At 37.0% G+C, this 51,578-nt stretch overlaps 2 protein-coding genes, 2 long non-coding RNA genes and 1 pseudogene across 14 annotated transcripts; 2 read left to right on the forward strand and 3 right to left on the reverse strand.

Annotated features, from left to right (window-relative positions):
• Positions 1 to 16,491: 16,491 nt before the first annotated feature.
• On the reverse strand, positions 16,492 to 17,590 carry LOC103427112 (germin-like protein subfamily 1 member 11; annotated as a pseudogene).
• A 6,591-nt stretch (positions 17,591 to 24,181) lies between these two features.
• LOC103407656 (uncharacterized) lies at positions 24,182 to 30,986 on the forward strand. Of its 11 annotated transcripts, none has more exons than XR_011572198.1 (9): positions 24,182 to 24,590; positions 25,042 to 25,127; positions 25,255 to 25,388; positions 25,483 to 25,668; positions 25,778 to 25,825; positions 26,385 to 26,437; positions 29,215 to 29,303; positions 29,763 to 29,891; positions 30,707 to 30,986. XR_011572198.1 is itself a non-coding variant. In XM_029109354.2 (8 exons), exons 3-7 carry the CDS (start codon positions 25,306 to 25,308, stop codon positions 29,849 to 29,851), a joined length of 459 nt encoding a protein of 152 aa, XP_028965187.1. In that variant the 5' UTR covers positions 24,182 to 24,590; positions 25,042 to 25,127; positions 25,255 to 25,305; the 3' UTR covers positions 29,852 to 29,891; positions 30,707 to 30,986. The 11 variants fall into 11 exon arrangements, 7 of the variants coding, with proteins under 7 accessions (XP_028965187.1, XP_070662912.1, XP_028965188.1 ...); XR_011572200.1 differs by having other exon boundaries at positions 25,558 to 25,668; XR_003776553.2 differs by having other exon boundaries at positions 29,763 to 30,986.
• Positions 30,987 to 31,426: 440 nt separating this feature from the next.
• LOC114827502 (uncharacterized) lies at positions 31,427 to 32,081 on the reverse strand. The gene is made up of 2 exons (XR_003776571.2): positions 31,808 to 32,081; positions 31,427 to 31,692 (listed from the first exon to the last, which is right to left on the reverse strand). It is a non-coding gene; the product is annotated as an uncharacterized lncRNA (long non-coding RNA).
• A 22-nt stretch (positions 32,082 to 32,103) lies between these two features.
• On the forward strand, positions 32,104 to 33,096 carry LOC114827501 (uncharacterized). The gene is made up of 3 exons (XR_003776570.2): positions 32,104 to 32,467; positions 32,588 to 32,656; positions 32,770 to 33,096. It is a non-coding gene; the product is annotated as an uncharacterized lncRNA (long non-coding RNA).
• A 10,571-nt stretch (positions 33,097 to 43,667) lies between these two features.
• LOC103408983 (germin-like protein subfamily 1 member 11) lies at positions 43,668 to 44,905 on the reverse strand. Its single transcript, XM_008347799.4, has 2 exons — positions 44,698 to 44,905; positions 43,668 to 44,386 (listed from the first exon to the last, which is right to left on the reverse strand). Exons 1-2 carry the CDS (start codon positions 44,822 to 44,824, stop codon positions 43,833 to 43,835), a joined length of 681 nt encoding a protein of 226 aa, XP_008346021.2. The 5' UTR covers positions 44,825 to 44,905; the 3' UTR covers positions 43,668 to 43,832.
• Positions 44,906 to 51,578: the final 6,673 nt, after the last annotated feature.

Here is a 51,578-nt window from a genome sequence, read left to right on the forward strand (position 1 = left end):
AAACTCATGTCTTTCTTTTGGTTTTATTTAAGGATTATGTGTAACTAATTTTTAGAAGTTAGGGGCTGTATTGAAGCCCCGAATATGATTGCAAGTTTGTTATGAAATTTTGTTTGAATTACTTTTATGAATGGATGAAAATTGATTCACTACTTGTCTCATTGATGAATGTCAGCTGGTGAAGACATAAACTGACATATTGTGTTTACAGCAAAGGCAATATCTGGCCTAGTAAAGGTCAGATATTGTAGAGACCCCACAATGCTTCTGTAAGAGGTTGGATCTGTCAATAAATGCCCCTCAGAATGTAACATTTGATGGTGAGGTTTACAAGGAGTGTTTGCTAGTTTGCACGAGTCCATACCTGCTTTATGGACTAGATCCTTAATATACTTAGATTGGTTAACAAAGACAATGCCATCCGTTTTATACTAAACTTGTAACCCCAAAAATTATGTAAGTTGTCCCACATCTTTTAATTCAAATACTTCAGAGAGTTCGTGAATCACTTTTTGTATCTTCAAAGGATTGGAACTAGTTAAGATGATATCATCAACATAAAGTAATAGGATGATGATATCAGATTCATCATTCTTTACAAACAAACTTATTTTAGAAGCTGATGCATGAAATCCCAGAACTGCCAAATAACTTGTAAACTTCGAATTCCAAGCCCGTGAATCCTGTTTCAAGCCATATAGGGACTTGACCAATTTGCAAACATGAGAAGGATATGATGGATCAATAAACCCTTGTGGTTGCTTCATATATACTTCCTCTTGTAAATCCCTATGTAGGAAGACATTCTTGATGTCTAATTGTCTGAGATTTCAATGATTCATTGCAGCTAATGTGAAATCCTGTTCATGGATTTCATTATTATAATCTACGTATTGGTATTATAGAGATTTTATATTATTTTTCGGGAAATTAATTATTTAAAATTCGTAGACCATTCGAGGTCACAATTTATATTGTTGAATAGATATCGAGATCACGAACACATATGCGAAAGTCGTTTGCGAGTCCGGATTATAACGGTATAGTTACGGACGTTTGAAGTTGTTGCTAAAAAAAAAAAAGAGAAGAAAAAGCCACGGGAGTGAGAAGGAAAGAAAAAAAAAGGAAAGGGAATTTGGGGAGAGAAAGGAGAGAGGCTTGGCCAAGGGGAAGGAGAGAGAGAAAGGAGGCTGCCAATGAGAAAAGAGGAAAGGAGGAGGAATGAGGGGAGGGGAGGGACACCGGATTCCCTGCCCGGTTGTCTTTTCCGACCCGACCGCGCCATTGCTACCATTTCCGACAGGTTTTCCGTCCATTTTCCGGCGAACCACATCATCTAACCCCTTGGAAAGCATCCCCCCAATGTTCCCTCTTCCCTTTACACCCCAAATTTGATGAAAATTAGCCCCAATTTCATGAAACCGCACCGGTGGGTGCGATAGAAGTTTTCCGGCGATCCACCATTTGTGAAACAATCTTCTTCAATTACCGTCACCAACACACTCATCTAGAGGTCATGAACAAAGCCCAAGCAAGATTGGGGGCGTTGGAGTTCGAATTGAGGACGAATCAAAGGACACCCATTTCAATGGTTCCGGTGGATCAAGGCAAAATTGAGGTGTTTCTCGGCATAATTGGACCTCGACCCAGGTATGAAAATTGCTCCCCTCACTGATATCTACATGCCTATAAAATTTGGTAATTTTTGAAATTAGTGGAAATTTTCGGCGAGTCCGGGCGGCCGACCGCCACCCACGGTGGTGCCTGCGGCGGCGGCCTAGCTAGTGGGCCGATGATGTCCTTTTATGTTCAATTAGATTCTCTGATTTCATAATTGATGTTTGTATGATGTGGTTTGATTGTTTGAACTTAGTTTCATTACGATACATCACTTAACCATTATATGAATCGATGATTCGTCCGTTGGATCGTCACCAAACTTTAATACATTATAGTATGTAATATTTGAGGATAACTGGAACTAACGGATTAGAAATCCAACGTACGAATCTTCCCGAATTAGATTTCTAAGTTAGTAAAATTAATTGTTAACCGTCACCCAATTCTAGTAATTGGCGGAGATCCGACCGTCGGATCGTGTTGAGATTTCAGTATGTTGTTCTTTGAGCATAATGTTGAGCTTAGGAAGTTACAGATCTGGAATCTGACGTGCGGATCTACTGGATCAAATGATGTAGCGTTCGAGAATTGGCTTTTGGTCAACATGTCTCGAAATGTTCTAAATACTAAATCTAGTACCATGGGATACTAAGTGAAGCCTAGTGGGACCACATTGGTTTGAGAGTGACTTGAATATATGTGATATAGCTATTACCTTGATTTCTTGTATTAATATCATCTGTGAATATGATATGGGTTATAAATGAAATTCTATTGAAATGTGAGTGACTTTAACATATGTGATATTGGTGGTTACCTTGTTTTCGTAATTGTTATCCTGTGTGGATATGACTTGGTTTTATATATATATGTTTTCTATTGAATTGTTATTTGTAATGCTTAGCCATTGATTCAAGTTATGAAATGAGATTTGACGTATGTATATTGAAATATGGTTTGATTTGTTTGATTGGTATGATGTGATGAAATGTGAAGGCTAGTGGTGGGCCGTTAACCCATTGTGATGGGAATTTGTTACTTCGATATTGTTTCATTTTCCGCTTCGTTAATCTATTCTAAATTTAGTATTTAGGCCTTATTTCCTTTGGTTGAGCTTTTGTAAATTAAGTAGCTTGTGCTCATCTCATTTCTTTGAGCCGTTATACATTATGGTTGTTGGTCTTCCGCGATTCCGTTGAGTGATGGTCCGGAATCCCTTTTATTCAGTGATTCCGTTGAGTGATGGTCCGAAATCATATCTAGCTTGTATTCCATTTGGTGGTTCTATATGCATGGTATTTCCCGATTCCGTTGAGTGATGGTCCGGAATCCCTTCTACTCTGCGATTCCGTTGAGTGATGGTTCGAAATCGTATCCTGAGTTTGATTCCGTTGAGTGGTTTGGAATCCCTTTGGTGACTTGATTCCTTGGATTTGATTTCAGGTTTAGAGATGTAGGCTTCGACCGAACTGTGTCGCTCTAGCCCTGTATGTCAATGTGTTATATGGGTTATTATTTGGTGTGATTATTGGATGTTGTTGGATGTAATTGTTATGATTATGATATACCGTTGACCAATATGGCTATAGATTATTATTGCACCTCGTTGATTGTTCCTTGAGATGTTGCACATTTTGAATTGTGCATTATGTTGAAATATGGTAGTTTATGTGATGAATATTCGAGTGTAGTGAAAAGTTGAACTACGAATGGCTTGATCCCTATTGAGGGTACGTAGGCAGTCTAACGAAGGGGTTAGATGCAACCGTAAAGTATACGCAAAATTATTATGCATCTGGATCTTGAATTATATTTTGTACATATCCAAAAGGTGGGGTATGTTGAGTTACGGCATTTAGGGACGTCACGTGTCGATCTTGGACGTATGTCGGGATCGGGGCGTGACAACTAAGGCTAGAATGATCCTTACAGTAGTATACCTGACAACATGACTGAATGTATATAAGTAATCAATACCATGTTCTTGGGAGAATCCTTGGGCTACAAGCTTTGCTTTATACTTGGAGACACTGCCATCTGGATTTTTCTTTACAAATCCCTTGTGCTCGAAGTGAATCATATTCCTCATGCATTGCCTTTTGCTACTGTGGAATAGTAGCAGCTTTCCTAAATGTTTTAGGTTTTGAAGCATCGATGATCTTAGAAATAAAGGAATAGCCTTCCGTGAAAAGTTCTTCTTCAGTGATTTAGAATGAATGAAGCTCAGGACATTGTGCCACTAAAGCAGCATAATTTTGTCTCTCAATCGTACCACTCTTCAATTTAGTGACCATTGAATAAGTAGATGGTGCAGTATATGAAATGAGATTAGATGGAGATAGATCAGGAATGATTACCTCAAGTTGGGACTCGGAATGGACAGGTAACAAGGATTGTGTGCTAGAGTGATGATTTGTAGAAGAGTGATGATGTGAAGAATTTGGAGATTCATGGAAATGAGTGTTATCAGTCGAATTTGCATCTTTGTCACTAGTTTGAAGCCCATGTGTATTGTTAGGATTGGAACCATTCAAGTCACCAATCAAATTCTCACTTTCACCATTTGCAGGAATGCTTTGATGTGAACCAGTATCATTTTCTGATATATTTATTGAACTAATTGCTTGTGAATCATTCTGCAGTTGTGTATCAGACATGACTTTTTCACTTGGAACTTGTAACCGATCCAAAACAGGTGTCTGAGAATGCCTATATTCAGTTAAAGAATCCTTATGTGGTAAAGATTGTTTGATCGAATATACATCTTCATCATGTATTACATGCCTTAACAGAATGAACTTTCTAGTCTTCATATCATAACAGATAACTCTTTCAAAACCAAGAAATACACATTGAGTTGATCTTGGCTCCAATTTATGCTTGTTGAATGGTCTTAGTAATGGATAAATTGTAGTACCAAAGACTTTAAGATGCTAAATTTCAGGAATACTACCAAACACAACTTGATAAAGAGATTTCATATTTAAATTTCTGGATGGCATCCAATTAATTAAGAATGCAACATGAGAACAAGCATGATACCAGAATACTGAAGGTAATTGAGCATCTGATAACAAACTTATAGCAGTCTCAACCAAATGTCTATGTTTCCTTTCAGCAAGACCATTTTGCTGAGGTGTATGATGGCAAGAAACTTTGTGTATAACTCATTTTATCTCCAATAATTGTCTAAACACATCGCTCATATATTTTCCTCCACCATCTGATTGAAGAAATTTAATTGAAGCATTGAATTGATTCTTAATAAATGTAAGGAACTTGGTACAGATTGTAAAAGCATCTGATTTATTAACCATCGGAAAAATCCATACAAATTGAGAACAATCATTTACAAAGCTTATGTAATATCTATAACCCTCTACAGACCTCTGTGGTGAAGGACCCCATATATCTGAATGTATCCTTTCAAATACAACATTTGATCTATCTTGACTTACAGAGAAAGGCAACTTAGGCATTTTGCCTTAAATACAAGCAGTACATATAGATGGAGACAAATTTATACTAGTTGATACTTCATACTTATTCAATATTACAGTAAGCATTTCTACAGATGAATGACCCAACCTTTTATGCCAAACTGTAGTCTTTATCTTCTTTCCAACAAAAGCTGAACATCTTTCAATACTTGGTACTTTGGATCTTGACAACATTGTTATTGGTATCTTGAATAGCTCCCCATCATCACTCTCCTTGGTACACATTCCTTCGAGTTGCCTTGTCCTGTATAAAGAAGATCAGATCATCACATACAAACCAGCAATTATTATCTCTGCATAATTTCTTAATAGATAACAGATTCATTGTAATGTGTGGCACATGTAACACATTATGCAGAATCAATGACTTTTGTTGAGTTTTAAGAATAGAGGAACCAATATTTTGAACAACCAAACCTTCTCCATTACCAACAGTGATCTTAGCATCACCATTATAAGGAGTGATATGATTTAAAACTTCCACATTTGATGTCATGTGGTGAGTTGTACCTGTGTCAACTACCCATGTATCAGCAGCTGAAAAACCATGGATGTTTGAGTTTTCATTTGTGAATTTGAGCCTTGAGCAGCCATTCCAGCAAGAGATGTTGGTGGTGCCCTGCCTTGGTATGAAAAGTTATTTCTATGAAAACATTCCAAAGCTCGATGACCTATTTTCCCACAGATCTGACATACCAAGAACCCACCAAATGATTGACTATTATTAGCTCTAAAGTAACAATTTGGTGATGTATGCCTTCTTCTAGAACATATTTGACATTCAGGAGATATAGTATTTTTGTAGTTTGTATCACCATTCCAAGTATTTCCTTGTTTGCTTCCATTACCAGAGAAAGAACTTTGAAATCCTCCATTTTGAACACCTTTCCCATTATTCCGAAAAGTAGAATATGACATGTAATTATTGTTCCCACTATTGTAGCCACCAGAGAATTTTCTATTGTTGAAATTATACCTCAAGTTATTATTACCACCATTGTGGTTATTCCTCCCTTGAGACCTCTGCACATTTGAACTCTCCCCTTGTTCATAACCTTGAGCATTGCCCTGAGATCCCTGTGTATTCGAGCTATTTCCCTGAACATACATAGCTGACATAGAACTAGATAAAGTTGTAAGTCTAGACTTAATACTCCCTTCAACCCCAATCAGTTGAGCTCAAAAATTACTGTCTTGATCATTTCAAATTCTGCGGGTAAACCAGATAAAGCAGCAATAACCAAATCATTCTCAGATATTTTCTCTCCTGCAGCAACCAGTTCATCCTTGATAGCCTTCAATCGAAGCAAATACTTGTCAACAGAATCTGCACCTTTCTGTGCAGTATGAAACTCAGTCTTGAGTTGATTAATCCTGGAAACAAAGACAGATGCATATCTTTCCTGTAAAGATTTCCAAGCTTCTTGAGATGTTTTACACCCAATGACATAGTCCATAGCTTCATCCAAAAGTGTAGCAATCAGCAGGCTCAATAGGGATACATCCGTTTTAACCCATTCTTTATATGTAGTAGTAATTTCTTTAGTGACCCCAGTCTCAGTGTTGATTATATACTTTGCAGGACACTGAGATTCCCCACTAAAGAAATCAAAGAAATCATAACCCTTAAGCACCGACTGAAACTGATAATCTCATTTAACAAAATTATCTTCTCTCAACTTAACAGTGATCATACCCAAAAGACTTTCAATTTTCACAGAACTGAATGCCATGTTGTTACTATAAAACGAATCAAGAAACCAACTACTCAAGCAATCTTCAAGAATTATAACACTCCCAAGAACACACACTACTGGCTATCGACCTTGTTCGTGCGAAAAAACCCAACAAATCTTCAAGAATTATAACACTTCCAAGAACACACACTACTGGCTATTGACCTTGTTCGTGCGAAAAATCCAACAGACACTCAAACAAAAGCAATGGCTATCAGCCTTTATGCTTTGACATAAATACTTCAACAATCATACAATCAAGAAATGGCTATCGGCCTTCAACATCATACTTCAAACATCAAGAAATGGCTATCAGCCTTCAATTTTCAATCTTTCATAGAGAATTCTTCATTGTGACAATTACACAAACACTTAGAGTGTAAAAAGAAAAGTAGCACCTAATAAACTTGAAGTTTGACCTCCCAAAAGCCAGAACCTCATCAATCCACCAGAAATCTACACAGCAACCAAATTGACACATCACAGCGGAAATGAACACCACCAAATCGAACCTTACAGCGAAGATACCATGATAACATTCTCCCTTCTTGCACTTCTAAGATCTTGATATGTCCGACCTCTTCTCTCTTCAACACTTTTGAAAATGTCTGGCCCCTCCGACCGTTGTTTTGACTTAAACCTTGTTGAAGAGGCAGTCACGCCTTTTCCAGACAACATATGGCGCTTATCCTTCTTATCCCCTACTGGTCCTCTTACCGTTGGGGATTCCGTGATGAAGAATGATATGACCGCTGCGGTGGTGGCCAAGAACAGTCTCACTCTCAAAGATAACAGACTACTTTCCAAACGGTCTGATGAGTTGGCTGTTAAGGATTCTCTGGCTCTCAGTGTTCAGTGTGCAGGTTCTGCGTCTAATATGGCCCAACGCCTATTTGCTCGAACCCGCCAAGTTGAATCATTGGCGGCTGAAGTGATGAGTCTCAAACAGGAGATTAAAGGGCTCAAGCATGAGAATAAACAGTTGCACCGGTTCACACATGACTATGCTACAAACATGAAGATGACAGAGGCAAAAACAGGAGATAACTGAAATATTTGATGATTAGTAAGGACAAGACGTATTTGTCAGGCAAAAACAAGATTACACACGAGGACAGAGGCATCTATGGCCCATTTGGGGCAGCTGCCCTCACTAAGATTTTTTTTTGTTATGCGAAGGAAAAAAATATGATGCTTACATATGGGTTTTGCAGACATATTTGTCGTATTATTCATGTTTTTTGCAAATGAAATATGAAGTAAAAGACATATATTACTTGATTTATTACATTTATGTATTTTAACTGATCAGTTGAAATTTTTAAATAATATGTATCATAATCAAGGATCATTGTGAAAAAAAAATGCATATATACAAGTTGGTTTAAAGAAATTTGAGAAGAAAAAAAAACAATGAAATTATAAAAGATATTCGACTATCATAATTTTTTTCCTCAAGCATAACTGGAGGTTAAGGTTGCCCCCACTAAAGAAAGCTTCTAGCTCCGTCTCTAATTACATAATTGTACTGCAATTTTGAGGGAAAGAAAACTCAATGAATATCAACTACATATTAATAACATACAAGCCTAAAATCATTTCTCACAAAAAAAGAGGACGTGTTTGAGAAGTAGATTTCATATATATGATGGTAGGATAGCAAACAATCCAGTTTAATTTTTGCATTTTAACTTATTATTATGTCTCATTTACAGTTTGAAAATGCTAGGAATACCACCTTTCGTACTGCATTAGTACACCATTTGATGTGTCAACTGATGTGTATATGTCATATCAATTACTAAGTTTATCTCATTGAATGTTGGTTATATAAATTATTTGCCACATCAAACGGTACAAGGTAGTCATCCTAAAATTACTCATAGTTTTGGTCTCTAAATTTTTTCCATCTTGATAACATGACATGTTAGCATTTTATTGATTTCTATTTTTTCAATTATATCGCCCGACTCTTTACCAAACTAACTTTTTTTTTTTTTTTTAACTTTCGAATTTTATTTATTTATTTTAATAATCGTCATAGGCTAGCCACCCAGAATTTTATGGTCGATTCTCCGATCCATCATCCTAATTATCTAAATGATCTCCTCAGAGATAAATAACCAGCCCAAACTTACAAGGAGAAGCACTAAGTAGTGAGAGCAGCCATGCACTAACCAACCTTCCCTTGGTCATATATTGAAGGCTGAAAAGTACGTAAAAAACATAACCATACATTCCCTTGGTCATATATTAAAGGCTGACATCATCTGCATTGGAGGGAATAGATCATGCAAATGTTCCGCTTTGAGTCTATGCAAAACATGTGAATTTACGGATCTGCGAATAAATCGAAGAAAATTAAACAAATTCCAACAACGTAAGAAAATCGCACAAAATCTGAAAGGAGAAGAAGACTAAGAGAGGAAAATCAAATTCAAATGCTATATATTTCTTCAACAAAACAAAATAAATAAAAAAAAAACTCAACTGTTAGGCTTCTAGTAGTACTCATGCTACCTTTCAATCGAATTTCAGTTTACACATGCATATTGTTTGATGTAAAACTAATAATATCTTCTTCTTTTTTCTTTGTTTTTATTTTTTATTTTATTTTTTATTATAGTTTTTATTTATTTATAAAGAATTGTCATGTATCATTCGTCAATTGGAAATGTTTTTGTTTGGTCTTTTGGCAACAACCAAAAAATAGGATAAACGACATTTGAAAGATATGTGTGTAAATAGATCTATTATTTTTATTTTCAATTTTCATAAAGGTCGCATAAGCTCGAGCTCATAAGGAACAAGTTGAGCCAATCCATCCCAAGGCTAAAGTTTGTTATACGCACAAGCCGAGTAGAGCCTAGTCGAACTCAAGCTTGAAAAAAATCATTTGAGCTGAGCTTCAGCAATACGGTTTTATTTTGCTTGAGTACTAGGGTCATCTCCAACCGAAGGGTCCAGAAGGTCGAAAATCGTGTCCAACCGATGACTAGGCTAAAGGGCTCGTAGGCCCCATTGGACAAAAAAAGGCCAAATGGCCAACCGACTGGCCCAACTCAACCAGCCAGCCCTAGGCTAGCCAAAATTTTCATTATTCATGTAAGTTATATCCGACAACATTGTACTTATTCATGTTGGTTATATCCGACAGCAATGGTAGGCCATTTTTTTTTTTTACAAAATTTTTAAAATATATATTTTTTAATTTTATTTTTCTCCTATAACTTCCTAAGCCATTATACAACATTAAATTAAATCAAGTAACATGGAACAACATTAAACAATATAAAACAACATTAAATAACATTAAATTTAAATAATAAATTATGTTTTGCCCTTAGTTGGAGACGGTTTTTTGTGACAGGACTAAAACGAGCCTATGACCCTCAGTTGGAGATGGAGGCAAGTATGACCATGTACTGTTCATTAAAATATTAATATCTTGGAGAACTAGAGGGTTAAGACGAACCTTCTAGCCAGCCTTCGGTTGACGATGACCTAAAATGGAGTCAAACTTGAGTCGGTATTTAACTTTGACTTCGCTCATTTACACCCCTAACATCAGCAAAAATTAAAATAAAAATGATCTCACACACTTCAAGATAACATGGAATCCAATCAAGTGACAATACCCAACATCCAAGATTTTAGGTTGTGGTCTAACAAAGGGTTTGAGTTGTTTGGGCTATGTATAGTTTGTTAGTTTGTGAGAATTTTATGGGCTTTAACAGTGGCGAAGCCAGGATTTCTCGGGGGGAGGGGCGAATTTAAAACAGTGCAAGGTTAAAAAAAAATAGCAACAACTAAATCTTTGTATATAATAATGTCTTCCATAATTAATCAATAAAAACAAATTACAATTGTTGTCGACGAGGTTTCATGTCATGAAAACGTCGCATAATAGGCTCATTATCAATAAAAGCAAATACATCTCTCTCAATGTAAACAATCATGCTATCACTCAACCATTGATCTCCCATTTTATTACGCAATGGTGTTTTCACAATCTTCATAGCAGAAAAAGCTCTTTCCACCGAAGCGGTTGCAACCGGTAACACCAAAGCCAATGTAAGAAGCTTATACACTAACATATAACTTTCACACCTCCCAGTCTTCACTAACTCTTTTGCAAGATCACTGATTCCTCTCAATGATGAAAACTCACTATGCATCTTCATATCTTGAATGTAATTGTCAAGTTGAATTGGAAGATTCATGAGGTCCATACGATCAAAATCTTGAGGATAAAGTTGGGCTAAACGAACAATTTTTTCTTTGTCAAAAGATGCAAAATTATTCACTGGACTCAAACATGCCATACAAAGAAGCAACTCGGTGTTTACCTCATTGAAGCGATCATTCAATTCCTTTAGTTGCATATCAAGGACTTGAAAATAGAGGTCTACACGATAGTAATGGAAGTTTGTGATTTTTGGTGCTTTACGCCTTGATTTTCCAGGTACGAAATGCAAATCCTCCATGTTAGGAATGACAATATCATGCTCCTCACAAAACTTTTCTACATCATGCAACAAGTCCCCAAAGTCATCATCTCTCAAGGATTGTAGTCTTTGCTTGCATACTTCCACTAAGGCCATCGCATTCACAATATCTTGATCTTTCTTTTGCAATGCTTGTGATAACTCATTTGTAATTCCCAATATAAGTCTCATCAAGAAAAGGTGAAACACAAAATCAAAAGTTTGTATGTCTTTGAATAACCCAGTAGCTTCACCGAGATTATCTTGGTTGCGATCACTTTTAATCCATTCAACCACCTCCACCACGGCTTCAAACATAACAATAATACTAACTATAGTACCATAATGCGAGTTCCACCGTGTATCACATGGACGCATGAGGCTACTTTCTTGATTTAACCCTTTACCCGTTTCAAGATTACCAAGATGAAGAGCTTTTTGAATTTGTTCTTGTTGTTTCTCTCTCAATGCATCACGACGCTTGCACGAAGATCCAATAAGATTCACCAATTTATTAGCATTGATGAAGAAATTGGCAACATCCTCATTTTCCTTTGCCACAAATACAAGAGCTAGTTGGAGTTGGTGTGCAAAACAATGAATATAAAATGCTTGAGGATATTTGTTCAAAATCTTTGCTTTAAGACCATTTAACTCACCTCTCATATTACTAGCTCCATCATAGCCTTGTCCTCGTAACTTGGACATACTCAAATTTGTTGTAACAAACAATCTCTCAATAGCCTCTTCAAGTGAGCTACTAGTTGTAGAGGAGACATGTTGAACACCCAAAAACTTTTCAATTGCTTCTCCTTTTTTATTCACATAACGCAATACCACCGCCATTTGCTCTTTATTGGAAGCATCACGTGATCCATCAACCAAAAGAGAAAAAAATGTACCTTCCATATCTTTAGTGATTGCATTAATAGTTTCAATAGCACAAGCACGAACAAGATCCTTTTGAATATCGGAAGAAGTATACTTGAGATTCTTGGGAGCATTCTCAAACACAACCTTTCTAACTTTCTCATTATGATCGGCAAGAAATTGCATAAGCTCTATGTAATTACCCTTATTGCTCGATTTCAAAGATTCATCGTGCCCACGAAAAGCCAAACCTTGTCGCAACAACCATCTTGTGCAATCAAGTGCTCCACTCAGTAAAGTGTGATAATTAACGCGAGCTTCATCAGTTTGCTTGATCACAAATGTTTCAATGTGTTGTTTTTGTGTCATCAAGTCTTTAGCTTGTTGCATAGCTTTATTATGAAGACTTCCAACACCTCCCTCGTGGACTCGAAAATTTTCGGGTCCTTTCCTCCAATTTGTAAACCCTTTTGTAGTGAAGACATCACTTCCACTACCACCCGCTTTATCAAAATCACATTTAAAAAGATAGCAATAACGGCAAAATGCAGCATCTTTTACTATACTATACTCCAACCACTTAAAATTATCAAACCAACCTATAATAAAACATCGATTGTCGCTAGCTTTCCTTGGCATGATGTGAGACTTCGGTTGACAAGGTTCCTTTTGAAGGTAGTATCTACGAATTGCTTCACGACAATTGAGTGGATAATCAAGCATTTGACGTCTCAGTCCAGGGTCTGCCGGAAGATTAGCTAATATTTCATCCAACTCAGTAATCTCACTTTGTTGTGCACTACTCGGAATACTAGAAGGAGGAGGAGGACTACCCGGAATATTTGAAGGAAGAGGAGGACTATCCGGAATATTTGGAGAATGATTTAAGCACTGTTTTTTATAATATCGTTCCATTACGTAACTGTATAACGAAAGAAAAACAAATATATCTTAGACTCTTAGTCCTAGAGTAGACTACGAATTTAATTAATCAGTACCAACAATCATATCATATGAATAATCAATTTTTATTCTACAGTAGAGTATGTAGACTACGAATGTAATTAATAAGTACCAACAATGCATTTAAATGAGGGTTTTAGTTAGTTGAATTGGGGTTCATTATGTTAATGTATATATAATATATCAATCCTCTTTTATGTACTTCAAAAAAAAAATCAATAATCATAGTATTCATATGAATAATCTATAATCAATAACCATATAATATATAACCCTATAATCCTACATCAATTAAACAAAATTTTATATTCAATAATCAATTAGGGTTTGAAATAAATTAAAAATTTTACCTTAATTGGAATTTGGAGTGGCTGTGCACAGTGTACAGTGCTTGCAGTTGCAGACTGATATGTCTGGTCTTGGAGGAGGCCAACAACCAATGGAATTATGGAAAGTGAAGGTTTTGTCGTGTGGGGGAGGGAAAAGGGGGGAAAAGGTGGGGTGGGGGGGGGGGAATGAGGTCTGACGGGATGGGATATGGGGAAAAGGGTGAAGGTTTTTAATTTGAAATAGGGATTCAGATGATGGGGATGGGGACCAGTGGTCCCCCGTTTATATTTTTTTTTTCTTCATTCAACCAAAACGACGTCGTTTACCAAAAAATTTTAATTTTTTTTTACCAGGCCCAAAACGACGTCGTTTTGGCCTGGATTTTAAAATTAAAAAAAAATCCCTCCCATCATCTTCCCCGAGAGCTACTTTGTTTCTGGTTTCAGAATTCAGAACCCGGTGCTCACCGGTGCTCCCCAGTTTCCGGCCGAACGAGGGGGGTTCAAGCATCGCTCCTGCCTTTGTTTTCCGGCGAGCGGAGGGGCGAACGCCCCCCTTCGCTCCTACGTAGCTTCGCCTCTGGGCTTTAATTTAGCTCTTTTTAACTGTTGTTTTTAGAGTCAATTAAGTGTTTTATATATATTGTGTCGAACTTTTTTGAGTTTTGAGGAATATCGTTATTTCATCATATGTACATATATGTATATATATATACATCTATCTATCTATATATCTATCTATCTATCTATCTATCTATATTATTAAGGGAATAGGACTTGTCAATTTTTTGCCTCCTTTTCTTTCAATTTTGCCCTTACTTTTGAATACGCAATGTTGACATGATGAGGGTAAAATAGTAATTTTGTATCTTTTGAACTTTTTTCCCTTTTTTCCTATTTTGCCTTCACTTTTGATACACACTATTGACAAAATGGAGGGTGAAATAGGAAAAAAGGGGAAAAAAGTTGACAATGAGGCTTCTCTTAATGATAGTATAGAAAAAAATAGGGTTTTTATCACAAATGGTCCCTGAAATTGACCCCATCAATCATGATGGTCCCTGAAATTGAAAATCAATCAATGTAGTCCTGAATTTTAACCCCACGAATCAATGTCATCCTTCTGTTAGTGTTCCGTCCAAATTAACTTTTAAAATGGTTAAACAACCAATTTTTCATGGTAAAATGACCAAAATAACCCTGTTACTTATAATTTTACTTACCACCTCTCTTTTCCTTTCTCTATCTTCACTTTCTCTCCATTTTTCAAGGATTTGGTGCTAAAACTAAAACAAAAACACCGACATTACAAAACAACCCACTGACAAATTTCACAAGAAAACAAAACCCACTTATCAAATCGAACAAAAAGCCATATTGGTACCATTAAAAGTGCAAACAAACTAAAAAACTAGAGGAGATTCGATTTACTCACCATATTGTGGAGGCTTTCCATTTTTTCGATATATTTTTGGCATCGCAATCAGCCTAAATCACCCTCGCAAACAACCAAACTCGAATTATTCCTGACAATCCTCTAATTTAGTCGAATCTAACAGGTTTCAATGAATTTCATGTAAAAAATCCCCAAAAATTTTGCAAACCCTAAGTCTTATAGTAGGAAAGAATTCCCAGAACATGGAGGAATGGGGAAGAGTGAGGAAAAGTAAGGGATTAGGTGGGACAAGTGAAAAAGTGGGACGGAAGGAATATGATTAGTGGGGTATTATTGTCAATTACCATGAAAAATTGGTTGTCTGATCCTTTTTAAAGTTAATTTGGACGAAACACTAACGGAAGGACGACATTGATTCACGGGGTTAAAATTCAGGGAATACATTGATCAATTTTTAATTTCAGGGACCATCATGATTGATGGGGTCAATTTCAGGAACCATTTGTGATAAAAACCCAAAAAAATATGCACTTATTAAGATAAATTGTTCACACACACACAAAGTATGTGCTATTTACTAGTATATATATACTTACTTTTTGGTGTTTAGTTAAAGATAACTTCTGCAAAGGGGCAACTGGGAATGCTTAAAATAGAAGCAGGACAACTTTTTGGCTATGTACAATCAGAAGGATGAAAAGAAACTAATTAGGAGTTGTACTAAAAGGAGATAAGTTGTTAAGAGTGGTTAATGTGATAACATTATTAATAACTTTAGGTTGGATATAACGAGTGAAAGTGTTCATCAAATATTCCATCGTTTATTGTTTTATATGGATTGTTCTACCAAATTGTTTGCAGCTTCGTATTGACGTTGACAGTTTGTCTCAATATTCCGAGGTATAACAGGGTAGATGCTCCTCCTGTGATTTCGAGCTTCACCGTAGAATTAAAATTGTGTACAAGACTTTTTCTTAAAGAACGGTTTGGTAAAATCGTCAGGGTTTAAATCAAGATGAAATCAATGCCTGAAAAAACGACTGTAGCCTCAGTTAATCCTATATTTTTTTTATAAGAATCAATACGATCCTTATAAGGGAGACTAATTTGTAGACTTTTTCTTATGAGCACGTTTATATACTCTGCTTTCTGCTTAGAAGCTGCTTCAGTCTTGGGGGTACGTAGAAGCTGCTGGTTCAACTTCATATAAATTTGATCCTCTGTTTCTTGTTTTTCTGTGTTAATATCCTTGGTGTGTGTGTGTGTGTGTGAATATGTATATATGTTGGAAAGGTTCTTATGTATACATCCGCTACACTACGCAGTGTGCCAATGTGGTGTATGAGAGTATTTACACAAATTATAACCCTAAATCTAACACATAATATGTATCCTAAACCCAAAACCCCAAATAGCATATATGTGATGTATTTGTCATCTTTTAACTCTCCAAACTCCAAGTAAGAGATCCCAGAGATAACGCACACGTCACTGAACACAATAACATTATATTAATTGATATCAAAATCCACGTAGGGACGATGAGGTATACATAATTTTACCAAACCGTTCTTACCAAACCGTAGCAACCATCTTATTCAATTAATACTAGATAATACTTTGTAGGTAGTGAAAAGCTTAACACATTCACTCAGGCACGTGGACCGTTCCTTGGCCCTTTTTGTTATCAGTTGTTGTCGTACCAGAACTGTTTTTGAAGATATGTAACCAGTTTGTTCTCGACTTGGAAGGCCTTGGCTAGAACATCAGGATTGATGGGAGGGTTGGCGCCAAACACTGCATTTGCTATGGTGATGACTCCTGGGTTCTGGCTGCTAAGACCAGAAATGGCGACAGCATTGGTATGTCCCACATTCAGTTGAAAGTGAATAAGACCAACTGGGAACACAAATACATCTCCCTTGTTCAACACCTTGGTGAATAGACGATTATCCGGGTTCGACGTTACGAACCCAACGTAGAGCGTACCTTCCTGGAGAAAAAGGATTTCCGTGCCGCGAGGGTGAGTGTGGGGAGGGTTCAGGCCATTTGGTGCAAAGTCTATGCGAACTAGCGATATGCTGAGAGTGTTTAATCCTGGTATTTGGTCCACATTAACAGGTGTCACCGTTGAACCCAACGGATTTTGTGTGCTTCTTGGAATTTGAAGCCCAGAAAAGAAGAAATAATTTGCTGATGCAAGCTTTGGGTCCTTGCAGAATTTCCCGTTCACAAACACTGCCATTACACCCCAAAAACAAAAATTATTTTATTAATTAGTATTAATAAGACTACGTACATGATTAACATGAACAATATATATGAGCTTCTATTAAACAGGTACCGAATTGTCAGTAAATGTGATACGTACAAGGAACTAAATATGTATGTACTAAATACTAACGTACTCATATTGTTCATATGCATGCTTTATATACTTTCCATGCAAACTATATAGAAAAAAAATCTTCATACAAAATATTCCCAATGGCTTACGAAAAAATAATTTTTTTTTAAAAAAGGATACATATATATTATTGCTATACCCCCTAATTTGGTGTCATTAAGTGCAACGCAGAAGTCCTGGAGGGACTGGGGTCAGAGGCAGAGACAAAAGAAGTTGCGAATGCCAAGATGGCAACAATGCATACGAGGAACTGAGCACCTTTCATGGCTAATTAGGGTTTAAACTTAAGATGCCTCAAAACTTGTATTAATGTGTAGCGGGATGAAAATCCTGTATGGTGCATATGCCTATTTATAGATCGGAAAGAATGACTTGGTATTCGATATACTTTCACTGTCGAAGTAGGTAAACCCCGTTAATATCCAGAAGCAGGTTAAGACTTGGATTGATGAAATATTTTAGTTCGTATTGACCAAAATTTCTTTCCCTCATCCATACATGGTTCAATTTCTTATATCCACATAATCTTTTTGAGAAAATTAATATCAAAATTTTGATTATTTGACAGTGCAAAATTTTAAAAAACACTAAATCGTCTAACAATTTTTTTTTGTAAATATGGTATCCGCACGTATAACTGCGCTGTTTAATTTAGGGTTTCATTTGAGCTATACTTTCCCTTCTATATTAATACTAATAACTGGGGACAAGGTTTTTCTACTCAACCCACTAAGTTTCGAGTTCAAACTCTCCCATTTAGAGTAACTTAAATTGTAATATCACTTTGTAATAAAAAAAAATAACTCTACACAAAATGCTTAAGCGAATTACAATTTCAAATACATATAATTGTGAGTACTACTACTTCAAAATAGTTATTCCGTACTCTTTACCTTTTTTGTTATGTTTTACACTGACATGATACCAAATGCTATTTTAGTGTAACAATACTAATTTCCTTGAATGATTCTTTGTGTTTAGCACTTACATGCTAACTTTATAGTTTTCATTTAATTACCTTCTCTAAAGGGCTATTAGCTAGTACAGGGTCAGGTGAGAAGAAAATGTTTATATATTCATGGGGATAAAAATCATGTACTAGAAGTTGGAGATATTTTTTAGTGTACCATAAAGATCGCTCAGTATATCAAGTGTAATAATATAATTGATTGAATTTTTTTTAAGTTTCCAACCATTTTGTTATTATACTAATGTATTGAACCGTGTTCCCAACACATTGAAATTTTTTCAAAGAGTTTTGAGTTTGGACTAAAAGAAGGAGTAGTTAAAGGTGATGCGATATGGATATTAGCACATGCAATTAACATTGAAGTTGACAAGTTTGCCTCAAAACGCTGACATGATACCAAATGCTATTTTAGTGTAACAATACTAATTTCCTTGAATGATTCTTTGTGTTTAGCACTTACATGCTAACTTTTTTTAGTTTTCATTTAATTACCTTCTCTAAAGGGCTATTAGCTAGTACAGGGTAAGGTGAGAAGAAAATGTTTATATATTCATGGGGATAAAAACCATGTACTAGGAGTTGGAGATATTATTCAATGTACCATAAAGATCTCTCAGTATATCAAGTATAATAATACAATTGATTGAATTTTTTTTAAGTTTCCAACTATTTTGTTATTATATTTATGTACTGAACCGTATTCCCGACATACTGAAAATTTGTTTGGACGAAAAGAACGAGTAGTTAAAGGTGATGCGATATGGATATTAAAACTTGCAATTAACATTGAAGCTGACAAGTTTGCATCAAAGTTGACAATTTTACCTCAAACGCTATTGCCGCTTCAAATTGCTCCTATCATTTCCAGCCGCACCGTAGAAAATTGAGTACATGACTTTTTCTTCCTTTTCATTATTCTCAACCTTCTAGTTAGGAACTGGTGTTGCTCTCTTTTCCCATGGAAGAATTAGTTGCTGCAAGTAGTTTTTGGCCTTGTTTGTGCTTTTGAACGTGTGGTAACTTTGAATTACATCGAGTTTTCCATACGTGGAAAACAAGTTAATGAGCCCAAGGTTATATATAGTACTTGTGGTTTGCTATGTGTGTTCAATTAAGTAGTGTGGTATCAATTTTAGTAAAAAATATGGACCATACGTAAATATATTTACAGTAAAACTTTTATATAGCTATAATGTTGAGGTCAGACTCATTTTATTATTATAAAAGGTTATTACTCATTAGAGATGTAGTTAAAATAATTGATTTAGTTATCCTTAATAAAAGTGAACTACATTAGAAGTGGAGCATGTCAAGATGTTGTTGAGAGCATGAATCTCACGTTGAGAAAAAAAAAAGATCTTGTATGTGTTTATAAGTAAGTTGAGATAATTTCTATATTGTCAATTAGTTTTATGATGGAATCTCAATTTTGCATGTGTGAAGCTCAATGGCTACACATGCTCCATGTCACCCGATTTATGTTGTCCACGTGCCAAGCTTGAAAATTCGCCACACGTGAGAAGACGTTTTGAGAGTATGAATTCCTGTAAAAAATATGACTCCTTGTATTTATGTGTGAAAGTATTACAACATGTATAGGGTTATATCAATCCCTATTTAGGTAGAAATCCTACACCAGTTACAATTGAAAAATACTTTCTTATAATACATTTACGGAGAAGATTTGGGATTAATTTCTTCTAATCTAACATTTCCACATATGGGCAAGGTAATACATTCCTATAATACATGCAATAATTACAAAGAAGTTCGGGATTAATTTCCTCTTATCGTACAAATTCAACATCGGGGAAAGGAGGGACCTTGCATGCATGTGCTTCTAAGTAAGTTCGACTACTCCTTATATTGCCAATTAATTTTATGATGGAAGCTCAACTTTCTTCAAATGTAACATTGGAAAAAAAAGAGATACCTAATCTCTAAAAGCGCTAGTGGTGCATGTGTGCATATGTAGTGCTCTCTTGAATGCTTCCCTTTCTAAGTAAATCTTATAAATACATATAATACAACCAGTGCAATTTCAACCAATTCAAGTGAATACATTTCCTTCTCCTTGTAGCATTGCATATTTTTGGACTAATTGACAAATATTACTATATGGAGACAAGCTTCTTAAGACGAAACTGAAAAAGTTATAACTAATTACAACGTGGAGTTTATTTCTATATGTAACCGGAACTGAAAAAGTTATAACTAATTACAATGTGGAGTTTATTTCTATATGTAACTGGGACAAATTAGGACCTAGATTTTTTATGACTACATGGAGGTTGTTTCTTTTTATAGTGTCACTATAGAGAAGTTTTACTGTAGTATGTTTTTATTGTGGGAGTTACAACTTCTTAAAACTCTGATTGAGAGAAACTTACCTCTCACCCATGAACCCCCTTGTCATACACTCACTTAACCCTTCTCCACTTCTCTCCAATTGATGCATCAAATGGTACTGCTATTCACACATCTATTTTTACTCCTCACACACCCCTCTCAATTTTCGGCTATCAAATCGAATGAATTGAAGAAGATCACTGGCAAAAAATTAACAAGGATTTGTGAAAGGTAAAGATGAATGTGTGAATAACACTTTCCTTCATCAAATTCAATCTTCACTACCCCCAGGGTGATTTCTACAAGTTATTACCAAGAAAACTAAAATCATGATAATCATCTTGTAGATATAGAGGTGATTTTCAGGTGGATCAAATTGGAAACAAGGTTTCATATATCCATTCCAAATATTTCAAGGGTGGTGTTCTTGATGCGGATGGGGAAGCAACCAGTCATGTGCTAGTTAAGGTGAGGCATCCCAAAGATGCCAATGCTTTGGCTCGTGTACTCTTTTTCCCTTCACTAAGTTTGTTCTACTGGTTTTGCTTAGAAAGGTTGTTGATGAGACACCAGTTTTAGTCATCCGTCCCGACAATGCAGGTTTTGCTTAAAATTCTTAGTTTGTCGTTCATATGGGGAGAAATTTCCAAGAGTACGAAGTTTCTCTCACGTCGACTATTGATTTTTCTCTTTGCTTGGTTTTTTCGGGCCGTCCTCATGAAGAGCATACATTTAAGTTTTGAGAGAGACAAAGAAGAGGTATTGACATGGAGTTTCCGTGATTAGCCAACTAAGTAATTTGTGAATGTCCAAACTGTTTGATAAGCTCACATTTATATATATTTTACATCAAATTCACTTCTATTTTCTTAGTTAGTTCCTTATATTTTTGAGCTATTTACTTTGTTTTTGTGTTTTGTAGGATTTGTCAAGCAAAGAAAAGAAAAAGCACAAGTGGGATTTTAAGTAACAAATTCGTCAAAACTGCCTATGCAGGTCAGCTGACTTTGGAAGCAAGTTGTGAACAGCTCAAAATGAATTAGAGAATGAGCCTTATATGCTTGGAAAGCTATGGATGTTTATTTTCTGGAGCATTTTGCGGATTGTTAGCATCATTTTTGTAGAAGAAGTTATGGCCATTTTAACACTTAAAGGTTCACTAGAGACTGAGCAGTTTGTAACTGCAATGAAAGCAATAAAGGTCGTACCCAGTGCACAAGGCTCCCGCTTTACGCAGGGTCTGGGAGATGTGAATGTCGGCTAGCCTTACCCCCATTTACGGAGAGGCTGCTCCCAAGTCTTGAACCCGAGACCTACTGCTCATGGGTGAATGCATATGAATAGGTGAATGTCGGCTATCATTTTTGTAGACTTTAGATTAGTGTAAGTCGGTCTAATAATTATTTTTCGGTGGCTAGTCAGTAGGGACATCAACCAGTTTTTGTGATATTTTAAGTAGTTAGATAAAACAATCTTCTGCGGGAAATACCCTTATTTTCATATGCTACAATTGACAAATCTTAGTGTTAATAAGGAAAATCAATAGGACATTTGTGTGCTACTTTGTGGTGTGTTTTTAATCATATCACTGTTGCAAGACATTTAGTCCACAATTGGAGTAATTGGTAGGCCATTGATTTATCAATATTGAATTAAGAGTATTTGTATAATTTTCCATGATAGTCACACAACCTTATAAAGATGGCTATGTCTAGGGGTGGATTTTTTTGCCAAATTACCGTGCCAACCGAATTACCAACCGTGCCTTACCGATTTTATGCCAAATTTTTTGTACCAATCGGTAATGGTACGGTATTGTACCGTACCGAAATTTCATGGTACGGTATTGGTAATGGATATCATTACCACGGTATTACCTTACCGTACCGAACATATAATATAATATATAAATTATAAATTATATAACACATATATTTATAATATTCTAATAATTTGATATGATGAAAGAGGCTCAACCTCGGTTCAAGATTCCAAACAGGAAGAAGATTGCGGCCAATGTGTGGGATTTATATGTGTTGGAGAAGTCTAAGTTATTTGAACCAATGCATAATCAAAGGGTAAGTATCACAACCGATACTTGGACATCGGTACAAAACATTAATTACATGGTAGTTACCGCTCACTTCATGAATAGTGAATGAAAGTTGCACAAACGGATCATAAACTTCATAAAGATCACGGGTCATAAGGGAGAAGACATTGGGAAAGTTCTAGAGGTGTGTTTGAACCAATGGGGATAGAGAAGATCTTTAGCATGGGGAAAACTTCTATTTGTTTTGGTTCGTAGCTTCTATTTGGATTGTAAGCTTAATTTTCATCATGAATCTTGATGCATCATTTGAATTATTGTATATGTGAATTGTGAATGATGAATAATAGATGAATTTAGGCTACAATGTATGAGATAAAGGTACAATAAAAAAGTTTTGCCCTTGAATTGGGTTAAAAAAGCCAAAACAAATTTTGTCCCCAAACAAAGTGGCAATTACCATTGTCATACCATGCTAACCGAACATTTGGCAATACCGAACTTCGGTATACCGAAAGTTTGGTATGGTAATGGTAATAAATTTTACCAAACCCAAAGTTTGGTACGATAACCGTACCGAACCCACCCCTAGCTATGTCTCACATTGTAACACTATGAATTGGAGAAGACCTATTCCACTTTTAACGCCTCCAGCATTGTGCTCCAGCAGCAATAAACCAAGCGGAACTATTAAAGATTCTCAGACCTCATAGCAATTCTCTTCATCGGGCAATCCCATGGAGGGCTTTATGAAAAAAAGAGAGCCAAAATGCATGGGGATGTCACTTTTTAGCCTTTCTTGCAATTGATTTGAGCACCGTAAATCGGTAATATTATGGGTAGAAACTTCATATATTATTATATATTATTTTATCTTATGACCGATGTTGGATCATATTCTTCAACATGCCTCCTCACGAGTGGCTCCACATGAAATCACAAAGGAATCCAATTCCCACATTAAAAACTGGTCAAGTCATTAGACAGAGCTAGCCCAACTTAATGAGGTGAATTTGACAGGACCACCACTAATATCACCGATGTTGTTGATATTGTCCCAACTTAACCACCTATCACTAAGTTTGTTCAAAAAAGAAAACCACAACTCAGTATTAGATTTTATCACAAATGCCTCGGTGATATTAGGAGACTCTCATACACTAATTGGATATTATTTTTTTTCATACAACATATGTAAAATTCTATTCTCTAACACACATTTTTTCATACATTTCCACACTCATTTTATTCAAGCATTTCACAAACTTCTCATCTAAGATTTGCTAAGAGTCTTAGCCTAAGACTATTTAAACAACTTTGAATTGTATTTTATGGTGTTGATTTAGCAAATATTATATCTACTAAAAGGGAAAATGAGCAGAAATACTGTTCATAAGTATAGTGTTCTGTCTTTTTCACCCCTGCTTCTTTTTTTGTTATTTCAACATTGCCACTTTGCTTTGCTGTGAGAAGAAGATGGTGACGCGTGGGTCTTCACCGACTTATAGAGTTTTCTTCCTTCTGGATGTTTCGTCTCGCTTCCCACTCTCTCCACTCTTGCTCTTCGCTCTCTCTCTCTCTGCAACCTGAAACTCTCAAACCATAAGCCAACCATAACCAAACCCTCCTCAAATGTTCTTTCTCCCTTCTCTCTCTTAACTCTCACTTTTATCTCTGTTACTCACTTAATACAAAGTGGCGTACGGCGACGATTTCGACAATCCCGGCAGCGGCCGGCCTCAAGGTTGGTCTCAAACGGTTGCTCCTCACATCAGGTAGAACAAATTGAGATTAATGCTGGCTCCGGTGGGAGGGAACCGACCTTTTGCAGCCTTCACCGTGCCGAAGATGAAACAATTTGCAGAAAACGTTCGTGATAGTGAGGCTGCTCAGTCTACCATCTCAAGCATCTGGTATGTATACTCTAGCGCTTAAGCATCATGATTGATGATGATACTTAACAAGTGATCATGAAATTTTATATGTTTTGCATTTTAATTAATTTAAAATTTTCATGATTTTGTAAAAATTTTGGTTTAAATTTCTGGGTTTTGGAAAATTCTTCATGAACTTTTTATGTGATTTTAGCATTTCATTTATTTCCTTTCATCTCAGATGTCTTTATGATTTTAGAAATTCTTATATTAATTTTTTTTTTTACCTAAAAAATTATTACTTTTTTTTATTGTCAGTAAAAATTTTCTGATTTTTCTGTCTTTTGATTTTTTGGAGATATTGTATTAATTTTCTTTGACTGCAAATTTGTGGGTTTGTTAAGGTACAATGTTAATATATTAATTTTTTGATTTTGGGATTGGAAATTCTGAGGAGGTTGGACCACTTGATACTTTTGAATTTTTCAAGGTACGTCTGTACGATTGGTGGTTGATTGCAGTCGAAAATGACGTCGGAGGGAAGAGGCTAGCATTTGCCGGCGTGACCTATAGAGAGTGAGACACATTTCATTGTTCAAGGGTGTTATTTATTTTAATTTTTGTAATAAGATTATTTTGAGCTCTTAATTTTATAATTCTGCTTTTGAAGGAATTAATTGTTAATTGTTATGTTGAATTTCAGGCACGAAGGTAGGAGAGAGTTTCGTCTGCATAAATAATTAAAAGATTCGATATGACTGTGGATAGCATCTGTGTAGGCATCAAAGGGTTCCTAAAGGAGCTGAAGATTATAGAAAACGGGATTCCGTCTGAGTGGTACTTGATATTTGCTAATATTGCTCTTCTTTACTAATTTCGGTTGACATTGTGAATATAATTTACTGTTGAATGTTTTTTGGTACAAATTTAGTTTCAAATTTTGGGCTGGGCTCGAGATGTTGAAAAATTATGCATTTGAGAGTGTTGGGGACTCACAATGTGGTAGGTACTGGGTTCCTGTGCTCAACTATTTTTGGCTCCAGTCGATGCTTCTTTTGCTGATGATGCACCTCTTCTACCTTCTGGTTTTCGCATCATTTTTCTTGATTATGGAAAGGTTAGCCTATAAACTAAATCCCATTCCCAAGTGATGTTTATATGACATAATTTATACCGCACTATGTCTTTTAAGGAGATGTTCATTAATGCTCTGAAAAATGTTTCAGGAAGCGTCCAATCCGAATCGCACCCTGGACTCTTTTCGTTCTTTTATGGTTGTATTTTGTTGTTCTTTCTGTATTGTTATTTCTTTATTATTATTATTTTTTAATTTATTTTAACTTCCGATAGTTGCTAAATCCAAATTTTAATCTTTTTTTGATGTTTTGGTAATGCTCTGTTTGGATGCTCAGAGAAAGAGGATTTACTTTTGGATATGCTCTATAAGAAACTACAATTTACATTTGGTTTTGGTTCTTTACTGATGGGATGTTGTGATGGGGTTTAGTAACTTTCAGTATTATTATATTCTTTTTAATCTGCAAAATCAAATTGCCCATTGAATTAAATTGATATTGCATAATGTCATCAAGTTTACACCGACGACAATGAAATTACCAACTTAGAATTAAGGGCTGTATTAATTTATTCCAATTTGATGCTCTCATACGGTCAACAAATTTATATAGTTGTCTTATATTTTATAAGAGAAATTAAGTACATTGGACAACATCATTCATCCTCTATGTTTATTTTTAATTGTTTTTCTTAATCTATTTTTCTGTCTTTTTTTTTTCTGCTATGTAATCTCATATAGTTTCGATTTTCCTACAGGTATTCATCTAAAAAAAATACTTCATCCGTATACACTCTACATCACTGCTCAGGTATAGAATTCTTTCTTTTCCTTGCTCAATCATTATTTTCCTTTTACTCCATTTTGAATCTTCAGTTTGGAACAAAGCTGATATATGTAAATGGGTTTTATTCTGGGTTTAAAAAGGTCTGATCTTTTTTATTTTTTATTGCTAGAAAAAAAATATGATTTTTGGTTGATTTGGTTGCATATTTGAAAGAGAGTGAGTGAAACACTAGATTTTAATTTAATAAATCATACTACATTCGCTATTATCTTATTTGTATAATTTCATTTCTGCGTATAAATAATACTATTTGGGATAAAACTTGAACTTTGGGTTAAAAATGGGTTAGCCCAAAAGAAAGCCCAAAAGAAGGTTCAGAAGAAGGAAAAGTCCAAGGCCCAGCCGAAGCCCAGAAGAAAGAAGGAGCTTGTTTCCCGACCAAGTGCAGATCATTCAAACCACCTGCTCACCTACCTAAAGGTCAAGTGGTGTAGACCAGCCAGCTAATCAGCCCAAAAGTACTTTACAATGGCAGTACAAGTAAAAAGTTGATGAGTCACTACCCTTCAGATGCATTCCGGCAAAATCAATACTGCAGGCAGCCAAGCCAAATCGTATATAAAAGGAGGAAGAAAAATCAGAGACAAGGACACTCAATCAAACAAACAAATACAAGCACAAACTTTGCTCAAACCAGATTTGCCTTCACGAAGCTATAGTCAGCCCCCCAGTCTTCATCCATTTCGGGATCAACCTTCACCAGACAGCCTTTGTAAAAGCTCTGCTACCCTGTTTAAATCTTGTTGTAGTATCGATTTCCTCATATAAACTCCTTCCAATCTCCCCTCTAGCATTTGAACACTTTGTAAATCACAAAGAGAGGAAGTTGCAAGACGATCAGCCTTGCCCAACAAGGTGAAACCTTGTCCGACCTCCTTTGTTTTTTGTCTTTCATTCATATATCTAGTAATATGATGTATATTTCCATATGCATCCAAGTTATTGCTAGCCAATTTATGATTAAAAGACTTCTAAGTTCTAACCATTCGGGCAGACAAGATTGATCAATTAAAAGTTCGTGGTCTCAAGGCATAAAAAGAACCCTATGTGGACTTAACCCATCCGCGACAATCTTTGATAACAAGAAGTCCGAAGTTACTTGGGGCACAAGTAATTGGTTTATTCTCTAGTTTTACTTATGTTATATCATGATTCTCACAGAATGCTTGAGTATAGAATTAACTCTGATAGGAAGCCTCAAGGCCTATACCTAAGGCCCGACAAAGGCACCTATGTGAATTCATTCTGCTCTATAGGCTCGGGCAATTAAAGTATAACGGTTGTGATACTTCTGCAACAATGAAACAACCAATATATGTTCAAGTATTTGGTTAGTTTTGACGGGAAGCTTCAAGGCCTACACTTAAGGCCCCACAAAGGCACATTTCATAACTAACTGGGTTTCTCGGATATATATATATATATATATATATATATATATATATATATATATATACACACACAATAACACTTAACATCGGTTTTACATCTGTCATGCTAAAGATGGCAGTGGCACGCTTGGGTACTTAAAGTTAATTTTGATTGTGAGCCTCAAGGCCTACACCTAAGGTCCCACAAAGGCACAAGTAATTGGTTTATTCTCTAGTTTTACTTATGTTATATCATGATTCCCACAGAACGCTTGAGTATAGAATTAACTCTGATAGGAAGCCTCAAGGCCTATACCTAAGGCCCGACAAAGGCACCTATGTGAATTCATTCTGCTCTATAGGCTCGGGCAATTAAAGTATAACGGTTGTGATACTTCTGCAACAATGAAACAACCAATATATGTTCAAGTATTTGGTTAGTTTTGACGGGAAGCTTCAAGGCCTACACTTAAGGCCCCACAAAGGCACATTTCATAACTAACTGCGTTTCTCGGATATATATATATATATATATATATATATATATATATATATATATATATATATATATATACACACAATAACACTTAACATCGGTTTTACATCTGTCATGCTAAAGATGGCAGTGGCACGCTTGGGTACTTAAAGTTAATTTTGATTGTGAGCCTCAAGGCCTACACCTAAGGTCCCACAAAGGCACCTTTTAGAATTAACTCTGTCATTCTCTTACAGCCCTCCAATAAGCAGAAGCTCGACAGACAACATCAACCGGCGCCAACCTCTCGGGGAGCTGTGTGCTCGTTGTCCAGGAAACGTCCTCACTGGATATTCCTTAAGACGAACAAATACTATAGAACCTACCTGTGTGATGTGCTTTGAGGTAAGATTGCTCACAAAGAACCTCTGATTTTTGTGTCTTGATAGCACAGATTTACTAAGTTAATTACCTGCTTTGCAACAGATTCTTTCTTGCGTTCTTGATTGCCAGCTACGGATGCATGCATTGTACTTATGTCTCTGTAGATAATTAGTCTCTATAGTTTAATTATCGTCTTTGAAATTTCCATCAAAATATTCATTTTTCCTGCGTTTTAAAGTTGAAGAGTGTAGTTTTTTTAGTGAACATAATTTCATATACAAGTCACTTTTCATTTTTCAGTTTGTGGTCTGTTAATGTCAGATGCTTCAAGAAGAACTTATATGTGTTTTTATGGGAGCATTTGGACTTTGATAGAAACTTCAAACATGTTTTAAATAAAAACATTTCTAGCAAAAGCGCTTGAAAGTATAAATGCTTCACATAGAAGAGCTTTCAAATGGCTAATAAGCCCTTTGTTTCATTGCAATTGAAGATTTGGCTTTGGATTTTAGGTCAAGCTCTTTGAGTACGGTGGGAACTGGGAATAAATATGTGATTCTCTTTTTTTACGCATTTGACGTCACATTTGTTTGTCGTATAGGTAAGCATGTTTTCATAATCAGCGTTTCTGCGTTGTGCATGTTTGGTGTAAATAGTTTTTGTATATATATGCACAAAGCTTATAACATATTTAGTCCTCATTCTAACAGTTATATACAATACTTATAATCTATTTCACATTCCCATGGCAACGTGCAAGCTATCCATATATACGAATTTGATAAGCAATGTACATTAACTAAAATTTGGGACTGATCATAAAAAAGGGTTGTTACCACAGCCCTGTTTCCACCGCCATCACCAGGTGGCGCAGCCCCTCTTTGCCTCTGTGTATATTTGTCTTGTACCATAGGGAAGGTAGGGGGAAAAGTGGGTCTTTCTTTTTTACTACTTCCCTTTGATCTCTGCAAAAGCATACTAAAGTTTCAATATTTTTTATTTAGATCCATGATGATTTTGTGGTGATTTAGTTTGTTAAATTCACACCAATTTTCCTCAGAAGCCCAAGCTGCAACCACGATGTCCATGGAAAACAGGGAGTCCGATCGGGGAATTGCTTCACCGGTTCATCCAATTCAGGGAAATTGAAATCGGCAGTCCTCTCCCCGCCCCTACTCCACTCTCTTCCGTACGCACACTCATCTTTCTTTATTCTTCCTATTTCTTCTCTTTAATTTGTATCTTCTGTTAGTTCTTCACCCGATTTACATTTGGGTGGTAATTTTGTGTTTTGCATACTATGTTTTAAAAATAGGTTATGCGTTCGAATTTCATTTTTGTGATTTTGGGGGTTTTGTTTCTAACCTCGGATGGTATATTTTAGTGTTTGATTTGGTTTTGTTTTCAGACTCGGAAGATTCTAAATTCTAATTACTGATCAACTCTATGTTGATAACGTTTAAAGTGTTTTGCACATCGCATGGAGGTTGTTATTAATGATTAGACCAACAATTATCCACATTCTCTAAATAGGATTTCACACAATATGAAGTAAACCCAATACTTAGAATTGTATACCTCTCGGACAAATTAAGCACCCTTCGGTGTGGGTTTGTATATGGGATTTATCTTTTCTGTGTTTGATGATTGTAAATTGCCATGTATGCTTGAAATATGGTGTTGAAGAAGAGACTAGATTTTGGATTTAATGGCTTCTTAATCAGTTGTTTCATTACGTAATTATCTCAACTTTATTCTAAAGTATTTCTCTTTATTTCTACAACTATGGTTTAAGGGCTTTAGTCGGTACTCATTGTTATTTGTTAGTATGTTTTCTAAATTAAAAAAAAATATCATGATTTGTTCGCTGTTTGATCTTTCCATGAACTCTTTTTGTCTCAATATTGTTTCTACTTCTCAGTGTTTCAATATATTTGTATTGAATTGATTAAATTTGTGTCTTTACATTTTTAAAAGGAAGTTTCAAAGTGTTTCTGAATGCAGGACGAGGAGAATGTGATGAGCCCCAAGAATAGTTAAGTAAGAAATGAAGTTCTGAGAAGTAAAGCATGTGAATCAGTTTTGTTATACATAGGTTGTTAATATAAAGTTAGTATAATCAGGTGCAAATTGATGATAGGAACAGTTTATTTACTCTGATTTGTACTTAGAAAGCTATCTGTGATTTGTACTTAGAAAGCTGCCATTTTAGTTGTACATAATCTCTTAATGTAAATTCAATAGAACGTACATACAAAGTGAAGCTATATTTCTGCCATTTAAATATGGGTTTAACTGCTTTGATTGGCTTCTAAATTATTAGAAGATGGGTGTTTTAAATTGTGAGTACGGTTTCAAAACCCGCAGCAAAGCGCGGGCATCTTTGCTTGTGTTAGTTGATTTGTCAATTTTTGGAGCTGATATTATTCCAAAGGCCATGCATTTTGTTTGTTATCTGAATGGTGGTGGAGGCGAGCCCCCCATGCCCACATGATCTTCACTCGTTCATTTCGGATTCAACGGTCCTCGCAAATAACAAATGAGGATTCTCTTCGGATTTTTTTTGTGAAGATCTAGATGATTTTTTTAATTGTATCCGTTTATTGTAAATTGTGTAGTCATTTTTATTTGGTACTATTTATGTTCAATTTTAGATAATAATTTTAAAATAATTTCTAACCGTAAAATATATGATAAATGAACCCGATTGAAGAATTATTGATATTATCACAAAAAATATCCGAATAGGATCCTCATTCACAAATAACGTGGCCACAAGCAATTGCGCGCACACACACACCCACAAATCTTGAACTCTTAACCAGTGTTTGAAAATGCGGCCTAGGCGGTGGTTCGCCGTTGTGATTAAACCAAAATTGTTGAAGAAATCGGAAAGGGTATTAGGAGGCGCCTAGACGGGCACTGGGCGGGCTAGGAGGCCTCAACGACTGACTAGGCGGCTTTGATGGTAAGTCGATGTCGTTCTTCCGCTGTGGTAATGAGGTTGGTGTTAGAATAAACATAAACCAATAACAAGTTATATGAGCTACTGTTATCAAAACACAAATCATTGTTCATTAAACCAATGTATGGAGAAAACCGTACCTGTAGATGAACTTGAACCGATTGCCATGTCTGATTTCTGTAACAATGTTGCAGTGCACCTTCTCCTATCTTTAGTGTTCAAGGTTCTCAACTAATAATAGGTCTTAGTCTTATATTGAGTCCACAGTGCGAGAGCAAAGGCCACCATATATATACTATACAATCTTAGCCAAATTCTATAAGGATTCCCCTATTAAAATCCATATGGAATACCAATTCATTCCAAATAGCAGTCCAATTACAACATGGATTTGCAAATCCATTCTCAACAAGACTTCCTATTCAATCTCTAATCCTACAACCAAGTTTACCGATTCATACTCATGCTCATATTCTAACAGTTGGAAGACTGGGCGACCATCCCAACATTTCGATCTGCAGAAAACAAAACAATTTGGCTGGAATGAGAGTGATAAACATCGATATGCAATTAAAGAATAGAGGATCTGCAATTGCAAGGTAAAGAAGAGGGACGGCTGCTGCCTTCTCTCTTCTTTTATCCAGATAAAGGAAAGGATCTGGTAAGCAGCGCAACAATCACCCCTCCTCTCAACCTCGAACACTATGTCCTTGCCTCGTCAACCATCTTGATCATTGGATAAAAAGTCACAAGATGGAGAGTGCGCGTACTTATAATGATTTGGCATTCAACATTCTAGGGTTAGTAATCTTTTATTTGACATATCCTCTTGTTAATGGCTAGCTATGCTACTGGACATTACTTATTCTCATGTATTAAATTTTTTTTATTTGTAATTGCACCCATAAGTATTACTAAAGCTCTAGCTGATTGTCCTCATATCCGTGGTAATTTTCGAAATGCATATCTTTGGAACTTTCCTCAGCCCGGTATGTACAACTTCATTCTTTAGCACAAATTATTTGAGAATTCGATGATCGAACTTGATATATGGATGCTCATTTAATCACTATCAATTTTTTCTTGTCTTTTTTCACTAAAGGTCAATCACAACAAGTATGGCCCAAAGATTCTGATGATCTCTGTTATCTCATCGATCAAATATATGAAGGTCCGACGTTGGACCTCAAACAGTCGTCAACTCGTCCAATCTTCGAGAATGAGAGCCTTCACATCGAGCGTTTGAGAGCCTTCGCATAGAGCATTTGAGTTGTTTGTTAAATTGAAGAGCTTTCTCACAATGTTAAATCACTATAAATAATCAATTCTATTTATAGAGATAAGGTACCTGATGGTTAAGTCTAACACTTGTATAGAAACCAATTTCAACCCCCATGTACTTAACATGAATTGATCCACTGTGTTTGATCTTTGACGTGGCTTCATCCTTGCAGTTGCAAATTGTTCCCACCAACCCCATTTTTAATTGGGTCAGCACAGGTGTCATTAACTAAAAAGCCTTAGCAACATACTCAGGTGTCATCCAAGATCTATCATATTCATATGTTCTCATGGAACTCCTTAGTCACCTGATCAACATTATACAATAGGAAGTTTTAAAGAAAAGTTTATGGTATTGTTTACGTTAACGAAAAATCATATTTTTACACTAAAAAAATCAAACCTGATATTATTCACTTTACCTTTTATTTTTTATTGCGAAACTCGTGGACGAGGCTGCTTGATGACAAATGTACCGATTATTTATATGTTGTTTATATTATCAATACTTCAATTAACTAGTAATTGATATTTTATAAATATTAAGTGGAAAGCAACTGATAACGTCGTGTGCGAAATATGGTAGCTCAATGAGAAAAGTATATATGAAATGAAAGATCGAAACAAAGTAGGAAATGTAAATGACTGAATGAAAATGACTTAACCATTTATTTATTCCTATCTATCCGGAGTACTAGAGGAATTAGCAGAGGACCATCCATTAAAAAATGACTCCACAGAAGTTATCATTCTGTAACTGTACAACCAAAGATTTACACATATAAAAAGTCTTAAAATTTTACACATATACTTAAATCTGTCTTGGCTGTCTATGCGCTAGATCTTTATTGGCCACCTGACTAGCGCTTAATATTCTTAACAGCTACAATAAATAATGTATATATATATATATATATATATATATAGGAGTCATCCTCCATCGTGCAAACGACAAAGAGGTAGATTCAAAAGTGGTTCCACGTGATTCAATCTTTTTGTTGAATGTACATTTTCCTACAACGGGCCCATTCCTATCTAAATGATTCCCGTAAGTACTACGTCAAGTGGATGGATCTGCGATGGCGGGGAAGGGGGAGAACGAAGTGGACGACCCCGTTTACAGCGGGGCTGCTACTTGCTGACTGATTCGCAGGATCTAGACAATTAAGATTCAAAAAGGATTTTAACCAATCTTCATCATTCTCAATTTCTGAAGACTTTTTTTATTAGCACCCCACATATTGTTGAATGCACTCCACAAAAAATTCAATTTTAAATTACTTATTTATTTTACTATGCAATGATAATTTTGACCTTATTAAGTTTTTTAAAAAAATAAGAAATTTTCAAATATACCCCACATTACTTTTAACGTATTATTTATCTTCTTCAATTACCAAAACCCTCCCACCTTCCATTGTTGAACAAAATCCTAACTAATGAAACTACAAACACATTGATTGAGAAAACCTGTTGACCCTAAAAACTACTAAGCCTACGTGGCGCGCAGGCCGAGTAATCTATAAGCTAACTACGTCATTCGGTGAATGCGGGGCATGCCAACTCGTCGGCCGAGCTCGGCCGAGGAGTAAATTTGTTGATGTTGCGTTGGGTGCGCGGCTGACTTCTGCGTCTTGCGATTGCGACCGAGGAAGGAACACGTCTCGGCCTCTTGGGTTCTCCAACCTGAAGACAAGGCTACTATTCTTATGAAGTTCACGAATCGCCGTCGTCGGATTCGGTCACAGTTATGTTATTTGTCAGAGTAAACTCACGCCGAATCGACACCAAAGTGTAAGGACACAAATACTCAAAGCGAATATAAGTCTTAATAATGAACGTGGTTCGGCCGTCTGAATGCCGAACTCTAAATCCCACCTGAGAGTATCCAATCATAAAATAACTCGGCATACAATGCACCGAGCTCAGTAAACTGTAACACCTTATTTCGCCGAGAAGGTTAATGAAATGACCTCAATCAATAAAGATTCGGAAATCCTTCTCGACCGAGACTTGGATAGGTAACCAACTGTCCTCGCCGCAGTGCTGTTGATGCCAACGGAAGATGCCGCGAGATCGGCTGATTCTACGGCGACAGAGCTATCTATGCCGACTTAAGATATCACCGGTTGCTTTCACAGTGCTGTTGGTGTCAACGGAAGATGTGTCAGCGAAAAGAGAAAATAAAAATCTCAAAGTTGTTGAGAGAATTTACGCAGGGCAGTTGTGTGTTGAATTGGAGGGGCCTTTTTTCGTTGCCACTGCCCCTGTATTTATAGGTTTTAGTTATTGCTTGGCATGGCTAGATAATTGTATAGAGTCCGACTACCACTCTAATTCGCAGAACAAAATCTGATCCATGGCATAAGCCAAACATATCCTTCAGATTGCAGTTCTGACTTTTCAAACAAGATGAAACACCTAGGCAACCCATATCACATCAGAAGCCTAGCCCACCTAGACTTCTTATCTCCATCAAAAAACCTTACTTTATCCCATTAAGTTGTCATTCGTAGCCAAGACTCCAATGCAAACTACAAAGCTTTCTTTCCCACGGCACCTGTCCTGGTGCAACCATGCATGCAATCTAATTACAATACTTTAAGATGCCACGTTCCATTAAACACCAATTTGCATAAGAGTCCCAATTATGCATGTGCCACGTGGCCAACGCAATACCATATATGCCAATTATAGCCTTCGTACCTCTGTTTGTTGTTATCTGTCGCCAGGCCTAAATGCATATCCTCATAATTCTTCATCATTCAAATTGGGAATTAGACCAATATTAGGTTTAAAATAATTTAAAATATTACTAGAAGATAATATCATGATTATCAAAATATTATTTCTTAATAATAATTAAAAATTACTTCAACCACTTTATCCATCCAACGGTCTAAAATTCTGTTCATTTAACGGATTTGATCACTCGGGCCGATAGTGTAAAATCAGGTCCAAACAAAACCCTAACAAAATGTTTATGAATATGCCAATGCTATTGATCACTGTGACTGCAAGAAATTATTTTCTCTCCAACCACACATTTGATCACATCCTGGCATTTACTATGTCGAAAAACTTCAGAACTTATGCCTTTGAACCAGCTCTGTGAATTGCAATGCCAACAACTTGAAATTTTCGATAATTCTTTTTTATTTTTTATTTCATTTGTTATAGAAAAGTTACATAAGATCTTGAGTTTGGATAATTCTTGAGTTTGGAAGTGACATAAGATTTTCCAATCTACACAAAGATAAAACAAAATTAAGATAAGTGTAAGCGTCCAAATCGATTAATGATAACATGTTCTCAAGCTGGAAACGAAAAACAAGTCAATCACATAAGTAATTAGCCTAGAAACAGCAGGGTATCTAGATTCAATTCATCAAAATTAAAAATGAGTATTATGAAATTTGAAGAAATTGGGGTGTATATAGAAATATAATGTGTGTTTTGAGAATGTGGGGTGTGAGGGTATTATGGAGAGGTATGTGGGGTGTATAAAGATAATTTTTAATTGAAAAAGTAAATGTGGGGTGTATTAAGTATGTGGGGTTTATTCAACAATTTGTGGGGTGTTAATATAATAAGCCTTTCTAAATTGTTAATTAACAATATAAAAAAAATTGAGGTATTAGCTGATTTCCTACTAATTTATACTAGTTATAAAATTAAATGGCAAAAGGCTGCTTACTACCCTCATGTTTCGTGGTTTTCAATATTTAGTACATCAAGTTTTTTTTGTCCCAAAGTTATACCTAAAGTTTTAATTTTGGGACAGTCTCATACATCCGTTAGTCAAACTATTAAGTCTGGCATTAACTGATGACATAACGCCTATGTGGACAATGATTAAGCGTCACGTGTCATTAAAAATATTAAAATAATAAAAGTATTTATTAAAATTTTAAAAAATTAAAAAAAAAAACAACAACGATAAGAAGGAAAAAAAACCCAGAACCCTTGCAAATCAAAACAACAAAATATTCCGATCAAATCATCCCCAAACCCAATCTTTCAATTCAATCCCTCAATCTCAACTTCCTCTCTTCTCTCTTTCCCATCATCCACGGGGACACTTTCATTCCTCTTCTTCTTCTTCTTCTCTTCCACAACCACCACCATTCGATTAAGCTCGGCCCAAGTCCCCAGACCCTTCCTTCCTTCTCTCCTCTGCACCCACCCTCCCCCTTCATTTCCCTCTTTGATTCCACCTACCCTCCCCCTCCCTCTTTGAATGGAGCCCTTCTGCGTCTCCCTTTTTTTAGATTTATGGGTCTCTCCGACCGCAATTTGCCCTCGAAGGGCAGAACCCTTTTCGCCTTACGTATTTGCGACTTCAAATTTGGGTTTAATTTTCTGTAACTCTCTCTACCTACTCTCTCCTGTTTTCTGTGTTGTCTATTTGAGTAGAATTGCATGAATCAATGAATGTGTGTTGGTTTGTATTATTGTTAATTGTGTGTTTTATGGATAGTTTTTAGATATGTTGCAGCTGGGTTTCTTGGGTTTATTTGGAATTTGGCAGCTATTGGAAAAATTGGGGGAAAATGTTACAGAATTTGTAAAAATTGGGAATTATTATTTTTCTATTGTGATTTGTTTGTACCATACTTAGGTCCTACGTATTTAGATCTCGTATAATTACTCGGGGGACTCAAATGTAATTATGTAATAAATGAAGGGGGCAAATATGTAATAAGTGAGGAGCTCTTATTCTATAAAATGACTCCTCACTCTCCTCATAAGGGGAGGCCAAGATTGAGGGCAAGGCTTAGGCCATGGTTAGAGAGCACACAGAAAATAGGGTAGAGAGCACATTACCTCTAGCCTTCTTGTATATTCACTATTCAAAGTGAAACAATATCAACATCAGTGTGGACGTAGCCCAAACATTGGGGTGAACCACGATATATCTTGTGTTCTTTACTTTCTTGCAGATTCACGATCGGATTTACGTTATTCCAAGACCCCTCCGGTTTTGTGCATCAACATTTGACACCGTCTATGGGAATCGATACAAAAAGTTGTGTCGGTTCTCTTTCATTTTTTCACCTCCGCCGTGAATCTGCAAAATCACAGAAACCCAGGAACCAAAGTCATTGCAAAACCCATATCTCAAAAATGCAGAAATGAAAACTCCGAAACTCAACCATAGTTTCTTCTTCTCTTTTTCTCTCTCCCCTCATAATCCCTGCAAGTCTGCATCTTTTTCTCTCTACTTCCATTGCAATATAGACCTCAAGGTTCATTTAATTAGCGGGTCCCTGTTTATCTTCTACTTCTAGCTACTCCCTCTCCTCTTTTCCTCTATCTAAACGCAGATATAAATTTCAGCAACATAAACAAATGCCGTCAGGTAACACCCCGACAGTTTATCCAAACCCCCTCACTTTCAGCTCCCCAAAGCCGCCACCCCCATACTCAGTCAACGACAACACACCCACACGCACAACGATGAACAAGGGCTCGCTTTCCCATAAAACGACACCGTCGCGCTTCAAATTTTGTGCCTATCGATTGGCGCCGGGAACAGAGAAGGCTCACATCAACTGCTTCAACAACCTAGACGGTCGCATCGTCGTTCGCTGACTGATTGATTGCTCTCTCTCTACTGCAATGGCTTCGGAGGATGTGAAACCGAGCGAATCGGCAGTCACGACGATCGTCAGTCTAGCCGATGAGGCGAAAATGGCTAGGGTGGGTGTCGTCAAGGCTCTGAACCTCGCGCTGCTCAGCGACTGCAAGTCGCTTGTCGTTGGCGGAGTCGCTGGTGGAGTGTCACGCACGGCTGTTGCTCCATTGGAACGAATGAAACTTTTTCTTCAGGTCCAAAATCCGCATAACATAAAATACAATGGAACGATACAAGGCTTGAAGCATATATGGAGAAATAAGGGTTTCCGTGGGTTGTTTAAAGGGAATGGTACGAATTGTGCTCGTATTGTCCCCAACTCAGCTGTCAAGTTCTTCAACTACTAGCAAGCTTCCAACTGAAGAAACTCAACACTGCCCTCTTCCCAGTCTGCTACAACGACAAGTACTACGCCGATTCCCTCGCTTCCGGTGATTTCACCAAGCTTATCAATTGCAAACTCAACTTCATCCAGAGAAAAATTCATCATCAAATAAGACTTTTACAGAGGCTACCTACCACGAGCACTAGTGGAAAATAGGAAGAAGATAAGTTTTCTTACAATATTTCTATTATTATTCTCCTTTGTGATGTCTGTCATCTGCCAAAAGAAAGCAAAAGCAAGGAATAAACACCCACATGCAAAAGCAAGCTGTCACCAATGAGTTCTATTTGTCGATTCAAGTGAGGCAAGTCTCAAAGTTGCAGAGAAAAAACAAAAACAAAAAGCGGAAAGAAAAGCAGAAAGAAAAGCAGAAAGTAAAAGCAGAAAGCAAAAACAGAAAGCAAAAGAAGATAAAAAGAAGCAGACATAATTACGGTGGTAATGGCATGCAGAAAAGGGAATTATGGGTGTGACCCATTGAGCAGAGGGTCGGAGTTATTTTTGAATGATGTGATTTATTTTTCTTATCTTTCGAGACATCTGTATAACCCCATCAGAGGGTTATCATAAAAAAAAAAAAAAACGGCAAGCCCAAAATATGGGCTGGAATGTTATGTGGAGGGCGAAGACTCGTATGCCCAAAAGAGCCAGACCCTCTATTATCACCAACCAGGTGATCAAAAGTACGTCCAGTACTACAAAAAATTATTTGGCAGCCTGCCGCTATTATCACCAACCAGGTGATCAAAAGTACGTCCAGTACTACAAAAAATCATTCGACAGCCTGCCGCTATTATCACCAACTAGGTGATCAAGAGTACGTCCAGTACTTCAAAATTATTCGGCAGCCTGCCGCTATTATCACCAACTAGGTGATCAAAAGTATGTCCAGCACTCAAAAAAAAAAAAAAAAATCATACATGAGCATCACTCATGTCAATCATACATAAATCAGCTTCGAAAGCTTCATTTACAGAGCTCTAGCTTTGAAAGCTTCATTTACAAAAGCTCCAGCTTTAAAGCTTCACTTTCAAATCTTCACCTACAAAAGCTCCAGTGTTGTGCCTCATGAAAAAGACTTGAAGGACTTAACCCATCACTTATGTATTGAGGAGCGAACCTTTATTCTATAAAAATGACTCCCTTACTTTCATTGGAGAACACCCATCACTTATGTATTGAGGAGCGAGCCCTTATTCTATAAAAGGGACTCTCTCACCATCATTAGAGAGCATCGCCACCTACTGAGCAATTGCCTTGCCGCGAGCAACAACTCTAACCCATCACTTATGTATTGAGGAGCGAGCCCTTATTCTATAAAAGGGACTCCCTCACCATCATTAGAGAGCATCGCCACCTGTTGAGCAACCGCCTAGCCGCGAGCATCAACTCTAGCCCATCATTTATGTATTGAAGAGCAAGCCCTTATTCTATAAAAGGGACTCCCTCACCGTCTTTAGAGAGAGACTCTTAGCCCATCACTTATGTATTGAAGAGCGAGCCCTTATTCTATAAAAGGGACTCCCTTACCATCATTAGAGAACATCGCCGCCTGCTGAGCAACCGTCTTGCCGCGAGCATCAACTCTCGCCCATCATTTATGTATTGAGGAGCGAGCCTTATTCTATAAAAGGGACTTCATCACCTTCAAAAGCCACAAGCCGAGCCAACCAAGGCAACATAAGCCACAAGCCAAGCAACCTCGCAACATGTGGTACTTATAGTTAGCATCATTTCACATTGAGCACCACCTCATATCGAATATTCAGTTCTAGACAACATCTAGTTACTTCAGCCCACACATGGACTGAATTTCAAGTCTCCAGCCAAAAGACTCTCTTGACTAAAGACTTGGGGGACTACTGTTTGTACCATACTTAGGGCCTCCGTATTTAAATCTCATATAAATACTCGGGGGACTCAAATGTAATTATGTAATAAATGAAGGGCAAATATGTAATAAGTGATGAGCCCTTATTCTATAAAAGGACTCCTCACTCTCCTCATAAGAGGAGGCCAAGATTGGGGGCAAGGCTTAGGCCATGGCTAGAGAGCACACATAAAATAGGCTAAAGAGCACACTGTCTCTAGCCTTCTTGTATATTCACCATTCAGAGTGAAACAATATCAACATCAATGTGGACGTAACCCAAACATTGGGATGAACCACAATACATCTTGTGTTCTTTACTTTCTTGCAGATTCACGATCGGATTTACGTTGTTCCAAGACCCCTTCGATTTTGTGCATCAAAATGATTGAAGGTTTTACTGATTGGTTTATGAGAAATTGGTTTTCTGTTTCCAATTTGAAAGTGGGGGTGCTGATGACAAAGCGGAGGTCGATCCTTCATTGCCAGAAGTGAGGGTTTGGATGAGGAGGCAATGGGCTTTGGATGTGAAGGCGACGGCGTACGATTTCAGAGTGCAACATCGTTTCGTCCTTCGTCTTCATCACCATGACCTGAACCGGAGCAATCGGTTTGACGCCGCTAACCACGAGGGTCTGCAACTTCCTCAGCTCGCAGTGCAACCGTCGCCATGGATTCAGGGAAGAGAAGGGATGTAGGGTGCCCAGAAACATTTTTTTTTTAAATTTTTAAAATTGAGTGGGTCGAGGGTTGAGGGAGGGAGAAGGTTGGGGGTTGAGGGAGGGAAAGGGTTGGGGGTTGAGGTCGGGGGTTATGGGAGGGAGAGGGTTGGATTTGCAGTAGAGGCCGAGAAAGGAGGGAGAAGGGAGGACAATCGGGGTTTTGAGGAATAACATTTTTTTTTTAATAAATACTTTTATTATTTTAATATTTTTAATGACACGTGGCGCCCAATCATTATGCACATAGGCGCCATGTCATCAGTTAACAGAAGACTTAACAGTTTGACTAACGGATGTATGAGATTGTCCTAAAATTAACACTTTAAGTATGACTTTGGGACGAAAAAAACTTGATGTACTAAATGTTGAAAACCACAAAACATGAATGTAGTAAACAGTCTTTTGCCCAAAATTAAAATTTAGAGAGTAAACTAACCAAGGAGAAGCACAAACTAGTGAGAGCAGCCATGCACTAACCAGACCACTTTGACTAATCAAGCAATGCTGAAAAGTACGTAAAAAACACAACCATATCTTCCCTTGGTCGTATTAAAGGCTGACACGTCATCTGCATTGGAGGGAATAGATTATGCAAGTGTTCCACTTTGAGTCTATGGAAAACATGTGAATTTACGCGAATAAATCGAAGAAAATTAAACAAATTTTAGCGAAAGTAAGAAAATCGCACAAAAACTGAAAGGAGAAGAAAATTAAGAGAGGAAAATCGAATTCAAATGCTATTTATTCCTTCAACAAAACAAAATACAAAAAAAAAAAAAAAAAACTCAACTGTTAGGCTTCTACTTGTACTCATGCTACCTTTCAATCGAATTTCAGTTTACACATGCATATTGTTTAGGAAAAAAAATTGAGTAGCTCGGTATTTAACTTTGGCTTCGCTCATTTACACCCTAACTTCAGCAAAAAAAATTAAAATAAAAAGGATCTCACACATTTCAAGAGAACATGGAATCCAATCAAGTAACAATAGCCAACAACCCAAGACTTAAGGTTGTGGTCTAACAGAGGGTTTGAGTTGTTTGGGCTATGTACCGTTTGTTAGTTTGTGAGAATTTTATGCGCTTTAATTTAGCTCTTTTCAATTGTTGCTTTCAGAGTCATATTTACATGTTTTATATGTATTGTGTTGAACTTTTTTTAGTTTTGAAGAATATGGTTATTTCATTATGTATATATATGAACAAGTCCCACTTTTTGGTGTTTAGTTAAAGATAACTTCTGCAAAGGGGCAACTGGGAATGCTTAAAATAGAAGCAGTACAACTTTTTGGCGATGTACAATCAGGAGGATGAAAAGAAACTAATTAGAAGTTGTACTAAAAGGAGACAATTAAGTTGTTAAAGGTTGTTTAATATGATAACATTATCAATAACTTTAGGTTGGCTATAACTAGTGAAAGTGTTCATCAAATATTCCAAGTTTATTGTTTTATATGGATTCGTTCTACCAAATTGTTTGCAGCTTCGCATTGATGTTGACAATTTGTCTCAATATTCTGAGGTATAACAGGGTAGATGCTCCTCCTGTGATTTCGAGCTTCACCATAGAATTAAAGTTGTGTAAAAGACTTTTTATTATATACTTTGCTCTGCTTAGAAGCTGTTTTTCTGCTCAGTCGGGGCTGCTGGTTCAGCTTCATATATATTTGATCCTCTGTTTCTTGTTTTTCTGTTAATATCCTGGTGCGTGTGTTTGTGTGTGTGTGTTTGTATACATATTGTTATAAGTTCCACAGTCCCACATCGGTGGGTTCAATGAAACCCAATGGGTTTAAATAGTATTACCTTACTTTAACTAATACCGAGACTTTTTGTGGTAAAACCCCACACTTGACAGATTAGGCAACTGGTAAAGTTAGGGACAATATCGGTGTCGTTAGAGTGGGACGGATCCCGCGATCCAAAATTCCAACACATATACCTTGGAAAGGTTCTTATGTGTACATCCGCTACACTGACATATCTAGTTAGTTTTGAATTAATGTGTATCTTAGCCCGAAACCCTAAATGTCATATATGTGATATATTTGTCATCTTTCAACTCTCCAAACTCCAAGAGGTCTCAAAGATAACGCACACATCAATGAACACAATAAATTTATATTAATTGATATCAAAATCCACGTAGGGACGATGAGGTATACATAAGCAACCATCTTATTTAATTAATACTAGATCATACTTGTATGTAGTGAAAAGCTTAACACATCCACTCAGGCACGTGGACCATTCCTTGGCCCTTTTTGTTATCAGGTGTTTTCGTACCAGACCTGTTTTTGAAGATATGTAACCATTTTGTCATCGAGTTGGAAGGCCTTGGCTAGAACATCAGGATTGATGGAAGGGTTGGCGTCAAACAATGCATTTGCTATGGTGATGACTCCTGGGTTCTGGCTACTAAAACTAGCAAAGGCCACAGCACTGGTATGTCCCACATTCAGTTGGAAGTGAATAAGACCAACTGGGAACACAAACACATCTCCCTTGTTCAACACCTTGGTAAATAGACGATGATCCGGGTTGGACGTTACGAACCCAACGTAGAGTGTACCTTCCTGGACAAAAAGGAGTTCCGAGGCGCGAGGGTGACTGTGGGGAGGGTTTAGGCCGCCATTTGGTGCATAGTCTATGCGACCTAGGGATAGACCGAGAGTGTTTAGTCCTGCTATTAGGTCCACATTAGCAAGTGTTACCTTTGAACCCAACGGATTTTGTGTGTTTCTTGGAATTTGAAGCCCAGATAAGGAGAAATCATCTGCTGATACAAGCTGTGGATCCTTGCAGAATTTCCCGTTCACAAACACTGCCATTACACGCCAAAAACAAAAATTAATTAATTTATTAATATTATTAAGACTAGGTACATGATTAACATGAACAATATATATGAGCTTCTATTAAATAGGTGCCAAATTGTCAGTAAATGTGATATGAACGTACAAGAAACTAAATATGTATGCACTAAATAATAACGTACTCATATTGTTCATATGCATGCTATATACATTTTCCATGCAAAGTATACAGAAAAACAATCTTCATACAAAATATTCCCAACGGCTTACGAAAAAATGATTGTAAAAAAAAAAAGATATATGTATATTAATGCTATACCCCCTAATTCGGTGTCATTAATTGCAACGCAGAAGTCCTGGAGGGGACCGGGGTCAGAGCTAGAGACAAGGGAGGTTGCGAATGCCAAGATGGCAACAATGCATACGAGGAACTGAGCACCTTTCATGGCTAACTAGGGTATAAACTTAACTTAAGATGCCTCAAAACTTGTATTAATGTGTAGAGGGTGGGATGAAAATCCTGTATGGTGCATATGCCTATTTATAGATCGGAAAGAATTACTTGGTCTTGGCTATACTTTCACTATCGAAGCACGTAAACCCCAAAATATTAATATCCAGAAGGAGGTTAAGACTTTGTTTGATGAAATATTTTAGTCGGTATTGACCAAAATTTCTTTCCCTCATCCATACATGGTTCAATTTCTTATATCCACATAATCTTTTTGAGAAAATTAATTAATATCAAAATTTTGAATATTTGACAGTGCAAAATTTTAAAAAACACTAAATCGTCTAACAAATTTTTTTTTTTTGTAAATATGGTACCCACTCGTATAACTGCGCTGTTTAACTTAGGGTTTCATTTGAACTATACTTTCCCTTCTATATTAATACTAATTACTGGGGACAAAATTTTTCTACTCAACTTACTAAGTTTCAAGTTCAAACTCTCCCTTTAGAGTAACTTAAATTGTAATATCACCTTGTAATAAAAAAAATATAACTCTACACAAAATGCTTAAGCGAATTACAATTTCAAATACAGATAATTGTGAGTACTACTACTTCAAAATAGTTATTCCATACTCTTTACTTTTTTTGTTACGTTTTACACTAACATGATGCCAAATGCTATTTTAGTGTAACAATACTAATTTCCTTGAATGATTCTTTGTGTTTAGCACTTACATGCTAACTTTTTAGTTTTCATTTAATTACCTTCTCTAAACGGCTATTAGCTGGTACAGGGTCAGGTGAGAAATATTCATGGGGATAAAAACCATGTACTAGGAGTTGGAGATATTTTTCGATGTACCATAAAGACCGCTCAGTATATCAAATGTAATAATATAATTGATTGAATTTTTTTAAGTTTCCAACTATTTTGTTATTATACTTATGTACTTAATCGTGTTTTCGATTTCTAAAGAGTTTTGAGTTTAGACTAAAAGAAATAATAGTTAAAGGTGATGCGATATGCATATTAAAACGTGCAATTAACATTGAAGTTGGCAAGTTTGCCTCAAAGTTGACAATTTTGCCTCGAAGTTGGCAAGTTTGCCTCAAAGTTGACAATTTTTCCGCAAACACGGACAGATACCAAATGCTATTTTAGTGTAACAATACTAATTTCCTTGAATGCTTCTTTCTGTTTACTACTTACATGCTAACTTTTTTGTTTTCATTTAATTACCTTCTCTAAGAGCAACTCCAATGTGGGAACCTTCTTTCAGGCTATTCACTATTCAATCCATCATATGAACAGTAACATTCTTAATGAATAGTAACTGTTTTTTGTATCTCCACCGTTGCACTTGAATAGCCTTAGCAATAGGCAATAAAATATAATTTTTTTTAAATAATGCTGAATAATTTTTTATTTGTAATTTCGGATAAGGTTTTTAATCGTTCTCGTTGCGCTACGTGTCATTATCCGAAAAGGAAATTATTTTAAAAAAATTTCATATTTTTTTTGGATTTTTTACAATTTTTTTAAAATTTTTTTATTCAACTAATTAATCTCTGCCGTTAGATTTAAAAGAAAATTGAATTCCAACACTCCAGATTGTGCCACGTGTCATAACGATAACTTTTCTTAATTTTAAAACTAGTTTTTTTTTATAAAGGAGAATAATATCAACCGTTGATCTCAGATCCAACGGTTGATATTAAATAAGATTTTTTTTTACCGTTGCAAATCGAACGGTCCAAATTATATAGCCTTTGAGATCCAACGATAACTTTGTCAATCTGTAACACGGGCCCTGGCTTCTGAAAAGGTGTCGGCTGACGCACCCCCACTCGCGGGTGAGGCGCAAGCGCCTGACAGAAAAAAAATAAAAAATTGGGCTGACGCTAGGATGACGTTAGCCCTTGCGTCATATCCACTCGGGCTCGCAAGCTGGCAATTCCTCACAGGCTCGGAGCTCGGGCCTCCACTCTCCCACGGGCTGCCCACGCTGAAGCTTTAAGGCCGGGCTGTCTAGCCCTTTTTCCTGGCTTGTCCCCCGAGCAAACTCCCACGGTGGAGTTGCTCTAAGGGGCAATTAGCTAGTACAGGGTCAGGTGTGAAGAAAATGTTTATATATTCATGGGGATAAAAACCCTGTACTAGGAGTTGGTGATATTTTTCAGTGTACCATAAAGACCGCTCATTATATCAAGTATAATAATACAATTGATTGAATTTTTTTAAGTTTCCAACCATTTTGTTATTATATTTATGTATTGAACCGTGCTTTCGACCCTAAAAAAAAATATTCAAGGAGTTTTGAGTTTGGACTCAAAGGAGTAGTTTAAGGTGATGCGATGTGGATATTAGCACATGCAATTAACATTGAAGTTGAGAAGTTTGACTCAAATAAAGTTGACAAGTTTGAAATATTTTTTTCAGTGTTCGGTTGCTGGTTGCTGGGCACAGAGGAATTCAAAGAGACAATTGAGCAATAGTAGGGAAGAAGAAGGGGATTTGGGGTTATTTTTTTCACTTTTCTTTATATAATTATTTTTTTTAATTTTTAATTTTCACGTGGACCCTTTAATGACACATGGCGTCTAGTTATTGTTGGTATTGGCACCACATCATCAGTTAACAGAAGATTTAACAGTCAGACTAACGGCTATATGAAACTGTTCCAACATTAACACTTTAGGTATGACTCTGGGATAAAAAAAACTTTATGTACCAAATGTTGAAAACCACGAAACTTGATGGTCGTAAACTAATATTTACCCTATTATATATTATTTTATCTTATGACCGATGTTGGATAATATTCTCCAACACGCCCCTTGACACACCCCGATCCAAGAATCAAGGCGTGTTGGCCGTCACACCTTGATTCTTGGATCGGGGCGTGTCAGTTTGGTATCAGAGCCAAGTTTTGATCCTGGGACCTATGGGTTCGTCACGCCTTGATTCTTGGATCGGGGCGTGTCACCCCTCACAAGTGGCTCCACACGAGATCACAATGGAATCCAATTCCCACATTGAAAACTGGTCAAGTCATTATACGAAGCTAACACAACTTAAGGAGGTGAATTTGAGCACAATAAATCGCGCTCAGAACTTGTCGAAAGAATAGTTTGCTCTGATACCATGATAAACTTTATAGCCTATGCAGGACCACCACTAATATCACCGATATTGTTCCAACTTAACCACTTATTACTAAGTTTGTTAAAAAAAGAAAGCCACAACTAGGTGTTAGATTTTATCACAAATGCCTCGATAATATTAGGAGCTAATATTATTCTAAAGGCTAATGCTAGATATGAGCTAAAAGTTAGTAGGCCATGCATTTTGTTTGTTATCTGAATGGTGGTGGAGGTGAGCCCCCATGCCCACATGATTTTCAGTCGTTCATTTCGGATTCAATGGTACTCACAAATTACGAATGAGGATTCTCTTCGGATTCTTTTTGTGAAGATTTAGATGATCTTTTATTCGTATCCGTTTATCGTAAATTGTACAACTAGTTTTTATTAGGTACTATTTATGTTCAATTTTAAATAATAATTTTAAAATAATTTCTAATCATAAAATGTACGATAAATGAATCCGATTAATGAATTACTGATATTATCACAAAAAAAAATACAAATAAGATCCTCATTCGCAAATGACGTGGCCACAAGGAATTGTGCGTGTGCACACACAAATCTCGAACTCTCGACTCTTGAGTACTCTTAACAGCTACAATAAATAATGTATAAAAAAAAGGGTAAATAACAAAAAATTACTTCAACTATCGGTGTCACGATACTTTTATACCTCGTCTTTTAAAATTGACAATGTCATACCTCATAATACGAATTTGTGCTAATGTCAGACTTTTGTCAGTTTTTCTATTAATTTCTCCGTAAAGTGCTGACGTGGCTAGAGACGGGACCCATTTTTTATTAAAAAATTAAAAAAAAAACAAAAAAAAACCAAAAAAACCCATCAACCAATGTCCCCCATCCCCAGATCCCCTTCTCTCTCTCCTCTCTCTCTCTCGCCTCTCTCTTCTTTCTCCCTGCAACTTGCATCCCCAAAATCCCAAAACCTAGATCCTCCCCCACTTCTCTCTCTCGCCATGCCCAGAACCCCCTAAACCCAATTGGGGTTTTTCATCTGCCATCCCCTTTCCTCCTGTATTCTCTCTCATTTTCTCCCTTTCACGCTGCAACAACAGCCTCGTCGTGGCGAAGACCTTTGTTTTCTCCGCCCCTTATTCTCCTTTTATACTGTTTCCCTCAATCCCCCATCATTCCGTCCTCCCCCTCCTTCATTTCTCTCTGCTCAAATTTTCTCACTTACCAAACAGACGGAAGCAGTAAAAGAGGGGGCGGCGATGTCTTTCTCATCCACCGCTCCCTCGCTCAAACCCTCAAAATCTCATCCATAAATTCTCCAAATCGAACAACCCGTAGGCCTCCGATGACCCAAAAACGACGTTGTAGGTCCGACTGGTCCAAGGCTCGTTGATAAAGAAGGTGTTATAGTCTATCAATGACCTGGTAAATGATGCCAACTTCGACTACTCCTCCTCCGGCTTCTCCCTTTAGGCCAAGGACTCCAGCCACGTGGTGCTCGTCACCTTCCTCCTCAAATACGAAGGCTTACAGCACTATCACTGCGACCGCAACATCTTCATAGGCATGAACATCGTCAACATGTCCAAGATGCTCAGGTGCGTCGGAAATGATGACACCATCACCATCAAGGCTAACAATGGCAGTTATACCATCAAGGCTGACCGAACCATCGAGGCTGTTGTTGCAGCGTGAAAGGGAGAGGGAGAGAGAATACGGGAGGAAATGGGATGACGGATGAAAAAACCCAAGTGGGTTTGGGGGGGTTCTGGGCATGGTGAGAGAGAGAAGTGAGGGAGGAAGGAGACTTTGGGTGGGTTAAGGGGTGGGTCTCCCATACAAAAAAAATATTAAATGATTTTATATTTTTAGTCTTTAATATTTAATTATTTTTTAAGCCACGTCATTATTTAACGGAACAGTTGACTGACCAACTGACGGAAGTTATGAAATTGTAATAAATTCATAGATGAGGTATGACATTGACATTTGTTTATACCATACTTAGGGCCTCCGTATTTAGACCTCGTATAAATACTTGGGGACTTAAATGTAATTATGTAATAAAGGAAGGGGCAAATATGTAATAAGTGAGGGACCCTTATTCTATAAAATGACCATTCACCCTCACAATTAGAGAGGCCATTTTCTTAGGCCATGGGAAGAGCTCTCTCACCCTCAGAAGCTCTCTTCCTCACTCCCCTCACCTCTCAGAGAAATACAATAATCAATGTGGACGTAGCCCAAACCTTGGGGTGAACCACGATACATCTTGTGTTATTTACATTACTTGTAGATTCACGGTCGGATTTACGTTGTTCCAAGACCTTCAGTTTTGTGCATCAACATTTGGCCTCGTCTGTGGGAAACGACACAAAAACTTATGTCGGTTCTCTTTCATTTTTTTCATCTCATCACCGTGAGACCTCATCACTGTCCACCGTGGATCTGCAAAACCCACACAGAGACACAGACACAGAGCTCTTTCTCTCTCTGAAATTCCAATTTACAGAGTTGTTTTGTCTTCCACTGTTTCCATCTCCCAAAATCTCTCTTCCATCCACACGCTTCTAAAAATTTCTCTCTCTTATGTTACTAGTCAAAGCAAAACCCTAGTAAGCATGGCCGGACCCTAGCCTGACCCCACCAAGGTTATCAACACCTAGTTACTCTGCAGCTACTACGGCCAAATCCTCTCCCGTTACCCCGACGGCAAGCTCCGTTACCTCGGAAGAGCAAACCCGCATCCTTGCCGTTCCCCGCTCTACCTCATTTTTCTGACTGTCTTCCAAGCTGACTGAGTTGTGTGGGCCATCCGTGATGGCCGTCAGTCTATGCTATCAATTGCCCACCGAGGATCTCGACGCCCTCTCCGAGACGGCGCTCTGACGCGTTCCCAGTCCGCCCGCGTCATTATCCCTGGAGAGTCAAACATGGCCGCCAATTCAGTCCAAGTCGCCGCCGCCTAAATGACCTTTGTCAACGACCTTGCCGCCAATTTTGCCACCTGCTCTCACCTCGTCAAATTGCTGCCGGAGCAAAATTGATTTTCTTTTCGAAAAGTTTTTCATTTATTGGTGCCAAAGATGGTGACAGTCTGAAAATAGCAGAACCTCTAGAGGGTCCAATTTTGCAGAAGTACTGCTCCCTGGCAAGAGAATCTGGGATTTGGTTGTCACGTGGAGGGTTCTAAGAAAAGGGATCGGATAATAAACATTTGTGTAACACCCATGTTGTTGTTGATGATGTTGGAAACATCAGAAGTACTCACAGAAAGATTCACTTTTTTGATGTGGATATTCTTGGTGGAAAGGTGTACAAGGAAGGCAGCTTTACCGAACCTGCTCGACGAAGAAGAAAGGTTATTGAGTTCATACGTCGGGTCGGGGTAGGAGTGGGATCCAGTTTCTGATGAGGATGAAAACCGATTCAACCGAGTCGACGAAGAGGAAAGGGTTGATGCTGAAGCGACAGAGCCTTTTCTAGGAGGGCCAACAGATACATCATTGCTAAAGAGCTTTAAGAGTCACGTTGCTGCAACAGTTTGGAATAATGAGAAATTATTGAGCATTTTACAGTGGTGCAGTCATGTGAGATGGATCGGCTAGCATGTCGAGAAAG

This window comes from Malus domestica, chromosome 10 (assembly GCF_042453785.1).
Source record: "Malus domestica chromosome 10, GDT2T_hap1".
NCBI lineage: Eukaryota > Viridiplantae > Streptophyta > Magnoliopsida > Rosales > Rosaceae > Malus > Malus domestica.

Coding starts and splice junctions, on each gene's coding strand:
- LOC103407656 (XM_029109352.2), top strand. CDS start 25,306: ATGACTGTGGATAGCATCTGTGTAGGCATCAAAGGGTTCCTAAAGGAG. Junction 25,389..25,482: donor AACGGGATTCCGTCTGAGTG/GTACTTGATATT, acceptor GTACAAATTTAG/TTTCAAATTTTGGGCTGGGC. Junction 26,438..26,774: donor CACTCTACATCACTGCTCAG/GTATAGAATTCT, acceptor CCCAAAAGAAAG/CCCAAAAGAAGGTTCAGAAG.
- LOC103408983 (XM_008347799.4), bottom strand. CDS start 44,824: ATGAAAGGTGCTCAGTTCCTCGTATGCATTGTTGCCATCTTGGCATTC. Junction 44,387..44,697: donor TAATGACACCGAATTAGGGG/GTATAGCATTAA, acceptor GTGTAATGGCAG/TGTTTGTGAACGGGAAATTC.